The following is a 72,089-nucleotide window of genomic DNA, read 5'->3' on the forward strand; positions in this document are numbered from 1 at the left end:
ATGGGTTGTAGGTTTAGGTGGGAAATAATCAATAGAGCATAGTAGTGAGTCCACAAGTAGAATTAAACTTAACTAGTCAATTGACTTTTTATGAAGCCCTCAAAACAATTCAGTGCAGATGAAAAGCCCTTTTACAAACACTGCTGAATTAGCTGGGTAATAATGGAAAATTTAAACTGAAATTCCACTTTGCCTCACAGCCATGAAGTCGACTGTACACACAAATTTTAGCAGTTTTTATATGTGATTCAGGCTGAAAGGATATGTCTCCCTCTACCTCATGTCTTTTTTTCTCTGTTCATTGCCACCCTCCCTCTTTATCTTCCTTCACTTGCTCTGTTCCTCATTATATCTTGCTCATTCTTCCTTCTTCTCTCCTTCCTTCTTCCTTCTTTCTGCCTTTCTCCCTACATTTTTCTTCCTCTTTCTTATATTCCACATTTTAACCTTTTAACAATTATCATGAATTACTTGATTTCATATAAGTAAAGAACATTGATTTCATATTTTCTGTTTCACATTGGTTAGTCTCCAAAATAATTACAGAATTGAAGCATACAGAAAGGCATGACAGATTTGCTATCAGAACATCCTATATCTTTTTTTTTTCATTAACCAAACTTACTATCTATGCAACATTTAAAGATGGCCAAATTACAGAGCATATGTTCAATTTGACTTTTGTTTCTGCAATTCAAATTGGGATGATTGACAGCTACTGTTTTGCAAAACCAAAAATAAAGAATATTAATATAGCATGCATAATTTTCGGTGATATCAACAATATTTGAAATTCAGAAGCACAATTTAATAATTAAAGTTGTTTTACTGAGAAGGCTTCACAAATGAGTATTTTTGGGCTTTATGTTATTATTATATATAGTTATGTTTGTCATCTAGCTAAATAACCTCATTAGTTAATTGATATAGTTTGCAGAGTTTGTACAAAGATTAAAATGTTGAGTGAAAGATAAAGTATTCAAGACTGAACCAATTCATCTATTTTTGTTTTCTCTTCATGCCTGAATAAATTTTTGCAGTTGGACTCAGATACATCTTAGGTAATTGTCGCACTGTAAATCTCTGCTATGTCACCTCTAGGAGAACATTCTGTGAATTTAAATGTCATTTCAAAAGATTATGAATTTCAAGGTTATTTCCAAGACAAATAAAAAAGGAAGTGACCAAAATAAATAAACCAAAACAATAAAAAAAAAACCATTTTTACTTTCCTCATGCTCTCTTCTTGATAAACATATCTTCATTTTAGAGAATTTCCATATACTTTTTGGCTGGCACAGATAACAATTTACACAATGATTCCCAAATGGGACTGCCATGCTACCTCTCCAAGTATTGCAGGATTTTAAAATCAAACACTTCCTGTACATAACTGCTCATAGTATGTCAGCAGTTGACTTTTAGGGATCAGAATGGGAAAAGGGATTTATTAGCCATTAAAGTAATCCATCTCTGCTGCAAAGGAAAAACAAAATCCCCTTTTTAGCATAAAAAAATTATATTTGTTTTGATAGTTTGTTTTTACATAGTAGAAAGCATAGAGATACATTCTTATCAAGTTTTGTTACAAACTTTGTGCCCTCAGTTCTATTACAATGATTCATAAAAGAAAATCACCATGTTTCAAAAATAGAATCACTATATTTTAGTATTTCATTAAAATAAAATCACCATAAAGTTTGACAGTTTTGGTCAAGTGAAATCTCATACTTCTGCCAACTTGTCTTACACAATCCTTTGTGTTAACATGTATTTTCCCCATAATCAGTCTCTGGGCGTTGAAACTGCTAAGCCCTTAAGGTCGTATCTCAGAAAGAAAAACTCAGCCCTACCCCAAACCATAAGACTTGAACAAATAGGACTCAGGTAAGAGTCCCATATGTCGCAACATTGTCCTTGTATGCCCATAGTCCCCATGGAATTACCAATAACATCTCCTTTGAGTCTTGACTACAACTATTTTAACAGAGAATTAAAACATTTCTTCAACTTGCTATAAATTTGAATTTGACTCTAATTTCTACATCTGAAATTTATGTTTCCCTAGACCTCCAGAATTATCCTGAAACCCTAGTTCACACACTGTGTATTTGTTTATTCTTAGTGCTAGATCTTTTCCTTTATACTGTGCCCAGTGTAGCAGTATCTATAAAATGGAGGCTTTAAAAAAAATTGATTATTCCTTCTTTGCAAATGGGTTCCTGTCCGGAAAGTGCAATCCACTGGTAACATGCTATCATAATCCACACTGTCTTAAGTGTTCTTATATTCTTCCCAGTGAGCCATTTTTGGCCTGTAGATAGATATAACACAGGCCAAACCACTTGAATGCTGATGTTTTCTCAGAACACAGAAGTTATGTTAACTGTTAATTAGAATCTTCATAGAAAATGATAGTATAATCTCTATCTCTCATGCTTGCCTTAATTTATATGTAATCTTTTAAGTCCCTAGTACGTTCGAGTCTCTTTTGTGAGTCAAAATATGGAAAATGGGTGAATTGGAAAAATTTAGCATTGAATAGAGTATTTTTATAAAGAATATAGTTATATATGTTGATTTTGTATTTGAGCTTCCCAAGAGAATCCTGGACTATCTTTTATTTGCTTTGATAATGTTAGTGTTTATTGTTGTTGTTGATATTGTTTCTTTTCTTTTTATCCATAACTTCATGAATAGATATATTATGCTCAGTTATTTTATATAACAAAACTGTACTGCAGAACAGTGAATGTCACCGCCCTTACATGATGAAACCAGGATATGAAAGGCAGTCATCCTCTTCTCTGGGATGTTCCTCCCTCACCATCCTCTAGTAATTACTTCTGACTTCAACTTGAATGATCTCACGTGTCCATCATGTCCCTATCTATCCCTACAGCTCTGTTATCTAATCTGATATTTCAACAGATATTGCCTTGGGTTTGTAATTATTTTATTTGCATATATAATTTGTCCAAAATTTGACTGTAAGCTCTGTGAGGCAAAAATATTATCTTTCATTATCATTCTGCTTTATGTGGCAACTAGTACAAGGCAAATGAAAAAGGTAAAATCCTGCTGAACTGAATTTTTAAAAAATGTGGTGGAGTTCTTTGAGGAAAAGTCTATACAAATGAAAGGACATTTATAAATATTTAGCATCTGTTTTCAAAGTGAATGTCAGGTACTTCTCATACTTCTTGATAATTGCAGCACAAAAACAGACAGTATAACCTTTTTATTCTTTTTCTGACTGTGATTAAACACTAAATTCAATTTATGAAGAATCATCAATTTCATTGCCTTGTATCTAATCCAGACAATCAATATACTTAGGTATAACATAAAGCTACTACTATAATCACAACAGTAAACACATCAATGATAAAATATTGAGTTCTTAACAATTGGTTGTTTCTAAAATCAGAGGAGTGTATCATGCTTTGACTAGAATAGTTTATCCATATATCATAAAATGTATTATTAAGGAAAATTCACAAATGGGAATAACTTTCAAATTATCTGGTATATATTTTTATTGTAATGATTTCACTCTCCAAAACAAATTATTATTTTTTATACTTTTGTGGTGCTATTATTTCTGTGATGATAGATGAAATATATTATGCAAAATTTAAAAATGCTTAATTGGATTTTCAGTATTAAAATTTCATAGACACAACTAATATAGTAGTAACAGTAATAAAAAGAAAGAAAAAAAACAGATACCAAATCATTCACAGAAGATCAAATTTGCTTAGGGGACAAATATTAATTTCTAGAAAATTGGTTAAATATTACTGGACAATGGCTTTTATTTTCTTTTATGTTTGTTTATTTTATTTTTGAAAGAGGGAGAGGCAGAAAAAGGAAGCTAGACAGAGACAGACAGATAGCTCCAATCTGCAGGTTCACCCTCCAAAGCTGTACATTGGTTTCTCATGTGGATGGTAAGATCCCAACCACCTGAACCATCACCTGGTGCCTCCCAGTGTTTGCATTAGCAAAAAGCTGGAATCAGGAACTGAATTTGAACATCAAACCCTGTAATTCAGATATGGGCACCTTAATTGATATTTGTCCCGTTAGGACAGTCAACCCATGACATCTGTATTCTCGTGGCAATGGTATTAATAATCTTTGACAAATGTGCATGGATCAAACTGCCAATCATCTTTTGGAAAATCACAGAATTTGATTCTCTAGCCTCTGTAGCTATCTACACTCTCTTGTTTTTCTGACATATCCAAAATGTTACAGGCATTAACAGAAACTTAACACTGCTTGTAACAGGAACTGTGAATAATGGAAAAGACAAGACAACAAAATGCTTTGTCTAATTTATTAGCTAAATTTAATAAATTGCAAGGCAGTCTTTATTTGCCTAAGGGAAGTACCAGCATTATTTGCTGTCCTTTAGTTTTAACTTTGATTGTAATTAAAATTAAAATATGTCATCTTCAATTTACATCACCAGAGGTAGGTGTTGTTTCAAGATTACCAGGATTTTGCCTCCTCAATCTTTAGTAATTAGGCATCTTTGACTGGTTATTTTTCCCTGTGTTTTTACTTTGAATGCAGTGACAGCTGCTATTCAGAGAATATACTCTTTCTCCTTGGTCTCCAAAATTTGTGAATAAACCTAATTAGGAAGCTTGCTAATGTGTGAAATGCACTTGACAGCTATGATATAGCAACTGTAATACTGTCACTTCCTTCACAGGATCAATATTGTTTTCTGGACATTGTTTTCCAGTGGTGGTGGTAAGGGGATTAAAATAAGGATCATGTTTGATGGAAAGCCCCAGACAGTAAGAGTTCAATGTCCTATTGAGTATGAAAAATTGCGCCCAGAAAGAAAAGGAGCATATTCTCCACATAGTAATCAGATTTTTTCAAAACCTTAATCATATCACATTTACTCTCTTGTTCAAAAATTTCACAAATTCCCATCCTGTATAAAGAATTAAAATGAAATACTCCAATCCTTTATTGGAAAGCCATGTTACAAAATCCTCCATCATATACCTGGCCCTCTTAGGGCTTTGTGTCCTCCACTCTTTACATGTTGCCACCTAAGATTTAGTATCATCGACTTTCTTGATAATGTTTCAATGCAACAAATACTTTCTGGTCTTTGCAGGTTTCCCTTCATCTTCTTGATGTCTTTTATTCTCAGGACTGGCTTCTAAATGTCCTATTCTATGGAAGAAATCACCATCTACAACAATAACATTTTGATAAATATTTCCTCTTAGCAAAGATAGTCTCTAGAAAACTATAAACTTAACTCTAACATTAACTTGAACTATAAGCCTCACCTAGTCCTAATTCAAAACCCGAAATTTTTCTAAACATATCCTTAAACATATAATTTTACACAGTACCATATACACCTAACGGCACAAAACAGTGTTTTACATAGACATAACTAATACAATTGTACATGTAACACGGAAAACATTCTACAAAATACTAAAAAAAATCTACACTCATGTACTACATCTAGTAGCACCAGAACCTAGTACTACTTCACTGTATAACCACCACACTGTTTCCACCTATATATCTAAAAACCATATTGCAGTACCAAACAATTCTAAACAAAATGCTCTATGCAATTATGGATATACACAGTGGCATATAAACTCAGTCCCAACTGTACTATGACCCTAACACTAAACCTTGACCCTAACCACAATATTAAGATGAACTCTAAACCTAAAACCTTTACCCAGTCCTAATTCTAACCATAATTGTGATTCAGAAATAATTTGTAAAACTCTTGCTAAAACTAAACCTAATCCAAACTACAGCAACCATAAATCAATCAACCTATTTTATTATCACAGGGTTTTTGCATATTTATTCTGCTATTAACATTATTTTTTTTTTTTTATTTTTGATAGGCAGAGTGGACAGTGAGAGAGAGAGACAGAGAGAGAAAGGTCTTCCTTTGCCGTTGGTTCACCCTCCAATGGCCGCCGCTGCAGCCGGCGCACCGCGCTGATCCGATGGCAGGAGCCAGGATCCAGGTGCTTTTTCCTGGTCTCCCATGGGGTGCAGGGCCCAAGCACCTGGGCCATCCTCCACTGCACTCCCTGGCCATAGCAGAGAGCTGGCCTGGAAGAGGGGCAACCGGGACAGAATCCGGCGCCCCGACCGGGACTAGAACCCGGTGTGCCGGCGCCGCAAGGTGGAGGATTAGCCTATTGAGCCACGGCGCCGGCTCACTGCTATTAACATTATTTAATACAACAGGCTGCATAAAACACAGTATTTCACTAAAAAATTCACAGAAACAATTACGCAGGTATTCCACAAAATGATTGCATTTTCACATATTATAATTATAGAGGGTAGCAATCACACCTATCACTACTAAATCAATATTCTTTACATATATCACTAAAGGGAGCATCACTCTTAGAAATGACAAACAAAATGTTTCAGACAGAAAAAGCCATATGGGGCTGGTGCTCTGGTACATAGGTTAAGTGGTTGCTCATGACACTGGCATCCCATAGGTGCACTGGCTCAAGCTTGGGCTTTTCACTTTTGATCCAGCTCCCTGTTCATGCACCTGGGAAAGAAGCAGAAGATAGCCCAAGTACTTGAACCCCTGCCATCCATGTGGCTGACCTTCATGGAGTTCCAGGCTCCTGGCTTTGGACTGGCCCAGTCCTGGCCATTGCAGACATTTAGGAGTCAACCAGAGAATGGACGATGTTTTTGTTTCTCCCACTCTCTTTGTAACTCTTTCAAATAAATAAAGGAATATTTAAATATGAAAGAAAACAGTACTTATTCACACTATCATATAATAGCCCCAAGTATAATTTTGTATTACCACACTTACATGTGAAAGATTTAGTCTCTGTATCTTCATCAGAATTTAAGGTTGCCTATTTTATTAGTCATTCTGGTATGTATACACTGATATATAATTTAAATTTTGTGTTTGCATAATGCCTATAAATATTGAAAAACTTGTACTTACTTGCAATTTGTATATTATGGCTGAAATGCCTGTTCAGGTCATTGTTCCTATTTTTCAGTAATTTTTAATTTTTATTATTTTAAATTCGTTTTTGAGGGTATTATTTATTTACAATAAATGTCACCAATTTGAAGTGAACAAATAAATTAATTTCCACAAATATTTGTAGTCATGTTGGCTCTACCAAATTACCACATAAAAATCTATAACTCCAAAAGTGTTCTTTTTTTTTTCATCTTTATCCTTCTAACAAGTCTGGCTTATTGTAACTGCTGACCTATTTTCCATCACAATAATTTTAAGTGTTCTAGAATTTCACTTAAATAGATTGTGACAGTATATAGAATATTTGTGTCTGTATCATTTTGTTTAGTATAATGCTAAACTAAACTAATCTAAAACTAATTTTTGTATGTATTAGTATTTCATTCATTTTTGTTACTGGTGACTATTCCATTGAATGTACATAGCATAATTTGTTTACTTATTTCTGAGTTGATGGTGTCTGGACTGTTTGAAATTTGGTATTATTTTACATAAAGCAACAATGAGAGTTTGACTACAATCAATGTTTTAAATTTTAAGACTTTGTCATATATTCTGGACACAATTCTATCAGATATGTGGTTTGTAAATATTTCTATCCTATTATGTTACCCATCTTTTCATGACTTCACATGGGGTTTATAGACAACAGACCTTATTTTGATGAGATCTACTTTATCAAATTTTCTATTAACATATCACATTTTTGTGTCAAATCTATGAAAATTTTGTCCACTCTAAACATTTAGGGGTTTTTTGCCTACTTTTTTTCTAAAAATTTTACAGGTTTATGTTTTACATGTATGTATATAACCCATTTTGCATAAACTTTTGAAAAAAATAGGAGGGTTAGGTCACGACTTTTACTATTGTTCTGATTTTCTCTTATATGCCTATGCATGTTCTTCACTGATACTAAATTTTCATGATTACTGAAGATACATGTAAACCATAAAATCAGGTGGAATGATTCCACTCATTCTTCTTGTCACAATTGTTTCAGCTATTCATGAGATTCTTGCTTGTGTCTGCAAGATTCTTGTGTCTACAAAAAAAACATTTATGGAAATTGATAGTAATTATTCTGTGTGTAGATCAGTTTGGGTAGAATTAACATCTTTTCTACACTGAATTTTCCTATCCATTAACAGTGTATTTCACCGTTCATTTCAGTCAGTCTTGATTTCATTCATCATGATTTAAAAACTTTAAATATACAAAAGTTATCTGTGTTAAGTAATGAAAAGTATTATAAACTTCATTTTATTTCTGAGCAACTATAAATTCTAATGTCTATTTCTTTTTTATTTTCATGTTCACTGTTGGTGTATGGGAATAACACTGCACATTTGTATCAATATTAGATCTGGCTACCATCCTAGATTTATTGGTTACCTGGATTTTTTCAAAGATATTCTCAGATATTGTATGAAGACAATAATATTATCTGTAATAGGGTAATTTTGTTTTTCACTTTTTTAAAAAAAGAATATTTTTGAGTTCATTTGAAAGAGTGACTGAAAGAGAGGGAGAGACAAAGAATGAGAGATCTTCCATCTGCTGATTCACTCTCCAAACAGCCACAGTGGCTGATGCTGGGCCAGGAAGAAGAAGCCAGGAACCTGGAGTTGCATATGGTTCACCCACATGAGTGAAGAAGAACAGTAGTTGGGTTACTTTACACTGCTTTCCTGGGCGTATTAGCAGGCAGCTGAATAGAAAGTGGAGCAGCCAAGACTGGAACAAGTGCTCATATGTGATGCTGGCATCATATGGTGGTTTCACCTGCTTTGCCACAACATCAGCCCCTATTTTTGACTTATAAATTTGAACATATTTTATTTTTCTTCAGTTATTACAATGGTTAGAATTTCTAATACTATGTTTGAGAAAAATGATGATATCACATCCTTACCTAATCTATAAGAGGAAATATTAAGCTTAAACAAGATGTTAGATGAGCTGCTTAATTTTTTTGTCTTTTTAAAGCTCTTTACAAAATTGTGATAATTAGCATGTATCCTTAACTTTCTGAGTATTTTTAGTGAATGAATATTGGATTTTGTGAAATGATCTCCTCAAATTATATGACCACATAATTTGTCTTTAGTTTGTTGATGTGATGGTTTACAGTACTGATTTTTGAATTTTGAATCAAATTGGCATACTGAAGGTAGCTATGACATGATTTTGTTGTATAATTGTTTTTATGTAATGTTGAATTTTATTTGCAACTGAGAATTCTTTGTGTCTGTCTCCAAAGAATTATATTTCTATGCTGTTTTGTTTTTGCTGTTACATTTTTCCTAGATTTTGTAATAATGACATCATAAAATGAGCTGGTAAATGTTCTTTCCTCTTCTGTTTTCTTGAAGTTATATAAAATTCTTCATAATCTTGGTGGTACAAGTCTCCATTGAAACATTCTAAGCCTGGAGATATATTTTTTTAGAATGTTTTCTAATTATAGGTTTTATTTATTTTGTGGTTATAAGGATGGTCAAATTATGCATAAATATTGGTTGAATTTTGGTCATTTGTTTTTACAAGGAATTTTTCCATTTCCTCTATAATTGGGTATACAGTGGCTTGTTCTGTCTCATTATTGAAATATATTTATAAATTTCTTTTATTTTAATCAATATAATTTTATCAATATATTTTATCAATATAATTAATGTATAACTTTTTAAAAAACAGCTTTTTTATTTTCCTCTAGTGCTTCCTATTTTATTTTCTGCTAATATTTGTTCAATTCTTTATTTTTTTCATTTATTTCACTTGCTTTTGGTTTATTTTTATCTTTTTTCCCCTATTTCTTGAGCTAGGAAACTCAATTACTTGAGACATTTGTGATGTAACTATTTAATACTTAGGATTTCTTTTCAGTATTTTGTTCATTCCATCAAATATTTCATATAGTCCGCTTGCATTTTACCTCAATTCTATGTACATCCAACCCTCCCTACCCATGAATTCCACATCTACGTATTCAAACAACTGTGGATCTATAATATTTTGGGGAAAATTCACTTATACATAACATATACAGACTTTTTTTTTTCCTTGTAGTAGTTCCATAAATGCAATGTGACAACTACTTAGCATTTACACCATATTAGACACGATGATCAGGCTGGATATGCTTTAAAGGATGTGACTGGATGTCCTCAAGTTATATACAACAGGTTTTATGGAAGGGATTGCTTCTATTATTTCCTACATTATTTATAAGTGTGTATTTTAACTGCCTTGTAATTAGAGATTTTTTTTTAAAGCACATCTCCATTAAGGAAGTTAACCTGAAACTTGTTTCCCCATCATTCATATTGCAAGCTTTGTAAAGTTCAGTGCATTTCTGACAAAGCAAGGAAACCTAAGCAAATGATGCCACTTAATTGTAGTATGATTAAAAGTGATGAGTGATGAGGAGGGGGCCTGTGCTGTGGTGTAGTGGGTAATGCCACCGCCTGCAGTTCCGGCATCCCATATGGGCGCCCATTCAAGTCCCAGCCACTCCACCTCCGATCCAGCCCTCTGCCATTTTGTGTCTGGCTTATTTCACTTACCATGATGCAGTTGTCTCTAGTTCCCTTTAGTTTGTTTCAAATATCAGGATTTCATTTTCTATGAATGAGTTACATCCCATTCTATATATACCGTTTTTTAATCAAATCATCAATTTCTAGGTTGATTCTGTAACTTTATTGTGATTTGTTTTTTTTTAACTACTATTAACATATTAACACTTTATTTTTGTTAAAGTTTTTATTTAATGAATGTATTTTTTTCATAGATAAAACTTTAGGAATATAGTGGTTCTTTCCTTCATACCTACCCTCACACTCCAACTCCCATCCCACTTTCCTCTCTCCCTCCCATCTCCTTCTTCATTATGGTTCATTTTTAGTTTGATTTTATATACAGAGGACCAACTCCATGTTAAGCATAGATTTCAACACTTTGCACCCACACATACGCACAACATATAGAGTACAGTTTGAGAACAAGATTTGCAGTTGATTCTCATAGTACAACTCATTAAGGATGGAGGTCCTACATGGAGAGTAAGTGCACAGTGACTTCTGTTGTTCCTTTAACAATTAACGTTCTTATTTATGAAGTCAGTGATCACCCGAGGCTCTTGCCATGGGTTGCCAAGGCTATGGAAGCCTTTCCTAACCATAGACTCTATTGGTATTTGGACAAGGCCATAGACAGAGTGGATGTTCTCTCCTCCCATAAGAAAAGAGTACATCCTTCTGGGGCCGGCGCCATGGCTCACTTGGTTAGTCCTCCGCCTGCAGTGCCAGCATCCCCTATGGGCACCAGGTTCTAGTCCTGGTTTTCTCCTCTTCCAGTCCAGCTCTCTGCTGTGGCCCAGGAAGGCAGTGGAGGATGGCCCTGCCCTGCATGGGAGACCAGGAGGACATACCTGGCTCCTGGCTTCGGATCGGCGCAGCACTGGCCATGGCGGACATTAGGGGGGTGAACCAACGGAAGGAAGACCTTTCTCTCTGTCTCACTGTCTAACTCTATCTGTCAAATAAATTAAAAAAAAAAATAGTACATCCTTCTTTGACAGCCCTTTCTTTCCCCTGAGGTCTCACAGAGATCCTCCGTGTAGGATATTTTTGCCACAGAGCCTTGGCTTTCCATGCCTGAAATGCTCTCACAGGCCTTTCAGCCAGACCAGGAAGCCTTAAGGGTTGATTCTGAGGTCAGAGTGTTATTTACCGCGAATGTCATTCTAGGAGTCTGCGGTGTGGACTGCTTCCCATATTGGACTTTCCCTCCATTTAAATTCTATTATTATTATTACCAGGAACTTGATGTTTTTTATATGATAACTTTTATACTTAAATCTATTTATATGTTTATTTAACATTTAATATGATCATTTTAACAGTTAAGATGGCATTTAAACCACCAATTTTTATGGGTTTGGAGTCCCATGACATGTTTCAGGCTGTGCCTTTAGAAGTGAGTCTGTAGGACTGTATGCAGAACTCTGCTGCTTTAGTTATAGGCTACCTCCTCCCTCTCTTATTTCCCCTCTTATTTTTAACTGGGGTCTTTTATCAATTGACTTAATATACATATGACTAACTCTATGTTACATAAAGAATTCTACATATACTGTGGAGTAGAGAAAAGAGAAAGAAAGAAAACAAAGAAAAAAATGATATACAAAATAAAAAGTAACAGTAATAAACTGTCCCTTGACAATCAGGTCAAGGACTATTCAATTCATTGATTCTAAAATTTCATTTCTATAGCTTTCATTTTAGGAGCACTATTAATTCTCCCAAATCAGGGAGAACAGATAATATTTTTCTCTTTGGCACTGGGTCATTTCACTAAGTATGAAGTTTTCCAGCTTGCTCCATTTTGTTGCAAATGACCAGATTTCATCCTTTTTTACTGCTGTGTAGTACTCCATAGTGTACATATTCCATAATTTCTTTATACAGTCTTCAGTTGATGGGCATTCGAGTTGATTACATGTCTTAGCTATTGTGAATTGAGCTGTGATAAACATGCAGGTGCAGATAGCTCTTTTGTTTACTGATTTCATTTCCCTTGGGTAGGTTCCCAGGAGTGGGATGGCTGGGTCGTATAGTCTATATTCAGATTTGCAGCTATCTCCAAACTGTGACTTTACCAAAATAGTGGCTTTACCAGTTTACATTCCCACCAAAAGCGGGTTAGGGTGCCCTTTTCCCCTCATCCTCTCCAGCATTTGTTGTTTGTTGATTTCTGTATGAGGGCCACTATAACGGGTGAGGTGAAACCTCATTGTGGTTTTGATTTGCATTTCTCTGACAGCTAGAGATCCTGAGCATTTTTCATGTGTTTGTTGGCCATTTGGATTTCCTGTTTTGAAAAATGCCTGTTAAAGTCCTTGGCCCATCTCTTAACTTGGTTGTTTGTTTTGTTGTTGTGGAGTTTCTTGAACTCTTTGTAGCTTCTGGTTATTAATCCTTTATCAGTTGCATAGTTTGCAAATAATTTCTCCCATTCTGCCTGTTGCCTCTTCACTTTTCTGACTTAATAAGCATAAGAGTATGAGTACTCTTGCATTTTTTACTTACTTTCCTTTGGATATATTCCTAAAAGATGAATAGCTGGGTCATACTGTAGATCTCTTTTCACTTTTTTTGTGAAATCTCTGTATTGTTTTCCTTAATGGTTACATTAACTTACATTCTCCCCAGAAGTGTAAATTAGAGTTCACTAGTCTATACAACTTGGCCAACATTTTCTTTTAACTGTAGGATAATAGCCATTCTAACTGGCATGGGATTTTACCTCATTGTGGTTTTTATGCAGATTACATGGATGACTAGTGATTTTGAAACTTTTTTCATGTGTTTGTTGAATATTTGTATTTTGTCTTTTTGAAAAATGTCTATTTGTATCCTGTGCCCATTTCAGAAATGGATTGCTTGTTTTGTTGTTGAACTTGTGGGAATTCAATGAGTCCACAAAGGGCACGGGGTGTAGCTTTGTCTTTGGAACTCTTTGAACTTTTATTTGATGTGGACATTAATCCTTTATCAGATTCAGAGTTTGCAAATATTTTCCCATTCTTTGGACTTTCACTTCATTTTGTTAATTGTTTCATTTCCTGTGCATAAAATTCTTTATTACTTATGCTTTTGTGAGCTTATCAAAACAGACATTGTCTATACTCATGCCCCCTATATTTTTTCCTTGTGGTTTGATAATATCAGGTTTTAGACTTAATTATTTATAATTTTGAGTTGATTTTAGCATAGGGTACAAATATTTATTCCGAATTCTGCTTCCAATTTTCCCAATACCATTTAGCAAGGTAATTCCCCAGGGAATTTTTTTAAGCACATCTGCCAAAAATAACTTGATTGTGGGGACTGTCACTGTGATGCAGTGTGTTAAGCTAATGCCTTCAATGCTGGCATCCCAAATATGAGTTTGGTTTGAGTCCTGGCTGCTGTGCTTCTAAACCAGATCCCTGATAATGCTTCTGGGAAGATAGAGGATGGTAGACCAAGTGTATGGGCCTCTACAATCCTAGCAGGTTACATAGATGGAGTTCCTGGCTTCTGGTTTTGTTCTAATGCAGTCCCAGCTATTGCGGCCATTTTTGGAGTCAACCAGCAAATGGAAGTTTTCCCACCCACTTGACATTTTGCCTTTAAATTAAATATATAAATACATCTTTAAAGAAAAGATAAGTTGTTTGTGAATGTTTTTGGGGGTTTCTATTTTGGGGGTTTCTATTCTATTCCATGTGTCTATGTGTCCACTTTCATGCCAGTACCATGCTATTTAGGTTTTAATAGCCCTGTAGTACAACTTGAAATCTGATATTATGATGCTTCCAGCTTTGTTTTTAATTGTTGAAGATTCTTTTGGACATTCAGGATCTTTTGTGTGATTTTAAAATTTTTAAATGTCTGGGAATAATGCTTTTGGTATTTTTGATAGGTATTATGCTGAATCTATAAATTGCTAGGGAAGCATGGATATTTTTGTGTTAATTCTCCCAATCCATGAACTTAAGAGGTTTCTTTTTTTTTCCTTTTTTATGTTTTCTTCTACTTATTTAATTAGTGCTTTGTAATTTTTACTGTAGAGGTCTTTCACATCCTTAATTAAATTTATCTCAAAGGTTGTTTTTTTGTGTGTGTGTGTGGCTATTGTGAATAGGATTATACAGGAAATGCATCTGCTTACTAGTGGTTGCCAATAAGCTAAAGCAAAGAGGTTGGCTCCCAGCTCTGCCCTCAGTTTGTTATATGTACTTTATAGACAACAGTGGCTGGCAGCCAAGGAGTTACATAGTGAACTGTATGAGTTTCTGGGCCTGCTAACTAGCAGAAAATGTATCAGTATTCCAGGCTTTCTGAGTGCACTGATTAGCAGAAACTTATCAGTTGTCAGTCCTGCTGGATACCATGACAACAAGGAAGTCTGATTAACTCCATTTCCCCAACACTCCATCCCTTCAGGGCTCCTCGCCACATGACTTATGCATATATTATCTTCCAGGAGGGTCCCTGTGTGAGGAGTGTGGAGCAAAGCTGTAACACATCATAAATGAACCTGAAACTCCAAACACAATTACCAGGGCTGTTTGTCATCAATGTGTTAGAGACACCCACCAGTACCTCACAGGATCCCCAGTCAGCATGTATGGGAATAACTTTTTGTCTCTATAGGAAATCAGCCCAAATAGTCATACATAGAATACCACCACTGCGGCTGTGTTTCATCATGCTGTTCCTGGACCCGGATCTTCACACGAGTCCACCTGTTGCCCCACAACCTTATAGAGAACAGCATCTTTCCAACCAGGTCCACTGCAGGGCACTGACTGTGGTTCCCTTCCAAGGTAGTCCAGTGGTGGTGTTGAAATGTAACTTAGTGCATGCCCAAAAAGCCAATCGCCTGCTTAACTTGGCAAAGGTATGTGTCCAGCATTCCAGAGCCTTTAAAATGGGCCCTCTGATTATTCTCAGTAGCTTATAGTCACCAATACATGGTACATAGTCTTTTCAAAGCATTAAGAACTGCCTGTTAGGCCACTAATGGTACAGCAAAAAGCAGTCCTATAGCAGTGTCTACACAATTCACAGCATGCCTGTACCTGTCAGATTGGGGCAAGAAACCAGTGAAGTCCATTGCTGCCTTTCAATGGCCTCTTGTCCCTGTGTTACAGTTCTGGTGGCCTCTGGTCCTCAGCAAGGATATTCCTGCAAGCATACAGTATAGCTTTTGCAAGCATCTAAAACCTCCTGGTATGTTCCAGGCAGCTTCCAGGCTTTTACTGTAGCCCATGTCATCTTTTCTCCTGTACACAACAACCGCTCATACAGCCATTGAGCAACGTAGTCCTCTGGGACCTTTTCCAACCAACATACCTTAGCAAGGATGTCAACCTCATCATACTCTGAATAGGCAAGAGGTGTGTCACAAAGTACATGGTGATTTTTTTCCTGGTGCCCCATCTCTTACAGTTCTTTCCATATGGCTTGGGCCCACAAGGGCTGGTGCAATTATCTGTGCAAACAGCGATAGATGAAGGCTCATGAAATGCAATCAGCCACACAGCGTGTTAACTCAGCCCATTGTCTGCTCTGTGGATTACCTATAGCCAGTTGCTTCGGTGGAAGCCTGAAAGACCATCACACAGAATGTCCTTTGCTGTGCTCATCTATATATCAGGCTTCCACACAGACTGGTGGAACCCCATCCTGGTATGTAATAGGTGCTGGTTCCAGGGCACATGGGACCTTCAGGAGCATATTGTCAGTCACATAGTCACAGGCTCCAGAATCTCTTGCAGCTCACAAAGGGCTTTCACTTAAAATTCCCCATTTTTGGAGGTAGACTCCCCACTTTGCATGGGCATCAGTGCTGTCCCACTAGGTAGTTTCACTACTCAGTCTCATATCCAGCCAAAAATAGGGTAGAAGGTGTGAATAATGATGGGACAGTACCCATTATGGTTTTTTTAAGATTTATTTCTTTATTTAAAAGGCAGATATACATCAAGGAGACAGGGAGAGAGAGAGAATCTTCCAGCTGATGGTTCACTCCCCAAATGGCCACAATAGCTAGGGCTGAGCTAGGAGCCAAGAGCTTCTTCTGGGTCTCCCACATGGGTGCAGGGGCCCAAGTACTTTGGGCCATCTTCTGCTGCTTTCCCAGATGTGTTAACAAGGAGCTGGATTAGAAGTCGAGCAGCTGGGACTCAAAGCAGTGGCCATATTGGATGCTGGCATTGCAGGCGGAGGTTTAACCATCTATGTCACAGCGCTGCCCCCACCATTACGCTTTTTGTGGCCATAAAGGCTGTGTACACTGTAATGAGCTGTTTTTCAATTAATACTGAGTCTGTGCTCCTTTCCACAACTGTGACTAAAACCCAGTAGCTGTCTCAGCCTTTTATGCTGCTGCCAAAGGCCTCATCCAAACTTGTCTGCGGTGACATGTGTTTCAAACTCCCATTGGGGGGTTGGATCAAACACGCTGAAGGTCTGGGCAGCTTGTACATTCTGCTTGGCTGCTGTGCAGACCCTTGCTGTTGCTCAACCCCTTCCTACCTGACACCCTTCTTTACCAAACAGTACAAGGACCTCAGAATTTCTGTCAAATGCAGGATAAACTCTTCAGTATCCTAACAAACTCCTGTAATTGCTTCAGTCATTCGCAAAGGAAAGACCTGGGTGCTACCTATGACTGCCTATGACTTTCTCACCTGACCAGACAACTCCCAACAATCTGACAAAAGCCCTAGTCACTACAGTTGATTCATTGACCAACCAGTCACAGGACCTAAAGGGCTCAGCAAAGGGGTATAGATGCTTTTAAATCTGCAAGAGGGTCACATGTTACAAGAAAGTGATCTTTTACTCTATGACAGTCAGTCTGTAGCCAAGTCTGCCTCAAGGCCGGGCACACAGCCAGAGACATCAGTTGTTTCATTTTTAGCCTAAAGAGCAAAGTCTCATCCACCCTTACGTTCAACTCAGATAGAAGTTCTGCCTGAGTGTAAGGGCACAACTTGCAGTACTTTATCACCCAAAGGAAGGCCTGCAGCTTCCCTTGGGCCTCCTGGAGTACTTGGCAAAAGCTCTCCAAGGGTTCCTGCTCCAGGGTAAGCCACTTTCACTCCTCTTTTTGTTGCTCCTGGCTGCACGGCTCCGTGGCCACCTGTTGCCTCAGCGGTTTCCAGAGCTGTTTTTCCGTGCCCTGCAGCACCACCCCTTGTATCCCTTCCCCAGACGGCATAGGCGTGGGGGCATGGCCAGACTCTTGCTGTTGTTATCTTTTGCCATTTTTTAACGCCTAAGGCATGTTGCAAGGCTGGTTATGGAGTCTCCATCTGTAACTCAGCATTTCCCTGAGCACAATGCAGTGAGAAGGACCCACTCTAGGGCACCAGCCATTGTCTGGGCATCTTTCTGGTCCTCTCCTGCCTCCTCTGTGGCACACCATAGACCTCACTAAAAGGCCTCTGCCAGCAATCTGTCATTGCCTTCTAGCCCACAAAGCAGTTAGAAAAACTCACCTTGAAGCCCGTGCTGCTGTCTGGTTGTCTCCATGCTTGGACATCATTCTGAGCCCATTCTCTAGATACTATACTTCTCTATACTAACAGGCCATCTATTCCAGCCCACTCCCACAGGGGCACCCTAGCCTACAAGGCTGCAGCACAACATATTTGTCCATAGCTGCTCCCTAATTTCACCCTCCAAATGGACAAAGGTTCCGTTTTGGCCTGAGTCTCATCCTGCCGACTATGCCCTACTATTTCACATAAGCTCAGCTTCTGGAAGAACAGGTTCAGATTTGGACAGGTCAAAGAACTCCAGAGCCTTCTGAGGATTCGTATGTCTTTATTCTCATAGTGGCAGGTGAGAGTATACAGGAAACACATCTGCTTGCTTGTGGTGGCTGATAAGCTACAGCAAAGAGGTCCGCATCCAGCTCTGCCCTCAGTTGCATGTGTAAGCTTTACAGACAACAGTGGCAGGCAGCCAAAGAGTTACACAGCAGAACGGCATCAATTTCTGGGTCCACTGACTTGCAGAATGTATCAGACTTCTGGACCCACCGACTAGCAGAAACTATATGAGGATTCTGGGCTTTGTGGACCAGCTGAGTACAAGAAACTTATCAGATTTTGGACCCCTGGAGACTATATGCATATAGTCATAGACAAAGGGAGAGATATGGACGGGGAGGGAGGCCGATCCTGGAACCCAGAAATCCATTCAGATTTCCCACATGGGTAGCAGGGGCCCAAGCCCTTGAGGCAAATTCTGCTTTCCCAGGCGCATGCACCTGGCACTAGATAGGTAATGGAGTAGCCAGGACTCAGATATGTACTCCGTTGTGGGATGCTGCCATTGCAGGCAATGGTCTAACCCATTTAGTTTGGCAAGTCCGGGTAACTTTTGGTAGAGAAAGGATGTGGCAGGTTTTTGTTTCCAATGCCTCCTTGCTTCTGCAGTATCTGTAAGTGGTGAACTTGACCAATGAGATAAAAAGACTTCCTTTGCACCGAGCCACTGTGATGGTTGTAACACTTTGTCCACCGTGTCTTCTCAACCTACTTGCTATGATTGCATCACTTTTGCTGGTTCTGCCTCTCTGGCTTTGTGACTCTGAGTGCAGGATGGGGATCTTAATCCCACAGGCATGCAGAGACTTCCTACACCAGGCCACTTGCTGTGGCTGGTGTTATCAAGCCAGCTCTGCCATCTGCTTCAGATCTCATGATAGAAAAGAACAGTCTCAGGTGCAACAGAAGATGGGAGTGCCTCGTTTTTCTGCTTGCTCACCTGATTTAAGGCTCATCTGATGTTGTCAGAAGTTCACTTATATTCAGGGGAAGACTAAATATGTCTGAGTTACTGCTAGGTTGGAAATCAGGAAAGGAGAAGCCTGAAAAGCATTCTCTATTAGTTGAAAGGGGAGACACCCTATTGCTGCTCTGATCCTGCAGGGTTAGGGTTCTCAAACCAACTCTCCTTATTCACTATCAGAAATGGGCATATAAACCTGTCTAGGTCAGAAGTACCCTGGAGAATTCTTCCTGGAAATAGGTATTTGAAGAATTTTGACACTGAACTGAATTGGGCAAGGCTTGCAATTTTAAATATTTAGGAGCCCTCCAGATTATTATAATCAGAAAATTAAGCTGTGCACATAAACCTTTGATACTTTGAGTTAGGTATCTTGGCATGGTTATTCACCAAAATTAGGTAAACAATCCTTTGCATCTTAACTAATATTTGGTGGACATTCTTACTTTGCAATGTATACCACAGCTTTAAAATCAAGTAAGTATGCCAATTATAATTATGCTCTTCCAAGGAATTTATTAATTCTTTAGACTAGGTGTTTCTAAAAGTATTCCTAAAAGTTTCAGAGCAGTTAAGGATTGGTGATAAGAAATCTCTTTGTGATTACTTTCACTAAAGAATGATTGAAAATAGAGAAAGAACATTGTTTATGTTCAAATCATATCAACAGAACAGACCTGATACTTAACCATGATTTTTGACTATCAATATGTGGACATGTTCTTTTGACTATGTATTATAAATGAACAGAACAATAGTACTAAGGTTGGTAGAGACAACCAGGGACTATGTAATTTTTCACTATAAGAATTTTTTATGATTTATTCTGGTGGGATTTTAGGTGAGTTTAAGATGCTACAACTAACATCAAAGCATGTGCTACACTTTGTCCTTGATTACTAACATTTTTAGGTGTTATGATGCCTCTGCAAGGATTCAGGACTGTACTCATTGTAATTGTGGTTTCATTCTGCACGCCTCGCCTTGTCATTGGGAAGAAAGGGAAAATCAATTCCCTTCTTTTTCTAACAAAAGAACCCTTTGTAGGAAATAGGAATGATTGCCCTCCAAGAAAATGAAAAGGAAAAAAAAGGGGTCTTTAATCCAGAAGAAGAAATAATAACCCACTTGTTAATTTTTATTCTGTTCCTCAGTGTGGTTTTCTTAATTGGAGAGACAGAGAATCGCAGAATATAAATTCAGAGGCCAGCACCCTATTTCTCATCTTCATTGATTTTCTGTTCTTTTCAAAGTGATAACAGCTAGCACATTTACATTAACACAGCCTAATTCTTTTAAAATGGCAGATCTGAATCCCTGCCTGCAAACTTTTATCAGTCAATACAGATTATAGGGCATTTTAAAAGAAAAATAGAAATATTAAATAAGCAAATTTTGACAAGCTGTTTAAGGGTAATTTTTAAAAGGAAAACTAAAGAAAAACAAACAACTTGGTGTTTAAGAAATCACTTAATCTTTTTTTTTTAATTTTTTTATTTGACAGGTAGAACTACAGACAGTGAGAGAGAGCGAGACAGAGAGAAAGGTCTTCCTTCCGTTGGTGAACCCCTCAAATGGTCGCCATGGCCGGTGCTGCGCCAGTCCGAAGCCAGGAGCCAGGTGCTTCCTCCCGGTCTCCCATGCGGGTGCAGGGCCCAAGCACTTGGGCCATCCTCCACTGCCTTCCCGGGCCACAGCAGAGAGCTGGACTGGAAGAGGAGCAACTGGGACTAGAACCGGCGCCCATATGGGATGCCAGCACCACAGGCGGAGGATTAGCCAAGTGAGCCACTGCACCAGTCCCCAGAAATCACTTAATCTTGTAGTTGGAAATAGTAAAAAAAAAAAAAAAATTACATTGAGCTGAGAAAAAGTACTAAAAACAGTTTTCAAATACTGAGCATTGCTTTAGCACTAAAGGAAAAAAAAATCAAGACACTTACCTCACTTAGATAGGATATAAGGCATAAGATTCTCAAATATTAGCATACCTGCATAATATATCCTTGTCAGTCAAGTTCATACACGCCTTACATGAACTGATTCATTGTACAACAATGTTTTATACTATCACATTATCACTAACCTGATTGACAGTTCTTAATCATATTCTTTCAATTTCATTTGAATACTATATACATAAATACTATATTTCTTCAATATGAAGAAGAGCCTTGCCATGACATTCACATAATAAAACAGCTTCTATTCACCTGTACTGAAGGTGATGTGTCTCTATCTTCTTTCAAAATACTAATAATTTTTAGATACCCTAGCTTTTACTTGATTCGGATGATTTTTTTGTTACAATAGTGAAAACCCCATGATATCCCTCAAAATATCCAGAAAAATGGCAGATATATTCTGTTGACATTTCAATTTAACATTATATTGGAGGTTTGACACAGAAAAATTAGACAAAAACTGGAAATAAAAGCCATCTAGATTGGAAAGACAAAACTCTATAGGCATTTACATTTATTGTATATAGAAAATCCAAATACATTCACCTAAAAACCTATTGGTTAATGAGTTTAGCAATCGTGCAGGCTACAAGGTCAATATACAAAAACACTTTTCTACACATTAATAATAAGTAATCTCAAATGAAATTAATAAATATAATTTCCTTAATATATAAAAATAAAACAAATAAGCAAAATAAGTACAAGACTCCAAAAGATTGTTGAAAGAATTAAAGACCTAAATAAACCGGAAGACTACTCATGTTTTTATTATGAGATGTATTATGCTGAAGTAGGCATGTTCCTCAAATTGACCTATTGATTATTCTCCTCTATTATTCTACCTTTTTGTGTGTGTGTGGAAATAGTCAAGAGGATTCTAAAACTCATACAGAGAAGAAGGGGAACTGTAATCTTAAATAAATAGAACAATGTTTGAGTTTTTCACACTTTCTTAATGCCACAATAATCAAGGCTTTTTAGCAAGAACAAAAGAAGAAAGAAAAAGATCAATAGAGGGGCTGATACTGTGGCCTATTGGGTTAAGCCTCGTCCTACAGCGCTGGCATCACATAGGCGTCCCAGTTCTAGTCCCAGCTGCTCTTCTTTCGATCCAGCTCTCTGCTATGGCCTGGGAAACAGTAGAAGATGGCCCAAGTTCTTGGGCCCCTGCACCAGTGTGGGAGACCCAGAAAAAACTCCTAGCTTTGAATAGGCCCAGCTCTGACTGTTGCAGCCATCTGGGGAGTGAACCAGTGGATGGAAGACCTCTCTCTTTATCTTCCTCTACCTCTCTCTATATAACACTACCTCTCAAATAAATAAATGAATATTTTTTTAAAAAAATCAATAGAATGGAATAAAGATTGCAAAAATAAACCATCACATGCACAATCAATTCACTTTGGGCAAGGATTCCATTTAAATTCAAACTTGTGCATTATCTTCAACTATCTGAGAAATATAAAACAAAGCTCCAATGAGATACCTTATCATGATGATGGCAATAAAAAATTCAGAAACCAACAGTGCTGATGAGGATATGCCCATATCTGTCCCCTCATCCTTTGCTAGTGGAGATGTAAAATGGTGTGGCTGCCTTTGAAAACAGTCTGGTAATACTTCAAACTTAAAGATCGTCATACGACCTAGTCATTCAAGTCCCAGATATACTTGTACATCTAAGAACAATTAAAAATATGACAATGATGAAAACAAATGTCCATATAAACACTTGTATAAGAGTGTTTGTAGCAGAATTATTCATTGCATCACAAAGAGGGAACAATCCATATGCCCATCACCTGATAAAGCATTAAGCAAAATGTATCCGCATACAATGGGAAATAATTCTGCCCAAAACTGATTCATTATTAATACATGTTTAAACCTTGAGAACATTTTGTTACTTGAAAGGAGTCAATAAAATAGCACAGATTAAAGGATTCATTTATATGAAGTGTTGAGAATACATAAATCTATAGAGACAACAAACGAATTATAGCTTACCTAGTGTTTGGGTGGTTAGAGAAGGCAACGAAGAGAAAGTAACTGCAAATCATAGGAGGCTTGTTTCAGGGGTGACAGAAGACCTCTAAATAATGTTTGAACAGCCCTGTGAATATTTTAAAATGACTATACATTTCAAATGAATTTTAAGATACATAAAACATATCTTAATAATATTCTTATAAAGAATACAGCAAATAATATAATGATTCAAATCCAGAGGGATTCACTTGGTTACCTAGGAGAATATGTGTTTAATTTTTACAATGGGTCTGAAGCCCAGGTCATTGGAGTTTCCTCCCTCCCAGACTCTGCAGATAATATGATTCTCATTTCCCTGGAGAGACATATTGAAATACTAAAGTATAAAAGCCATTTAATCCTGTCTCCAGGTAGACCTTCTCATAAAGACAGAAATGATCCTCTTTCCTTATAATAGTAATGGAAACCCATATTTCTCTCTCTCTTTTGTTCAGAGTTAGAGCAGTATATATTTTTTCTATCTGCCTTACATAATATCACTCTGGATTGCTGCTGGGCATTGGGGAAACAACACATCAAATGTACCTTGACTACCGATTGCTCTATGAATATAATGAAAAATCTATCTTTGATGTAAAGACCTTGCATGTGTATTTAAGACAAAATTAATCAGGATAAACAGTAGGAACCTAATAAATAGTTGTAGGCTATGGAGAATAACAGGAATCGCAGGAAGTGGAAAAAGAAACTAGGAATAGGAGGCATTGTGTTCAATTAGGCTATTGAGAGCTAAGAAAGCAGCAGTCAATAAAAAGCTATATATGCTACTTTTAAAACGTTAAGACTTTTCACTTTTCTCCTAAAATCATGGGAATAAAAAAAATCTCTTGATGAAAAGATTTTTATAGAGCAAAGACTTAACAAACTACCATCTAAAAACATCTAGTTAAATATCATTTTATTAAAAAACAACCACCCAGGGTGAGGATATAGGAAAATGTAATTTGGAGATATTGTAGTAGTAGATATAAGCAAAAAATAAAGAGAAAATAGAGTTATTAGTATGAATTAAAAATAATTAAGTTACTATTTCCAAAACAATGTGATATATGAATTTTGAAAGTTAAGTACGAATATAACATTGCTACTCAGGAGAACACCTAGTTTCTTGATTACTGCAACTGGATTGAATTGCAGAAGAGAGCTTCAAAAAGTTCATGAAAAATGTGCATTATCCTTTCATTTCCTTTTTCCCATGAACTTAGTGAAGTACCATTGTACCAGTCATTAGTAAGGAATAGTATAAAATACCAACTTTTAAGATCATGCAGAATGTGAAATTTTTTCAGACTATTCTGCAGTTCAGAGGAGAGGGCTGAAATCATGGTTTATGTTTGTGAATTATCATTTATTTTTGTGTGTAAGGTCACTAAGGAGAATTTTACATGAATAGTTGAAGGAACTATCTAAAATGAAATAATCATTGATTAGAAAATCTGAAGGAATTAACGGGCAATTTATTAAAGATGAATTATGCAACATTGCACATGACAAATAAAGTTTCAGACTTCAATGGTATTTATCTAAACCAACAATTGAAAAACAGAAAATTAAATGTGATTCCATTCAGAGTATCAACACCAACAACGAAGTGTATAGTATGTATAGTATCCATACATTAAGTCTTTTTCAGGTGTATATGACAAGAAAGTCCAAGACCAAGCAGCTGGCAGATTCCGTCTGCTGAGAATGAATTTCTGGTTCATTGACACCAGATTTTTGCTCTAAGTGAGAGGGGTATCCCTAAGGATTCTTTTATAAATGCCTAATCATGAGGTATTCATTTGATGCTGCACTGAAGATACTGTTTATAGGGCCAACATTGTGGTGCAGAGTTAAGGCACCACCTGCAAATCCTACATCCCATACAAGTGCTGTTTATAGTGCAGGCTGTTCCCTGCTCGTGCTCCTGGGAAAGGAGAAGATGATGGTCCAAGTGCTTGGGACATTGCCACTCATGTGGGAAACCCTGATATAGTTCCAAGCTACTGGCTTTGGCCTGGCCGAGCCCTAGCCATTGAGGCCATTTGGGGTGTGAACCAGTGCATGGAAGATCTCTCTTTCTCTCTCCCTGTGTGTGTGTGTGTATGTGTGTGTCCCTCTCTCTGTAATTCTGCCTTAAAATGAACCAGTCATTTTTTTTTAAAAGACACTGGTTGGGACAAGGGCATTCTGTAGTAGAGTCTGGGTTCAAGTCCCAGGTTTCCTTCTGATTGCATCTTACTTCTAATGCAGACCTTTAGAGGCAAGAAGTGATGTCTCGGGTAGCTGGACTCCTGCTACCTATGTGGGAGATCCAGATAGTCCTCCCAGCTCCTGGCTTCAATCAGGCCCAGACTTGGCTATTGTGGAAATTTGCAGGAGATGGGGTGGGGGGGGTGAGGTTGGGTGCTGAATCAGCAGATAGGCAAACACTCCCTCCCCCTACCAAAATTAAATGCAATCCTTTTTCAAAGAAAAAGATCTAATTCCATTCATGAGGTCTCTGTCCCAAGTACTGGATCATCCCCAGAGGCCACACCCCTGTTGCCATCACATTGGAGGCTAGGATTTCAGCATACATATTTTCACAATGACTAAATATTGTGAAAATAGCAATTCTGCACAATTTCAATTGGAAAAATGTGTGTGTGTGTGTGTATGTTGATAATGGGTGTGTGTGCCAAATAGTAAGTGGAGTCCTACAATTTCACTTGGCAGGCACAGATTATTTAAGAAATGATGTGAAATATGGTTTACTATGTGGGGTACATAAAGCCTAAAATAAGCTGTAAGAATGGACCTCAACAGACTTAGGATTAGTAAAGCATCCTAGGATTGGGTGAGTGATTCTTAAATAAAATTTGGATGAATCACATGGCAAAATAATTTAAAACTTAAGCTTTATTGAATTAAAAAATAAATACTTCTGAGGCTGGCATGTGGCATAACTGATTTAACCACAACCTGCAATGTCAGGATCCTATATATGCACTGGTCCATGTCCCTTAGCTCCCCTTCCTATCTGGCTCTCTGCTAATGCACCTGGGGAACCAGTGGAAGATGTATTAGTTCCTTGGGCCCATGCCACCCAATTCTAAGACCTTGAAGAAGCTCCTGGCTCCTGGCTCCAGCCTGGCCCAGCCCTGTCCATTGTAGCCATTTGGAGAGTGAATCAGTGGATGGAAGTATCTCGCTCTCTCTCGCTCTCTCTTGCTCTCTCCTCTCTCTCATCTTTCTCTCTATATAAAACTCTTCCTTTCAAATAAATAAAATAAATCCTTAAAAAATTGATTGCTTGTTTTGAACAGTGAAACATTTAACAAAGTTAGCATACAGATGAAAGAATACATGAAATTTTTTGCAAAATCTAAAACTAATATGAAATTAATTTCTAATGAGAAAACACATTCAAAAATGGCTATAATCTGTATGGAAAAAACTATAAACATAACTTTTGAAATGGAGAGAGAACATCAAGATAATAAGAGACCTATATTCTTAAAAGGCTAACTAATATATGGAGATCTTACAATATCCAGAAATAATTGGTTAATAATCATTACTACAATTGTTTAATACAACCTTATAATTACTATATTGGCAAATGGTTGAAAGCTAAGCAGTGATGAATTTGGATTGTAATGTTGTGAAGGATAGTGGATAGAAGTGGAGAATGATAGAATCATGCTGGAGATAGATATGGGACTATTTAGTTCAGTTTAGTTTTAGGATACTCTAAGATCCAACAATTCTCCTAATGTGTATCAAAAATATTGCTCACACAAGGTGTATGGATGGTCTTTTGAGAAGATATTCATCTTGATGCCATTTGTATTTCCCAGGAAGGAGAAGTAATCTGGGATCCTTTACTGATATGGTGAGTACATAAAAGGTGGCATACTGTGAAACTCACAGAATACACTGCATAATTAGAGGATGGAGAACTGAAAATAGGCAGATGGACAAGTTTCAATGTAGTGATTGAATATAGTTATTGAACAAAAGATAAAGCATCTTCAAAAATTAAACAAAATGATGCCTAAAACCCAACATCAGGTGAAATAAAAGGCAATTTGCAACAAAATATACACAAAATTACATGTTAAATGTATTAATGGATGCATATGGGAGAAGGAAGAAGCTGTCATATGAATAAAAATAATGGGAATCAATAAATTGATAAACCTAGAAAAGATATATTTAAACGCCATGGATGATAATGTGCTATGAAAGAAATTGTATGATTTAATCAAACTTTTTCCATGTGGGAAGAAGGAAGTACACGTCTATTCTTAATAAATTTTACATCAAATTTTTATAAGTTTCTCAGCTTATTCCAGTAAGGCTGAAGGGGTCCATGATGCTCTCTTATGACTAATAATATATCATTATAAATGATCACAAATGACTTTAAAATGTACACAAATTTACAGCAAATCTTGTTAAGCATATAATATTTTTCATGTTCTGGCCAGCTGGCAGTTTTGAAAACTTTGAGCTGAGTTTTCTTCCATCGATGAGCAGTGTGACATTCTGAAAGATTGAGTGACTTGTCTGATAAAGTTCCTCATCTAGAAGAGGTAGAGCTGAGAATAAATTTAAGTCTTCTGCCTATACTTTTGAATTATACTTTGGTGAGAATGAGATTTAAGAATTTAGTGTGTGATAGCTACCACTTCACTTTAGGAAAGGATCCTTGGTGCTTAACTGAAAGGAGAGAAAAATTTGGAGAGTAGGAAGGACATCCTGCTAAGGTATTGAAATAAATGTGAAAACTATTTTTTAGCACTGATGTACATGGAACCAGCAAGAATTTTGCATTCTCCAGGTTGTTTTATTCTACCTATTCCTAGGTATTGTCCTGACTGTTGATGTACAATGTAATACTTTATACATTTTAGTATTTTCTCTTTGTTTTGTACTAGTACTATTGGTTGAACTCTGTGATTAACACACAATTATTCTTAGGTGTTTAAATTCTAACTGAAAAGTGATTCCCTGTTAAATATAAGAGTGGGAATAAGAGAGGGAGGAGATGTACAATTTGGGACATGCTCAATCAGACTTGCCCCAAATGGTGGAGTTAGAAATGTGCCAGGGGATTCCAATACAATCCCATCAAGGTGGCATGTACCAATGCCATCTCACTAGTCCAAGTGATCAATTTCAGTTCACAATTGATCACACTGATAGGTCTAAGAGTCAAAGGGATCACACAAACAAGTCTAGTGTCTGCTAATACTAACTGATAGAATCAAAAAGGGAGAGAACGATCCATCATGGGAAGCGGGATACACAGTAGACTCATAGAATGGCAGATGTCCTAAACAGCACTCTGGCCTCAGAATCAGCCCTTAAGGCTTTCGGATCTGGCTGAAGAGCCCATGAGAGTATTTTAGAGATGGAAAGACAAGACACCCTGGGGAAAAAAAAAAAAGAAGACCTAAATGGAAGATCTCCGTGAGTGAGATCCCAGTGGAAAGAACGGGCCATCAAAGAAGGAGGTACCTTTCTCTGAAGGGAGGAGAGAACTTCCACTTTGACTATGACCCTGTCGGAATAAATCGATGTCTGCGAACTCCAAAGGCTTCCATAGCCTTGGCAACTCATGACTAGAGCTTAGGGAGATTTCTGACGCCATAAACAAGAGTGTCAAATTGTTAAGTCAACAACAGGAGTCACTGTGTACTTACTTCTCATGTGGGATCTGCCCTTAGTGTGTTGTCCAATGTGAAGTAATGCTATAACTAGTACTGAAACAGTATTTCACACTTTATGTTCTGTGTGGGTGTAAACTGATGAAATCTTTACTTAATATATATTGAATTGATCTTCTCTATATAAAGATAATTGAAAATGAATCTTGATGTGAATGGAATGGGAGAGGGAGGGGGAGATGGGAGGGATGTGAGTGGGAGAGAAATTATGGGGGGGAAGCCATTGTAATCCATTAACTGTACTTTGAAAATTTATATTTACTAAATAAAAAAGTCACAAACTTTAAGGTATCTGCACACAACTTTGCCTATTTAATCAGCTTTTGTTATTTGTATAAGACAATGAATACACTCCAGTTTAAGGAAGTATGGTGCTATTATCTGGAAATGCATTATTTGCTACAATTTAAATCAAATATTGGCAAGAAAGAAGAGCCATTTGGGAATAACTTCTCTTGTGTTGCACAAACAAAATCACATCCTTGTGTATTTCAGTTTCAATTAGTGTATTTGATGTGGCCTCAAATACAATGTTGACCAAGAGGAGAAGTGAGGCCAGTCCCCATGAAAACATTAAATGCCATGGTCCCACAACACTTGTTTTTTTTTTTATATTCACTTATTCATAAATTTATTCAAAATGTACTATGTAGTAAGTTCCTAATTTTTACTAGTTACTTTACTATTTGCTATCCATATACTGGGGAATAAGACCAACATATTTATTTCCATAATGGAATCTACTGTCTAGCATAAAAAATAAACAACAGCAATAAACTGTGATAAGTTTTTTGATAGAAGTACTAAGTGCTATGTAATATGAGTAGAAGAAATTAAATTGATGGATTGTTAAAATATTTCCACAATTTATTATGTAGAATTTCTACACCCAGATAAAGGAGAAAGAATTCTCATCCAAACCCATAAGTACTTTTCCTCTGCTTTTATTATTTGAAAAAAATTGCATGATAGGAAACAGCATAAAATTTCAAGGGGCCAGTGTTGTAGCATAGCAGGTTAACTGCTGCTTGCAATGCCGACATTCCATAGGGGTGCTGGTTCAAGTCCTGGCTGTTCGACTTCCTATTCTATTCCCTGCTAATGTGCCTGCAGAAGCAGCAGAGGATGCCCCGTGGTTTGGATCCCTGCCAGCCAGGTGGGAGAACTGAAAGAGGCTCCTGGCTTCTGGCTTCAGCCTGGCACACCCCAGACCATTGCAGCCATATGGGGAGTAAACCAGCAGATGGAAGCTCTCTCTTTCTCTTTATCTCTATGTGTCTCTATAACTCTGCCTTTCAAATAAGCAAAATAAATTTTTAAAAAATTTCAAACAGAAACATTTTTGTATGTATTTATATAGTATGCATTAATAAGGTGTTGGAATTTTGAAACAAATTACTATCTAATAAATTTGAAAGGATATGAAAAAGCTGCAACAGTCCAAATTCTTTTGTACAGCTACTGGCGTTAGTCAATGACTAGGCTATATATTTTTGACAATATTTAATATAGACTATAAAAATTTAGTCTATATTTTAATATCTGGAGCTACATTTAAAAACATATTTTATTGGTGACATATTATTTTATTTACGAACTCATTGGTTCAGCCTAATGAATAGGACAAATACAAGAAGGAAATGCTCAATTATATAAACTGTAAACTAATCTCTGGTTGAGGAAACAAATCAGTTGAAAGTAAAAACTGTATGAGTCTATTCAGAGCTCTAGCCAATGGAGGGAATGCAGAGCTATATGTTAATGAGTTCTATTAATTTTCTAGGATTTGACTACCACTAGCCTCTATCATCTTGCATTTTTTTACCTGTTTAAAGTGTAACTGTTAAAAATTGGGTTTTTTAACCTATTAAAGAATAACTTTAAAAATGATAACTTGTACCTAACTTTCATGTGGGACCTGTCCCTTGCTCTTGTCTGCTTGATATGTGCAATGCCGTTGGTGCCAGCCACAGTGGAGAATGCAGTGTTCAGCAACATCAGAAGTACCTTCACCCCATGGATGATTCAGTCTATCAGAGGCAGCTGGAAAGTCACCAAAAGACAGAAACTTCCAAGCAAAACTCTAAATGAAGTCACTTTTTCCCATCTCCCTGAAAAATGCTCCCGTTCTTTATCATCCTACTGCTTGCTAGAGCAGAAAATGTAAAGGGATTGTACACTGTTTATCTGGTAAATGTGTTTTTTATTTGTGTTTGCGCTTACATAACTTTTGGACAAAATGTGTTCCTTGGAACAATTCAGAAGCATCATTATCCTTATATAGCAGATATCATCATGTTTGAAAATCCCCTCTAAATCTATGGACAAAAGTGTTATCTGTATTCTAAATTCAGAACAAGACCCAAAGGCTCTGGCTATTGAAATGGTAGTAGTACCAGCATTGAAGAAAATAACAGTTTATGTAAAACCTCTCTCTTTAGCTTTTTATATGTCAATAATAATTTTATTTATAGCACATTTTATTCTGTCTTTTGTTAATTATGTTATAAACTGTGAGAGAGCATTTTATCCCATAAATATTTGAAAGCATAGCCATATTTTTCTTTTGTTTCCAGAAACATCTATCTAATGATATTGGTAAACAACATTCCATTGTTCCTTTCTTATGTTTTTCACTAATGTTGTCTATTGTAGGCCTATACTAACTGGTCTAACCTTACTATTTATTCTTTTTTTCTGGAACACCCTACCTAAAAGTGTTGTCTCTTTTATCAAATATTTTTTGATTAATTTACCTGGTTAGCTCATACTGGTAGCTTAATTTTCTAGTACTTGAATGTTTATTTCCTTTGATCTTGAGGATCTAACATGTAATTCTCAACTCTTTATAATATTTCATGTCCTCATGATTTACCTTTCTACCTAGACTACAAACTCTGTAAGAATAGGATTCATGGATTAGACATGGATTAGAGTTCTTTCTTTTTTTTTTTTTTCTTCTTTTTCTTTCCTTTTTTTAAGAACTTGTCTTTTATTTATTTGGAGGGCATAGTTATAAAGAGAGAAGGAGAAAGCCAGAGAGGGGGAGAGGCAGAGAGAGAGAGAGAGATCTTCCATCTGCTGGTTCACTCCCCAAATGTCTGCAGTTGGAGAGGTTAGGCCAGGAAGAAGTCAGGAGCCTTGAACTCCATCCAGTTCTCCCAAAAGGGTGGCAGGGTCATCACTGGCTGCTTTCCCAGGCAAATTGCCAGAGAGCTGGATCAGAAGTTGAAGTTGAACAGGCTCTGTGGTGCATCAGGTTAACGCCCTGGCCTGAGGCGCCTGCATCCTATATGGACACCGGTTTGAAACCCGGCTGCTCCACTTCTGATCCAGCACTCTGCTGTGGCCTGGGTGAGCAATGGAGGATGGCCCAGGTCCTTGGGCCCCTGTGCCCACGAGGGAGACATGGAGCAAGCTGCAGCCATTGTGGCCAATTGGTGAGTGCACCATTGGATGGAGGACCTCTCCCTCTCTCTCTCTCTCTCTCTGCCTATCTTCTTTTTGTGTAACTCTGACTTCAAATAAATCTTAAAAAAAAAAAAAAAAAAGTTGAGCAGTGCTCCTATGGGATGCCAGCACTGCAGGCAGTGGAGGCTGAACCCACTGTGTCAAAACACCGCCCTTAGAGTTCTTTCCTGCAGCCTGTTCTGAGTTGGGTACTGAAAATTTTCCATCCCACAACCAGACCAGCTAAATAATCACCACCAGGTGGTTTGTTAGAAATGCAGTATCTCAGATCCCCCCATATTCAGTGCATCAGAACGTCCAGTGCAAGACAACTCTCAGGGGATCCATATGAGCATTTCCAAATAAGGTCACATTCAGAGGGCCCAGGTTGACATGAATTTTGCAGGGATGCTATTCAATTCACCATCACAGTGTGAAACGAGGTGTAAGACATTATTTCTTCCTCATTGCAGATAAAGTGATGGTCACACTTTCATCACAGAACTCAGATATGCAGACAGATCATTGATGGAAGTAACTTAGTTCCCATTGTGGCTACCAATCCCCACTTAAAATCAAAGCCTAGATGATATAGCTAGCTCGCTCTCTCGCTCTCTCTCCCTCTCTCCCTCTCTCCCTCTATCCCTCTCTCCCTCTCTCAACACACACACACACACACACACACACACCCTTCTAATTCTAAACTTTGCTGTTTGGAATCCCCACAAACGTCATGCAGTTTATCTTCCCATTAAGTAACTATGAAATCAATATTCTTTCTTAAATGCATCTACTTATAGCTGCTTTAAGAAAATGTTATGCTGTCTCTTGTACTCTCTGTATCTACTATATTCATTTTTCATGGCTAACATAGAAATAGCTGGGTATCTACATTTTTTTCCATTTTAAAACCCATTTTCTTTATATCATATAGCCAAATGATCAGCTGATGATATTTTCTGTGAACTGTTTGCAGATGTTTCCCTTAATGTTGCTCAATTAACATTTCTCCAGCATTTATATTTCCCTCTCAGAAAGTTATTTGATAGTATATGTTAATCATGGAAGCTTTTAAAGTAACAGGGACATTTGTTAAAAAAAAGTGAAGACTAAACCTGTATAGATATTCCTGCCTCTCTATAAATAATTATCTTGGAATCTCTAAACATTGCTTTTCCTTCTCCCATTAGTTTGAAATGCTACATGTGAGAACAACTGAGAGCCATACTACTGACACTACTAAAAATACATTTTAGACAGGACTATGCAGGTTTGTTGAAAACTATAAGGGATTCATTTAATATCTGAGTCATTCAATATGATGTCAGGTGGACGAAGTAAGTGGCATTTTTGTATTATCAGCAAAACAGAGAAAAATTACTTTTAATCTTATGTCATATATCTTAAAATTCTTTTCGACATGAAAATATCCATTTCAGTGTTGTAAAATAGGTGGAATCTGCCTGCAGGCAATTAGGTCTTTGGTCTCCTTGCTGTTGCAGAGGCTTGATTTTGCTACCCAACATGTAGATGTTTTGTAGACAGTATCATATTGTACCTATGTACATATTGCCTGGCAAAAGGTTGGGAATACTGTGGTCAGTATTCAACATTTGAAGGATTTCTAAATGAAGAGGAACCAAAGAATTGCCAATCATCATCAATAACATTTTATTTAGGGTTCCATGTAAACTACATGCTGAACATTTTGCAATAAGCAATAATTATTATTATGCATATGTTTCATACTATAGTTAATCAAAAATTCAAATATTATATACATACCTTTTTGGTGTGTATTCAATATTCAAATTTAAATGCCTATGTTATATTTTCATTTACTAAGTTCGATTATTCTCACTATAATACATTACTTTAAAAAAGTAAAAAATAATGGAAAAATCCATAATAGAATATTACATAACTGTTTTAAAAAGCCAGAGTAAATCTTACTGACTTATCCTTTTGCCTGAAGCTTTATATTTCTCTGTACATCATAGTAACTGATTCTACCTAGCACTTTAAAATATAACTTACCTGATGACTTAGTAAGGGATGCTTCTTCAATCTTGCCCTCAAAGAAAATGTCTTGATTTTCTTATGAGTCTGAAATGGAGCCTTCTTTGACACTTTACACCTTATACTTTGCACTAAACCACCATCCCTGAACTTAGAGGGGAGTAATGTTATAATAAGTATAGGTTAAGAAAATTTATACTGAAAGGATTCTTAAAGATTAAAGGCAAATTTCTTTTTTTTAACTTTTATTTAATGAATATAAATTTCCAAAGTACAGCTCATGGATCACAATGTCTCCGCCCCCCACCATAACTTCCCTCCCACCCTCCCCTTTCCTGCTCCCTCTCCCCTTCCATTCACATCAAGATTCATTTTCAATTCTCGTTATACACAGATCAGTTTAGCATGTATTAAGTAAAGATTTCAACAGTTTGCACCCACATAGAAACACAAAGTGAAAAATATTGTTTGAGTACTAGTTATAGCATTAAATCACAATGTACAGCACATTAAGGACAGAGATCCTACATGAGGAGTAAGTGCACAGTGACTCCTGTTGTTGACTTAACAAATTGACACTCTTGTTTATGGCATCAGTATAGTTTTAGTGCTTCGTTATTACTTTAAAACTTATTGCATATTGGTGAAATGGTCATCTTTCCATTTGATTATTGGTTATAGCCCTTGCCTATATTCCTACTAAACTAGAAGCCTTTTCACTTTAACTTGTTAAACTTGTTCTTTAGTGAACCAATAACCCCTTGACTGTAATGTCCATTTAAAAATTTTATCTCTTTTAAAGAAGAAAGAAAGAAAGGAATGAAGGAAGGGAGGAAGGGAAGGAGAAGGGGTGGAAAGGAGAGAGGGGATGGATGAAGAAAGGAAGAGAATGTCATTATATTCTTAGAAGTGTATCTATAATCTATATTGAATCTGTAAAAAACTAACTAAAAATTAAAAAAGAAATATAAAATCAAGAATAAAACCAGTTAATAGAAATATGTTTCTCAATGTAAAAAGTTATATCACACAATGTGGTCCAGAAAAATTTATTTGACAAAATAACAATTGAGAAGAAAAAGAAAGTTGAAGGAGGTAACTTAGGATGCGATACCTGTATCTGATTTCAGAGCACATGAGTTAGAGTACCACCTTCACTCCCTGTTCCAGCTTCCTGCCCTTAGAGCAGCACGTGATGGCCCCAGTACTTGGATCCCTGCCACCAATATGGGATACCCAAATTGAGTTCCTGGCTCCTGTCTTTGGCTTGGCCCAGCCTTACTTTTACAGGAGTGTGTGGAGTGAGCCAGCAGATAAAAGACCTCTATCTATATGCCCTTCAAATAATAACAAAAAAGAGCACTGATAGAAGAGGAAAGATAAATCATACATTCTTTAAAAAGGTTGGAGCTGTGGCTATGGAAGTAACAGCATATGTTACTTTAATTTACTAATTATGGTCCATAATTTTGGTATTATATAATTCCCATCTTCATTAATTTATACTGTACTATAATAAGCAGTTAGAAATACTTTTTCATTGTTCTTTATATAAATGTCTGAAGAACCATCAGTGACCAACAACTTGGAAATTGCAAGTACTAAAAAAAAGGTGGTAACTAGCCATATACAGCAATTCAAACTTAAGTTACTAAACTGAACTAAAATAAATTTCGACCTCCAGGGCACTAGACACATGTGGCCTGTGGCTACCATATTGCAAAAAGAGATACAGAATATTTGCACATTGATCATCAAAGACATTTCTAATGGCCAGTTCAACACTTGTGTAGATTTCAAGTAGATAATAATAATAATAATAATAAAATAGTATAACTGCATACATGTTTTCAAAAACAACACACGATTTTGGGGTGAAAAAGTCAATATTTTGTATGTGTCCACACATTCAATAATATTGACCAAAAAAAAGTAGAACTGTAGAAATTGAGATGTTGCATGTTATAAATTATTGGCAGAGGCTGAAGTCAAACATAGGAGATTTCACAGAGAATTCACACAGGTTTTTAGAGAAAACCCAGGAGAAAGTAAGGGGATGAGGGCAATGCTGCAAAGCAGGAGGAAGGGCCTGGGATGGACCTTGCCAAGACTCTCTAAGAAACTGAGAGATCAGAACAAAGGGAGCAATGACACAGAGGATAGTTAGGAGAGAAGGAACTACAGAGAGAGGGATATTGGAGCCAAATAATTTAGGGACATGTAGATCATTGAGAGGTGTTTGCATTTTAAACTAGTGTATGCAAGAAAACTCAACATTTTTAGGCTGCCAGATACCAAAATAAGGAATAGTTCGTATAATAGACACCTAGTTAAAATTGTTTGGAGTGTTCCTATTCAAAAATGTTAACTTAATGGTAAAACATGGGTGTATGGAATCAATGCCTAGCTTTAAGCTACAACTTAAAATCTTTGTTGATAACTTTATATACTTTCTTGGGTATTTCTCAAGTTCAATCTGTTTACTGGAAATGATACATATTGCTTATAAACATATCAGTGAAACCTTACAACAAACATGTGAGGTGGCACTTTGGTTATTCCAATTTACAGAAAGAGGACTGTAAGTTCAGTTACATAGTGATTTACCAGTTCACATCATTAACATTATCAATTTCATATATTATGTATTTTCTTAACAGATCAACTCGTGTAACACACTTACCAAGTATCTGTGATGATGATGATAATGATGATGATGATGATGATTGTTCCATCATAAACTCCTGGGCATCAGGCCCAATGTTGAACTAGACATTAGAATGCACTTACTCTCGGAACAGAATGATTTTCGATGATAGATTGAAATTTATCCTAGGCCGGCGTCGCGGCTCACCAGGCTAATCCTCCGCCTTACGGCACCGACACACCGGATTCTAGTCCTGGTTGGGGCTCCGGATTCTGTCCCGGTTGCCCCTCTTCCAGGCCAGCTCTCTGCTGTGGTCAGGGAGTGCAGTGGAGGATGGCCCATGTGCTTGGCCCCTGCACCCCATGGGAGACCAGGATGAGTACCTGGCTCCTACCTTCGGATCAGCGTGTTGCGCCGGTCGCAGCGCACCAGCCGCGGAGGCCATTAGAGGATGAACCAACGGCAAAGGAAAACCTTTCTCTCTGTCTCTCTCTCTCACTGTCCACTCTGCCTGTCAAAAAAAAAAAAAAAAAAAAAAAAAAAAAAAAAAAAAAAGAAAGAAAGAAAGAAAATAAAAGAAATTTATCCTAGGTAAATTTTTTTCCTAAATGGGCAAAAAAGAGCATTCTCTGAGTAACCATTATACAGGTGAATGTCAAATTCTCATGACTGCCCTTTTTAACGGGAAGCCTTTGTTATTGAGGCCTGCTGTGGTTTGCATGTGCTCCCCAAAGTTCATGGGTTGGTAAAAATTCCCAGTATTAGGAGGTAGGGCCTACTAAGAGTTAATTAGATCATAAAGAATCTGCCTTCATGAGAGGAGGAATGTTGTGGACATATTATGGTGATAGGAGTTTGTTATAGAAGTGAGCTTGGCCCTCTCCAAGTCTTTTCCTCTCACTGTCTCTTGCCCTTTTACCTGTGCCATGAGATTCTGAAGCATGAAGGCTCCCACCAGACGCCAGTGCCATGGTCTTGGACTTCCCAGCCTTCAGAAGCAGATGAATCTCCGATCTCCATCAGTGATTCAGGCTCAGGTGCTCTGTTATAGCATCAGAAAGTGGAATGAGATGTAAATTATCACCGAGAATCCAAGATACTTAGTGAAATGAGGCAGCCCCAAAAAGACAAATGTCGTATGTTCTCCCTGAATGGGGGTAACTAACAGAGTACCTAATAAATAGGAGTGAAACTGACACATTGAGATACAATGGTTTTCAACAATTCTTGTCCCAACTGTTGAGAACAGTTTTTTTTCCCTTCTTACTATTTGTTGAACTTTATACTTAGTGTAGGGTTAATATTACGAGCATAAAGTTAACTGAAAAAAGACCTTTGTGAAAAATAAGAATGGGACTAGGAGAGGGAGGAGGAAGAAGGTGGGAACTTGGCGAGAAGGAGGGTGGGTTGGGAAATATCACTATGTTCCTGAACAAATATATAAGAAATACATGGAATTTGTATACCTTAAATAAAATTTTTAAAAAGATAATATAGAAAGTAAATTACTGAGAAGTGGGGCTGTTGCTATAGCAAATACCTGAAATAATGAAAACAGCTTTGGAACTGGAAATATTAATAAAAGCCATCCTTGTTAATCAGTCGCGTAGAACTTGCTTGAATTGTGCCCCTGTTTTAGAACTTTATGTAAGGCAAAATTAAAGAGCAATAAATTAGGATATATGACAGAAGAAGATTTTAAGCAAAATACTGAAGGCGGTATATAGAGACTTTTAACAGCATATAGTAAGATGAGAAAGGAGAGACATTATTTAAGGGCAGAATCTATATTTAAAAGCAAGCAAAGTAGAATTATTTAGAGAATTCACAGCCTCGCTGGGTAAAAACTGAAAGGAGAGCAAACCAGGGCCATTGCAGAAGGACTGTTTACTAAAGATATTACCTTGGATACAAGGGACCTTGGTGCTGTTCATCGAGGCATTGGCATTACCCTGAAGGAATGTCAGATCCTCAAAGCAAGCTAGGGCCTTGATGGCAAGGTTTTCAGACAGGTACTTCAGGGACCCAAGCATTAAGTGTCCAGAGTGACCCAGGTCTCTGCTTTCTGAATTCTCCTGTAACACTCCTTGGCCCTCTCAGCTGTGGACTCAAGCAGTCCCCATTGTGGCTTAATACTACTACTCCAAAATGTGCAAACCATAAATCTTGATGGTACCCACATGGTTCAGTTCTTCTAATGTGCAGAATGCAAGAACCATAGGGGCATGGCTCCCTGCACCTATTTTTCAAAGATGTTGTAGACAACCTGGGGACTGAGGAAGAGGCTTGTCACAGGAACCACACCTGTGCTGAGAGCTCTCACTAAGCAATTACCAATGAAAGTATGAATGTGGAAACAATGCATAGTAGAGCCATGGGAGAGAAGCCACTACAGAGAGTTCTAATAGAGCAATGCCTAGCAGAACTGCATGGGTGAACCTGCTTTCAAGACCCTAGAACTGTAGAACTATTAGTATGCAACATCAGCATGAGAGAACTACAGGTACAAAACTGCAACCTAAGAGAGCTACTTCCTGTGCTAAGCCAGCAAAGTTGGGGGGATGGGGCCCCTGAGCCATGGAGACCCTATCTCTAACCCCTTGTGGCAAAGATGTGGGGCATGAAGTCAAAGTAGATTCTTCTCATAAGTTAATTAAGATTCAATATTTAATACAATTTTCTGTTTTGGAATCTGGGCCTATACTAGGCCCCTTTCTTCTTGCCTATTTCACCCTTTTTTAAATGGAAATACTCATTCCACAATTGTATTTTTGGAAATGTATAATTTGTTGAATTGTACATGCTCATAGCTAAGGGGAATCTACTTAAGTATGATTCATGACTTGAGTCTCAGCCATACCTGATTTAGATGAGACTCTGGGCTCTGGAGTTATGAGTTAAGACTGGAATAAATTAAGATTTTGGGAGTAATGTAATGTAATGAATGTCTTTTGCATTATGAGAAGGACATGGATTTGGGGGTACAGGCATGAAATTCTGTGGTTTGAATACATCCCCAAATTCATGAGTTACAAACTTAATTCCCAATGCGACAGTGCTGGAAAGTGGTACCTCATGTAAGTAATTATGTCACAAGAACTCTGCCCCTATGCTTGATTTAATCTCACTATCAAAGGAGTGGCTTAGTTCTCACAATGGGTTTATTATAAAAGTGAGTTTGGTCCCAGTCTGCTTGCTCTCTGGCTCTCACACTTTCTGTCTCTTTTGCTTTTTGACATGGATGATACAACACAGGACCCTTGCCAGATGCCAACATCACACTCTTGGGCTTCTTAGCCTCTGTAACTATGAACTAAATAAATTGCTATTCTTTATAAATTAGCCAGTTTCAGATATTCTGCTATAGCAGCAGAAATTGAGCTAAGATAAGACTATAGTATAGTACCAGATGCAGTTTCCATTACTGTAAAATGCATTTTTGGTAGCCCCATATTTAGAACAGGGTGTGAAGTGTAAAACACAACAATAAACTTCATTCACTGAATTTAATTCATTAGCTGCCAGTATTAGATGAAGAAATATAGCATATACTTTAAAGAACACGACCTATTGATGTTTCAAAATAAGATTTGCACCATTCCTTCACACAGTTATTGATGAATCAGTGACAGGGTAAGTGAGTAAAACACACAATAACATAAGGTAACAAATGTCAAATGAAAGCTGAGAGAAACTGATGATAGGTGCTCTAAGACAATGAATCTTACTTCCCATCAGCCCTCACATACTCACCATAGCAACACTTGACCCAACAAACTACAGCAGGTTCAGCAGTACAGCTGTTAAAGCAAGCAAGACTATTTATGCCTCAGTAGATCAATATTTCAAGCATAGGAAGAAGGGTTTACTCTTGTAAACTTCCAAGAGCCATGGGAAGAATAGCAGTAAAAACCGATATCCTGTAGCTATGTGCATACTTCCTTCTTTCTGTATACATAAAGGACTTTTGACTACGATTTGAATCCATCAACTTAGATATGCTTCATTAAATACCATTATTATTAGCTGTTACAACATGCCAATTCTAGTAACTAACATTTAGTCAGGAAGACAGTAACTCGGTAGAGAGCCATTTGGTCCTACAGTAAGTGCCCACAGGAGCGTGCAGGGTCAATGTTGGTTGGTCTCACCAATCTTGGTTGATTTGGCTTCATAGACCCCCATGGGAATTTCTAGAAGACATTTTTATTATATGCTGCCCACCTGCCCCATACTCATCAGTCACTGGATATTTATCAGCTTTGTCTTTCTGTGTATTAGCATACAAAGAGGGACTGCCTAGATTAATTGGCAGGATAATACCTGTGGCTTACGAGCAGGAGACGCAGAGCAGCTGTAGCTAACTGATCCATATGTATATAATGCCTTCATTGTAGATTTCTGGGGACCCTGGGGAAATCGCAAAAATGCTCAAACTGCTATTATTTATAAAGATGATAATAGAAGGTCTAGATAGGCAGGTACAACACACACACACAAGCACAAACACAATTTAAAAGGAATACAGAAAAACTGTATTTGACAAGAAATTGAAGCACCTTTTACCAAACAAATGCTGCTAACAGCCACAGTTTCAGAATATCTCAGTTAATGTCTTGAACAGTGCTTCTAAGCTAGAGAGAAAGCCGAGCACCCAAACAGCAGTGGGAGATCCGTGTAACCAAGCAGCTCATGTCTAGTGACTCAGTTCTGAATGATTACCTTCATTTACTTGCTTTATGATATTACTCATGCCATTTAACCACTCGGGCATGTATTCTCTCATCTACAAAAAGAGGCAAAATTACCTACTACAGCTCTTAATTGAATAGAATAATAATTATAAGGCACTAACCCTGTGTTTCATATATAGTGTTTTAATAAATATGAGATTCTTCAAAATATACATGGTAAAAAAATCAAAAGCAACAATAACAAAAAATTCCTGTGTATATAATTTATATTAAAACAGTGTTTTATCAAACTTTTAAAAATCTTTGTGAAACAAATTGTTAAGAATTATGCACTACCACAGATTTTTGTTTTAACTTTTATTTAGTAAATATAAATTTCCAAAATACAGTTTATGGATTACAATGGCTTCTCCCCCCCATAACTTCCCTCCCACCTGCACCCTTCCCATTTCCTGCTCCCTTTCCCATTCCATTCACATCAAGATTCATTTTCAATTATCTTTATATACAGCAGATCAATTTAGTATACATTAAGTAAAGATTTCATCAGTTTGCACCCACACAGATCATAAAGTATAAAATACTGTTTCAGTACTAGTTATAGCATTACTTCACATTGGACAACACATTAAGGACAGAGATCCCACATGAGGAATAAGTACACAGTGACTCCTGTTATTGACTTAACAATTTGAAACTCTTGTTCATGGCGTCTGTAATCTCCCTAGGCTCTAGTCATGAGTTGCCAAGGCTATGGAAGCCTTTTGAGTTTGCCAACTTCGATCTTATTTAGACAAGGTCATAGTCAAAGTGGAAGTTCTCTACTCCATTCAGAGAAAGGTACCTCCTTCTTTGATGGCCTGTTCTTTCTACTGGGATCTCACTCACAGAGATCTTTCATTTAGGTCCTCTTTTTTTTTTATTTGCCAGAGTGTCTTGTCTTTCCATCTCTAAAATACTCTCATGGGCTCTTCAGCCATATCCGAATGCCTTAGGGCTGATTCTGAGGCCAGAGTGCTATTTAGGACATCTGCCATTCTATGAGTCTGCTGTGTATCTCACTTCCCATGTTGGATCGTTCTCTCCCTTTTTGATTCTATCAGTTAGTATTAGCAGACACTAGTCTTGTTTGTGTGATCCCTTTGACTCTTAGACCTATTAGTGTGATCAATTGTGAACTGAAATTGATCACTTGGACTAGTGAGATGGCATTGGTGGATTGTATTGGAATCCCCTGGCATATTTCTAACTCCACCATTTGGGGCAAGTCCAATTGAGCATGTCCCAAATTGTACATCTCCTCCCTCTCTTATTCCCACTCTTATATTTAACAGGAATCACTTTTAAGTTAAAGTTAAACACCTAAGAATAATTGTGTGTTAATTACAGAGTTCAACCAATAGTATTAAGTAGAACAAACAAAAAATACTAAAATGGATAAAGTATTAAATTGTATATCAACAATCAGACAAGGGCTGATCAAGTCACTGTTTATGCACTACCACAGATTTAATATTCTGTGACTATTTAAAACTTTACTGTATATGAGTAAATTTGAACATCTTTTCATTTGATTATTGTTTATAGGCTTTTCCTACATTCCTCCTGAACTATGGTCCTTTTTTACTTTGTATTTATTGAATTCTCTATTTAGTAGAGCATTAAGCCTTTGACTATAATGTCATTAAAATATCTTATCTCAAAAATAATAAATAAGATAAATAGGTGAACAAAATAAACATATAAGAAGCTACACGTAAAAACACATTTAAAAAATAACTAAAATTGTGATCCAATATGGTAAGCACTAGTAGCATGTGAGTATTGAATACCCAAATTTTAGCTGTTTTGAAATGAACACACATTAATATTTTTTTTGACAGGCAGAGTGGACAGTGAGAGAGAGAGAGAGAAAGGTCTTCCTTTGCCGTTAGTTCACCCTCCAATGGCCGCCACGGCTAGTGCGCTGCGGCCGGCGCACCACGCTGATCCGAAGGCAGGAGCCAGGTACTTATCCTGGTCTCCCGTGGGGTGCAGGGCCCAAGCACTTGGGCCATCCTCCACTGCACTCCCTGGCCACAGCAGGGAGCTGGCCTGGGAGAGGGGCAACCAGGAAAGAATCCAGCGCCCTGACCAGGACTAGAACCCGGTGTGCTGGCACTGCTAAGTGGAGGATTAGCCTATTGAGCCATGGCGCCGGCCCACATTGAATTTTTTAAGGTTTATTTTATTTATTTGAAATATAGAGTTATAGAGAGAGGTAGAGACGAGAGAGGGAGAGAGGTCTTCCATCTACTGGTCCACTCCCCAGATGGCCGCAATGGCTGGAGCTGTGCTGATCCGAAGGCAGGGGCCAGGAGCCTCTTCCGGGTCTCCCACACAGGTAAAAGGGCCCATGCACTTGGCCCATCTTCCACTGCTTTCCGAGGCCATAGCCGAGAGCTAGATCATCAGAGGAGCAGCTGGGACTACACCATATGGGATGCCGGGGCTTCATGCCAGGGCTTTAAACTGCTGCACCACAGCACTGGTCCCACACATTGAATTTTGAAGGCTTGTTATAAAAGAATATAATAAAAGTAATGATATTGATTATACTTTAGGGTACATAATATTAAGTTAAAATGAACCTTATAAAAACAGTGTGCACGGATTTAATTTTGGCACCAAAATAAACAGTTTTGCATTCTATTTTCCATTAACTTTTGAAGTACACTTATATTAACTATTATTATTATAAAAAATAGAAAGTTAAGGGATTGATAATAATTCAATTAGTGCTGCAGAATATCGTTTTATTTATTTGAAAAGCAGAGAGAGAATGAGAGCATTCTCCCATCTGTTGGTTTCTTTCTCAAATGCCTACAATGATCAGGAATGGACTAAGCCAGACCTGGGAGCCAGAAACTCAATCTATATCTCCCATGGTGTGGCAGAAATTCAATTACATGAGCCACCATTGCTGTCTCTCAGGATTTATCTTAGCAGGAAGCTGGTGTCAGGAATCAGAGGCAGGTATTGAACCCAGGCACTCTGTATTAGATGTGTGAGTCTTAACCACCAGGCCAAACAGCCACCCCTGCAGAGGACCATCCTGTGTGGTCATCCATCTTGTCCATCTCAGGGCAGTGCCAGTTCGAGGTAACAGGAAAGGAGGTTTCAGGACTGTACTTTTATCCTGTTACATGCTTTGTGGTAATGCTAGTGAAGTTATTCCAGGGCTTTTTAATGTTTATTTATCTATTTCTATTTATTTGAAAGGCATAGGGACAGAAACAAACAGGGAGACAGGGAGAGAGATGCAGAGACATAGTCCATTCACTAGTTCACTCCCCAGTTCACTGCAAGAACTGAGACCAGGCCAAGCTGAATCCAGGAGCCTGAAACTCACTCCAGATACCCTGTGTGAGAGTCAGGGACTCAAATACTTAGCCCATCATCTGTTGCCTCCCAGGATGTGCATTAGCAGTAAGCTGTATCAGGAGCGCAGCAGCTGGGACTTAAACTAGGCTTAATATGGGATGCAAGTGTCCCCAACCATGGCTTACCCACCATTACAACCAGGCCTGCTCTACTCACTCTGAATTTTGACTGTCAAGCTACTGAAGAATGAAATATTTCCATAATCAGGATAATTATGCAAATGCTATTCTTGTACTTTCTTTTATTTTTTTCACTGCACAGTTAATATATTTTTCTACCGGGAAATTTGTAGGAATTATCAGTAAGAATTTTAGGTACAAGGCATCAGTTCAGTGGCCAACAATAAAGTATATAAATAAAAGATTTATTTAATTTCCCTTGTCCTTGTTTTTTAGGTATATGAGATATTAAACTGAAGAAATCAAAATAAGTGGGAATGGACAATATTTCCGGCTTAGCTTTGGAGGAACTCTGGCTAATTTAGTCTTTTCAAACAATATGTGCTTCTGTAGGACTCTATGACAAAGGAAAGATTTTTTTTTTAACATCAAGAGTATTCAGACTGGCAAAACATTCACTGGTCTGCAGATTGCAGATATGTTAGCAGTTTCTTCTTTCCTTAATTCCCCCTATTATGACAAATATAAAGTGAGCTACAACTCATTCACGGTCAAATCCTTTACCAAATATATATTTCCCTTTATATCCTATAATTGTTGATTATAAGATAAAGCGTTCTTGACATGTGAAACACTAACAGAAATACACAGTATTGTGCTTATTTTGAATAAAATAGCTCTGTCTGTGGCTGGTGCCCTGAACTGTTTTCAATGCTGTCCAGAAAATACTAAACATTGTAAAAAGTGTAAGTGAGGAAGTTAAGGTCCCCAGGTTAATCAGTTCCAACTCTTGGTCCACCTCTGTATAAGATTCTGAAGTTTAAGTGTTTATCATATCCTCTATGTTTACAGCATAGAGTATTTTGTAAATATCTCTAAGAGAAAATTTAATTGTGGTAAATCATATTTTGATACCAATTGCTGAGCAGTCTGGCAAGATTCTTTCTTTCCTTCCTTTCCTGTGTGTTCAAATAATAGATGTCAAAGCTGGGCGAGGCAGACGGGTCAGGACAAGTCACACACTTGTATAGCAAACAAGGGAAGATTTGCCAACCTTGTTTTTTAGTTCGTGCTGATTTGACCGGTCCAGATCCTCGTTACTCTCCAGTCTCATGCACCTCCCTCACGTATCCTGAATGTTAGTTGATAACTCACAGATGCCCTTACTGGAAGGTAGCCATTTTGCTTTGTCATGTGATTTGGAGACTGTCCCTACTACTCCAATGCTCAGACCTTGGCCAGTGGTTGCCTGGTAAGAGAGTACACAGGACAGGGCGTCTCGGCTCAGTACTGACTCCATGGTGTCTCTGTGCTTCACAGTTTGCTCATGGAGCCTATGCTTGCTTACCCATACTCCCCCTGTGCTATCCTGTTTCCTTCATTTCTCCTGAAGATTTAGCCGAGTAAATCACTTGGAAATAATCCCAGTCCTAGACTCTGCATCTTGAAACTTACCTAAACCATGATATCCCTGCTAATTTTGAGAGATTGAATCACTCAGGTAACATTACTGCCTACTTTTGCTAATAGAAATTATTTTCAATACTGTGGAAATACTTGTCTTCATATGTTTGTATGCGTGCATCTTCATGAGGGGACTTCAAAATATTCATGAAATAATAGAAAAAAAGATAAAAATTTTAGCATAGAATTTAGTTTCAATAAAATCTCCATCAATTTCTAGACAGTTTTGTAAGAAATTATCAGCCTTTATTCAACCTGTAAAGAATTGAGCATCCTGGGAATTCAACAATGTCAATCTTTTTATTTAACACTTAACTGAAAAAAAAAATGAGTGCCCTTTGAAGATTTTTTTGAGATGATGAAACAGAAGAAAAGCCAGAAAAAAGGCAAATAAGCAATGCAAGGTTGATGCCTCATGTTTTCCCATCAAACTCTCACTGGATTGCCCTGTTAACATGATCTTTGCTCTTGACTAGTCTGCTTTGCTTTTTTTTAAAAAAAAAAATTTATTTATTTTTTTGACAGGTAGAGTTACAGATAGTGAGAGAGAGAAGCAGAAAGAAAGGTCTTCCTTCCGTTGGTTCACTCCCCAAATGTCCGCCATGGCTGGAGCTATGCCAATCCAAAGCCAAGAGCCAGGAGCTTCTTTCCTGGTCTCCCATGCAGGTGCAGGGGCCCAAGCACCCGGGCCATCCTCCACTGCCTTCCTGGGCCACAGCGGAGAGCTGGACTGGAAGAGGAGCAACCGGGACTAGAACCTGGTGCCCATATGTTATGCCAGCGCCGCAGGCAGAAGATTAACCTAGTGTGCCACCGTGCCGGCCCCTGCTTTGCATTTTTTTTTAAGATTTATTTATTTATTTAAAAATCAGAGCTACACAGAGGAGAGGCAGAGAAAGAGAAAGAAGTCTTCCGTCAGATGGCTCACTCCCCAATTGACCGCAACAGCTGGAGTTCACCTGTTGGAAGCCAAGAGCCAGGAGCTTCTTCTGGGTCTCCCACATGGGTGCAGGGGCCCATGGACCTGGGTCATCTTCTACTGCTTTCCCAAGCCATAACAGAGAGCTGCATCGGAAGTGGAGCAGCCGGGTCTCAACCGGTGCCCATTTGTGATGCCAGTGCTAGAGTGCCAGCCCCATCTGCTTTACTTTGACTGAACAATTTTCATCTCCTGGTAAACCATTGCTTTGAATATGCTTCCTCTTACTGTCATACTGGGAAAGATCTGTTTCATCTCCTCTTACAATTCTTGGGAGATATGTTTTCACTTGTTTTAAATTTCCATTAAAAGTTATGATCTTGTCTGCAGCTTATTTGAAAGCAAAAGTTTTGGAACCCTAGAGCAGAAAGTTAGGTCAACTTTAATTTTTCATTCAGAATTGTATAAACCAACCAATTTAGATGTCTTTGGTGTCACCTTTTGTTTGTGCTGTTAGTCATTGGTAATTTTGTGTTAGGGCACAAATAGAATTATTTATTTGTTTGAAAGGGAGAGAGAGAAAGAGATAGAGAGAGAAAGAGAGAGAGAGATACTTTCATAAGCTGGTTCATTCCTCAAATAGCCACAATGGCCACATATGGGCCAGTCTGAAGTTAGGGGCCAGAAGCTTCATCCACATCTCCTACATGAGTAGAGGGGCCCAAGAATTTGGGACATCCTTTGCTGCTTTCCCAGGTACATTAGCAGGTGCATTAGAAGTGAAACAGGTAGGACATGAACTTTTAGCTGCATGTGCCAGTCCCACTCTTCCAGGCATGTGTGTATACATGCCTGTATGTGAATGTGTATGTGTGTGCATGCATATAAGTACTTGAGCCATCACCTTTAACCTCCCTGGGTGCATATTAGTAGGAAGCTAGAATTGGAAGCAGAGCCAGAACTTGAGTCTAGGCACTCTGAATGGGGTTGCAGTTGTTCCAAATAGTTTCTAAATCACTGCACCAAATGCCCAATTCTGATTTTTGATTGAGAGAAAACTAGCTTTATAGTAATTAAAAATTCCTTTAACTATAGAATTATACTATACCCCTAGTATAAATGTCTTATTATCCAAACTTTATTCTGTTTTCCTGATCGCCACAGCTTCCACTATACAGTTTTTATATGGTATAATTATAAGAATTTCTTTGTTGCTTTTAGCTTCACCATAGTTGCCTTCCTAAACTACTGTCCATTCCAGAGAACAAAGAGCCTAAAACCCCAGATTCATATGAAAATATCTTATTGCTATAAAGTGTTTAAATCTCTTTACCGTAGGAGATTGCTAAGTGGCAATATATTTTGTCAGAATCAAAGGATTTGATGTCAGAATAAATATGATTAGCAATACTGATGCAATGCACGGTGACATGTATTTTTACCATTTTATTTGAGAGCTATAGTGACAGAGAGGGAGAAGGAGGAAGGGAGGATGAAAAATTGGAGACAGTAAGGCAGGTTGATAGAGAGCTCCCAACCTGAAATTCCCTTGCCAAATGCTCACAATGACTCCTAATTAGGGCCAAAGCCAACAGCCAAGAATTAAATCTGGGTTTTTTGTAGGCAGCAGGAATATAATTAGTTGAGCCAACACTACTGCCTCCCAGGGTCTGCAATAGCAGGAAGCTGGAGTTACAAGCCAGAGTCAAGAATTAAACCCAAGATTTCCAGTATGGGCCACAGGCTTCCTAACTAATTTAACTTCTAGGCTGAACACCTGCCCCTAAGACATATGCTAATGCCATTTATGGGCGTTTTGTTTCCTAATAACAAAGTTATGAGTCTTTCAAATTTGCACATGGAGAATATGAAACCATCTATCATGTAGATGGTATCACTGACATAGGACACTGAAATTGCCTCCTCTGATAATATTGAACAGAAATAGTGTGCATTCATTAAAAAATTTTCATTAAAAGTAGTGTATAAGAGGTAAGCTTGTTCATGATTAAAAATGCTACTTTAATTTAACTGAAACAACTTTAAATATTGAGTAAAGTAGAAAGTAAAATCTGTAAGCATTCTATATGAGACTGTTGTAGGAGAGCTAATAGTTCTTTTTTTATAATGATAATTCTAATTGTCATCTACAATGTGATTATCAAATATATAAAATGTGTTTCTACTATACAACATGATTGCTGAAATAGTTCACTCACCTCCCCACACACAATTATGTTTGGTGTCTCTACCAATATGCATCATTTAGGTCTCCATAACAAGCTAGAATGGTGGTCATGTTTTAAAAAGCAGCCCTTTTCTTCCTGTCTAACATAAGCTAATTTTACTGAGTGAGGTCTCAGCATTGACATTAATAATTAAGATAATTTATTTCTTACGGAGTGCCGGATATTTCTGGATTCTGTAAATAACCAAGAACAATGGCCTCTATCCATATAGTACCTATCATATGAGCCCCAAATCTGCTATCATTAAAACTCACTTTAATTTAGTCTCTTCTGTTGTGAATCCCTTTAAATTCTCTTTGAGGAAAGGTGCATTCCCTCTCAAATTGTCTGTAACAGGAATGAGCACCAAAAACAAACTCCATCCACTGAAAGATTTAGAAATAACCAAGAGAAAGAGGGATGGTGTTTTAAATGGTAGTTTGATCTCTGAAAATTTAATCTTAATAAGAAAATAAAGTTAAAGGGTGTGTTGTATTGGGACATACAGTTAAGTCAGCAACTTGATGTTTCCCTGTGAGAAGTCATAGCACTTGTGATCTTTGCTCTTCCATAGGCTCAAGATGACTTAAACTGGCATTCATTCTATGACTGTCTTTCAGTACTGCTGCCAGCAAAATTTGAGAAGTGGTAAAGGTTATCTTTGATGCTCTTATTCAGCCAAATATTTGTCATCTTCCCTTCCTCCTTCCTATATCAGTTTCTGCAGAATCTGACCTCATTTCTTGAGAATACTTTAAATAATTCAAACTACTTAAATAATAAAATGTACTGAAATCATTAAAATATTTTAAAGTTGACTATTACAACCTTGAATTTAGTAGGCCCAGGTATAGGAAAAAAAATAAAATGATTCCATCTCTTTTTCAGGGAGCTTATATTTGACAATAGAAAATAAACTAACAAAATAATTAGAAAACAACATATCTGTTGCTTTGCTCAGTATAATCAAAGGAAGGATATCATGGGTGCAAAACTTAAAAGAATCAATATATGTATTTTCTATCAGCAGGAGGCTGTACAATGGGATTTGAAGGATGAATAGAAGTCTATAATGAAAGAAAGAATGAAATTAATTCTAGCCCCAGGCAATATCATGCTCCAAGACACAGATACATACAACATAACCAAACAGAGAAGTATAGTTGTTCTTATTTTGGAAGTCAACATAAGAAATTGACAAATGAGCAACAGGCAAGATTTTAACAGGAGAAGTAAGTCAAATTTTATATGCTAACCAAGGAGGGTTGATTTTTTTTTCTTGAAAGCTACTGGAAACCATAGGAGACATTAAAGAAAGAGATCAGTTTGATCATATTTATCATGATTATATTTGAAAAAACTAAAAGTGATAGCTGATAAGGTTTAAGATCTTCAGGGCATATATGCATTTAACCAAAGAAAGTCAATATCTTTGATGACATATTAAGAGACATAATTTTGTAGAGTTGATTGTCAATATTAAATCTGCAGGATTAAATTTATTGATCTTTGTGCAATAATGTTTTTAACTAACAAGGGAGAGGATGGATAGTTTTTCCATAAGATTTCAATAAAGCCAGTGAAATCTTCCACTATTTCTTAGTGTTTCTACTCTTGAGATTTATTCCCAGAAGATTAAATTGCCTTTCTGATCCTGAAATAAGGAAGAGATGTGTCAGAGGCCACTCTCCTGGGAGAAGGGTGTTGTCAAGATGCTGCCTAGGTTGATACACTGTAGAGCATGGATGAAGAATAATATTAACACTCCAGAAGAGCACATACTTTACTCTGATCCTCTGGGTAGCCTAGAAAGCTTTGGGTCCAAAATTACATTTGCAAACAAGCTCCATAATTGTTAATAAGTCTAAAGTTCCAGAGTTCCAAGTTTATTTGTAGTAGCACTATCTTCAGGTTTTCTCTGATAACTCTTGAAAACCATACACAACACAGTGAACATACTCTTTTCCAAATCTCTGTGGGTTCTATGTGTGTATGTGTGAGTGTGGGTGTGGGTGTGTGTGAAGTCTTTCAGTGACTTCAGAGTGAAATCTGATCAGAAAATCTGACGTGGGATATGAATTCGTGCACACTCTAACTCTATTGTACATTTGCCACTCCCTGTCCAACTATTACTTTTTTTGCAATAAGTCAGAAGGCAGAAAAAATGCCCATGATAGTAAAAATATAAACGAATAAAAGTAACATTATAGTAAAAAATGTAATTCATGAAATTATCAAATTGATGTTTTTATTAGCCTTTAGCTATTTTCTCACAGTAAGTACCATTGCATTTCTTTAAACAAGCCAGAAAATTGCACTTTGACTTGAGTAGTAGCAAAGTCCACATCATAAATATATATGAGAATACTCTGATATTTTTAAAAATGCTAGTGTCTAAGTTCCATCCCCAGAGTAAGTGAAGACTGGGCATCAGTATTATTTAGCATCTCCTTGGGTGATATTGTTATACAGAGAAAGTTGAAAGCTATTGAATTAGAGCTAAAAAGGATGGGTTTATGAGTAACTGTGAATGTAGCACCTTCTCTCAAAGTTAGTTTTGTTTGGTCTGAATACATGTAACTAATGAGAAAAAACATGAAGCATTAATTACATCAATAGTATACATTTTAATGTAGAAATAATTATAGTTAACAAACAGTACATGCCAGGGACTAAATCTTCACTGTCTCTTAGGTTTGGAATAGCTTAGGATTCTGGTCTTTTATACCCCCAGAAAGGAGAGACGGAAAAAGGAGACAGGGACCGACTTCAATAGAGATAGGTTGCTTAGTTTGGAACAAAAAGGTTGGCAACTGTCTGTATTGCATATTTAGAACTCAGGTTTTTATCCTGTTAAGAAGGGAATTTGCCACTACCTGGGGGCAGGGGGTAGAAAGCAACTGCGGGAAAAGTAGGCAGTAGGCAGCTGTTTGAAGCCTCAGGGAACTTTCCTTATATCTGTTTCATAGCTGCCCTGTGCAGCTTATCTGCCATGCCATTTGCATTGCAAGGAGTTGAGAAGGGTCTGGTTAGGCACCAAGGATCTGGGAAAAAGGGAGGAAATGAGACTTGGGGTGTGGTAGGCGGAAAGGGAGGACTGGAAACGTGCAACATGTCCTTTCCTATCCAGATCCAAATACAGCAAAGCATCTGTTCTGCGGAGCACACAATGAATCCTAAAGTCACCAATGACCTGGTTTTCTTGGGGATAAAGAGTGAGTGCTCTATTCTCCTTTGTATAAAATATTTGTCAATCAAAATATAGTTTCAAAATCATCAAATATCTAAGAATGTATCAAATACTTAGGAAGAAATCTAGGGAAAATTATGAAGGTATTTAAAATTAAATCTATAAAACATTACCAAGTGTGAATTCTGTCTCTGGCATGGAAGATAAAGTTACCATCAGACTGACTCTCTGGCAAATTCAGTATTAAAGCAAAAAAAAAAAAAAAACAAAAAAAAAAAAAAAAAAAAAAAGACTTCTGTATAAAGGAGTTCCAGGATAAAGAATTACAAGCATATCTGGTGAGGGGACTGAATCTTGCTCCTACAGACTCTGTAGAGAGGCTGGAGTTACCTCATAGAAGAATGCTATCTTTCTAGCCTAGGGAAGATAGCTCCCAGGGAGGCCACAACCACTGGACATTGAGGGAAATCCCAGAAATGAGCCTAGCGTCGTCTGTAACCACTGCCTAAATCTCTTGCTGACCTTTGAGCTATGCATTCATGGAATATTTAATATATGCAAACAGCACAAGTGGAGAGCAAAAAGGAACATATCCTGACTTTAAGCTGCCACAGGTAGCTGAAAACACAGGATTAGCATTCAAAAGCTATTTGTGTTCATTGTTGTTGTTAAAAAAAATATGAAGTTCCCCAGAAAATGCACAATAAAACATTCACAGATTCACAAGTTCTAGAATGCAATGCAAATATCTTAACATTAAGAAGTAAGAAAATATTACCTATCCTCACATTGAAAAAGAAGGTCTAGGGCAGGTATGTGACTCAGCGGTTCAGAAATGGTTCAGAGTGTTTGCTTTCTGTATTTGCAGGGTGTCTTAGTTCAAGTTCAAGCTCTGCTCTGTATTCCAGCTTCCTGTTTATGCATACCCTGGGAGGCAGAGGTGACAGATGATAGCTCAGGCTCTTGAGTCTCGGCCATCCCTGTGAGAGGCCTGGGTAGGTTTCCTAGTACTTGGTTTTGGTTCAAAACAGCCCTAGAGAAACAGGCTTTTGGAGATTCATAGAACAAATAGCAGGGTTTTTCTCTCCCCTCCTCTCCATTTCCCCCTCTTCTCCCTTCTCCCCTCTCTTCCTCTCCTCTGCTCTCTTCTCTTTCCTCCTCCTCCTCCTCTTCCTTATTTTCTCTATCTTTCTCTCTGCACTTGAACATATTGAACTAATTGGTGCTTAGAAGGGACTATCCCAGCAGCATTGTGGCATAGCAGGTAAAACCATCACATGCGACTCAAGAATTCCATATGGCTGCCATTCTTTTCCTGGCAGCTCCACTTCCATCTGATACAACTCCCTGCCAATGGCTGGGAAAAGCAGCATAAGAGGCCCAAGCACTTGGCTCCTGCCACCCACTTGGGAGACCCAGATGAAACTCCTGGCTCCTGGCTTCAGTCTGACTCAGCCCTGGCTGATGTGGCCACTTGGGGAGTAAACCAGCAGATAGAAGATCTCTCTCTCTCTCTCTCTCTCTCTCTCTCTGTCTCTTCCTGTTTCTCTGTAACTCTGACTTTAACTAAATAAATAAATCTTGAAAGAAATCAATTAAGCACTATGCCAACAACTGGGTGAAAACCTATATTTCTAATGAGCATTTTCACTAAGAAAATAAATGAATAAATAAATAAATCTCCTTAAACTTCAATAACTAAAATCATAAATGCTATTTCCTTGAGGGCAGGGTTGTGACCCATTGGGTTAAGCCTGTGATGCTGGCATCCTGGCTGCTCCACTTCTGATCAGCTCGCTGTTAAAGCACCTAGGAAAGCGGCAGACAATGGCCCAAGTGCTTGGGCCCCTGCCACCACGACTGAGATCTGGATGGAGTTCCTAGCTCCTGACTTCAACCTGACTCTGCTCTGGCTTATGAAGCCAATTAGGGAGTGAACTGTGTGATGGAAGACCTTTCTCTCTCTCCCCTACCCCTCCAACTCTCTCTCTCTCTCTGTGTCTCTCTTTTTCTCAGCCTGTTCCTTTCTAATTCTGCTGTTCAAATGAATAAATCAAACTTAAAAAAAGACTATGCCCCAAACATAACAGAATTCATTTAAAGATAAATAACAAGAAGCCATTTATGGAAGACACAATATTGGTAATTAACAACTGTCAATAATCAATAGCTCTTAAAATAAATACAAAACGAAAAATATAACATAAAAATTTGTGCACTAAAGTGGTTTTAAAGAAACCTCGAGATTTACTTGTTAGGAAAATAAGCTTAGTTTCAATGAACTGATTTTTGTATCCTGAGAAGTTGAAAAAAAGAGAAGCATGGTTAACCCAATATAAAAACAAGATACTAAATACATGCACACAGACACACACACACCCAATGAAATATATGTGAACAAAATTGACATTGTGATATTTGATTATTGTTTATAACTATTGTCTATATTATTGAAGAACACTGATTTTTCTACTTGCTAATTGTTAAATTCTTTATTTAGTGGAAGGATAAGCACCACCATGTGATTATGAAGAAAATTGAAAGTATCTCACTGTAATCATTGAAAGAAAGATAAGGAAAGAAGGAGGGAGAGTGAGAGTGAGGAAGGAAGGGATAGAGGGAAAGTGGGAAGTTTCATTATACTTTTAAAACTTTAATGCAAAATATATGAAATTTGTTCTCATTATATACATAAAATTTGTGTTTCTATGTGGGTGCAAACTGTTGAAATCTTTACTTAATATATGCTAAACTGATCTTCTGTATATAAAGAGAATTGAAAACGAATCTTGATGTGAATGGAAGGGGGGAGGGAGAGAGAAAGGTGAGGGTTGCGGGTGGGAGGGAAGTTATGGTGGGGGAAGCCATTGTAATCCATAAGCTGTACTTTAGAAATTTATATTCATTAAATAAAAGTTAAAAAAAAAGAATTTCATGGAAAATGTGTGTTATGAAAAAAACCATGCCTGTTTTCAAGTTTTTGCCCCAAGATAAACTTTTCTTTTAATTCCACTTTCCATGAACTTTTTGGAGCAACTTTATGTATGATACCTGTCAATGTGTGTATCATAGCCATGGTTTCTTTTGGTCTTGAGCAATCTGGCAAAATGACATTCATGTCTATCATATATGACTTTAGGGACAAACTGCTAAACATGAGATATATTTTCCTTTGAGGAAGAATGCACAGAATACAGCTTTGGAACAAATAATAAAAATCAGATAAGATTCCAATTATTGGAGGTTCTGTTCTATCTATAGAATGAGTTAAACAGTGTACTTTATTAAACTCGTGGACAGCTTTTATAATTTTGACTCTGTTATGCATAATATGTTAACATTTCTGCAGAATGAGAGTGGCTCTTTTCACATTTTAAGAAATATTCTAAATAATGGAAAGGTTACTTACATTAAAAAAGTACACCCATCCTATAATCCTGGTAAATACTTTGCACACAAAAAATCTACATACTTTTTTATTTTACTACTGAAGATATTATAGTAAACACCCAATGAAACATTTATAATTCTCTTGATTTTCAGGAGAAATGAATGTGGTAACTCAAGGGAGTTTCTGCCATTTGTTGGCAAGAGGATGACAATTAATTCAATGACAAAGCCATGAAATCTGGCAGAAAATTATGCAAATGCAATGCCATTTAATGATAGTTAATTTAAAAAGCAAGTTGTCTTCCAATTTCTGATGAATGTTGGCTACCTTTGACCATTTGTCATCCATTCCCTTTTTATTTTCGTAATAATAATTTGTGTCCCTTTGGGAAATCCATGTCTCTATCCTTAAGACTACATGCCATATATAAACCACCCTATGGGGAGAACGGTGGTTGCTTTCAGAAAACAGCCACTTGTTTGGTTTAGGGTACATGATTTTCTGGTGATGTATTATTAAATGTTTTGTATAGTCTTTTGAAAAGACAAATCCCCTTGTTATTCAGAAACTACTACTGGGAAAGAGAAAATAGCTACATTTATCTCTTAGAAATTGCTGGCATACATCTCTGAACGTGAGCCAGGCTGCAAGATATGGAAAACACCTTGGAAATCAGAAAGGAGTCAGGAAAAGGTGAGGGCAATGTTGGAGGTGGGAGGTGTTAAGAGCTGGGACAAAGGGAGAAGAAGAGGAGAGGAGAGAGAAATCACGATATCATGAGCTCTTTGTCAACTCTGCATCAAGTTTCATTTAAAGTATTTACGACAACTGGACTTTTTAGTTACATTAATCCAACGTTATTGCTTGAGCCAGTTGGAGAAAGTTAGCTACCATTTATAACCAAACAATTTCTCACGTATGTATCATTAAGTCTTCTAACGACATAGTTTCCTTTATCTTTGTTAAATTCAGTTTTGGAGTTGCAAGAAGAGAAATGCTTTTCTAAAGTAGTCCACTTATAATCACTAGTGTACACAGAGTCTGCACCTACCTGAGTCAGTGCCAAGAAAGACTTCAATTCCCCTTTGCCCAGAATTATGGTCTGAGAGCCTGGGCATAAGGTTGGCTCATTAATTTTTATGGGTTTTTCCTTTACCCTAGTCTCACATAACCACTGGCTTAGGTGATTGCTTTTAGGCAGAGAAAACTGATTTGCAGTCCATGATCCCAGCAGGGAAAGAGAAAGCTCAGTGTCTGGTTAGTTAAGTTCTCAGAGGATGGGGCAGGCATTTTTATTAAATCACGAAGAGGCTGAATAGGTATCCTAGCACCCCCTCACTGAAGCTGAGCAAACCGGATAAAGTATGCCTTATTATTTCAGTCAGTGCAATGCTTACACAGTGATCTAATACCCATGCATATTTGCTATAAAGCTTCCTTAGTACCAGAGAGGGATTTTAATCAGACAAACTGTTACCTCTTTCAATGTATTCATTCTTTCCCTTAGGTCTGTGTTACAAAAAAATGTGTGGATAATTAAAACCTGAGGAGAAATAACACTCCTTCCTGAAGTGTTGCTCCAAGAAAAATATTGACTTCTTCCTCCTGCCCGCAAGAAAAAAGAGAAACTATCCATGATTCTGATGGAGACCCACAAATACATTGACTCTTTGGGTCCCAACCTGAGGGTCTGCTATTAGAGATATCAGAGGTTGGTGGAGAAACCATGACTTAGGGAATAATGCAGAAGCTCCATGGTTACTGTTGAGTGATTGCAAAGTAGTCAGATTCATACAGGGGGTAGGAGTCAATGCTTTGGGATTGTGTGTTTTGGAATTTTAAACCTTGATACATTACCTACTAGCTGTGGGGACCAGCTAGGCCTCCACTTTATGATCTGTGAAGGGGAGATGATATAGTCTCTTTTATAGTCTATTTATGATAATCACATGAGATAATGTTGTGATCATGATATTAAGCATGGAGTAAACTATATCAGGGGTGTGGAACTTTTTCTTCCAAGGGTCATTTGGATATTTATAACATCATTCATGAGCCATACAAAATAATCAACTTAAAAATTAGCTTGCCAAAGATTTATTGAATTTCGAGTCCCACCAGTGCTTGTCTAGGCAATGCCAGACCAAATGATTCTGTGGGCCTTATATGGCCCAAGGGCCAGAAATCCCCACCCCCTCGCATTGGTGGCTACTAGTGTTGTTTCTATTATTTAATCTTTTTCCTTATATAAGCCGCTTCTGCCTTTGTAACTTAGATTTCTTTTACTGATGCATATTCAATATTTAAATATATAGATAAAAAGCAAGTTTTTAAGTCCTTGGCTAAATATTGCTTAGATTCTTAGCTCTTTAGGGTAGGAAACTGGAAAAGAATTTGAGGATCTGATGTGAAATGAGAATATAGATCAAAAAGAGAAGACTTATTATACTCAGGATCATCTTCTTTGGTACCCTTAATTTGTTCTTTGACTTCGCTAGTATGAACATGAACAGAATCACTCACAGACTGCTCCACATCAATAGTATTTTTAATCTGAGATAACATACTTTCAATTTACAATATAGTCAAGGGCTTAATGTTCCACTAACTAAAGAGTTCAACACCAACAACAAAAAAAGGCAAAAAGTTCAGCATTTCAGCAGGAACAGAGACAGGGGCCATAAACAACAGTGAAATGAAAGGATGTCAACTTCAGAATAGTCACAGATCATCTAAGCTACAGTAGTATATACTAGTATTTTTTTAAAAAATACTAATTAATTATTTAAATCTACTTCAGAGGAAAGGATGGAGGAAAGAAGGAAGGAAGGAAAGGAGAGGGGGAGAGAGAGAGAGAGTCTTGAGAATCTTCCATCTGCTGGTTCACTCCTCAAATGTTCTCAAGGGCCAAGGCTGGGCCAATCCAAGGCCAGGAGCCTGGAACTCCCTCCAGGTCTCCCTCTGAGTGACAGGTGACCAAGCATCTGAACCTCATTTGCTACCTTACAGGTTGTATTAGTAGGAAGCTGGATAGGAAGCACAGTAGCTGGGACTTTATCCAGCCTAGATACTTGTTATGGCAGTCCCAAACAACGACTTAACTCAGTGCCATGAGGTCCATCCTGTGTTAATAGTCTTGATGGAAGGAAAAGAGAACTGGACTGGAAATTGGACAATTTAACAAAAAGTCACATACATAGTCACATACACAAACACACAAATGCACACACATGCAGTTAAACACTACTAATCTTTAATAATTTTTCATATATAAAATAAATACCTTGTGGTATTGTTGATGTAAATAAAATAAAATAAAGATTCGAGAGGATTTAGAGACAAGCCTTATCTAAACATTACAAAGAATAGTATGGCCTAATACGTTGTATCTCATCTGATTGATAATACAACAAATAAAAGTAAAATAATAATAAATTAAAAACTAGGTAATTTTTGAGAGATTATAATGATTTTTGTCGCTCCCCGTCTTCGTGGAGGAACGACACAAGACCCTGCGCTGTTCTTTCGTCTGCTCGGCCCTCCCCGGGTTTGCTGCTGGTTCTTCCCGGGTTGGCTACTGTCCCTTCCACCTCCGTGGAAGGGCAGTTCCCCCTGGCCGCATTCCCCACTTCCGCAGGGGAGCGGCACACCGCCGGCCGGCTTTCTCGGGGGCTGCACGGGTTCCCTTAGATGTTCCCCATAGATGTTCCTGGTGCATGCCGTCTCTCTCCTCCTTTATAGTCCTCCTCCGCCAATCCTAACTCGGCTGCCCACACGCCGAGTACGCTGCTCTCCTCCAATCAGGAGCAAGTCCTACAGTTTATTAGTTGAACTGGAGGCAGCTGTGCGGAAGCTGTTTACTTCTCTCCCAGCGCCATATTGTGGGAGAGCAGATGCATAGAATAAGTCTTAATTCCAGTAACTCAGTCTAGTCCGGATTGCTCCCCACAATTTTTACAAGTGTGTGACTTTTTTTAGGTTAAGATCAAAATAATGAATGGGTCAGGTATCCTGCAGTTGGTTAGGCTGCCACTTTTGACACCTACATCCCATATGAAGACTGGTTAGAGTCCTGGCTGTTTGATTTATGACCCAACTCCCTCATGTGCCTCAGAAAACAGCAGTGCTTGGGCCCCTTCCACCCACGTGGGAGACCCTGGTGGAATTCCAGGCTCCAGGCTTCAGTTTGGTTTATCCCTGGCTGTTGTGGAAATTAAGAGAGTGATCCAGCAGATGGGAGATCTCTCTTTCCCTTCAACACTCTCTCCCCACTGTTGCTCTGCCTTTGAAATAAATAAATATTTAATAAAAAAGAATCAAAAAATAATAATTGTGTTTTGGCTGAATTTTTAATTCAACTAAATTTTTATTTGAATTTTATGCCTTAATTTTTGAATTTATAAACTGATGTTATTTTTAGTACTTCTAAAAAGTAATGATATATTTTTAATTTTGTCCTTCAATGTTTTATAAAATGTATTAGCTCAACAGGTTAAAATAATTCCTGGAGATGCATTGGTGATAGAAAAAAAATCCATAAAATCTGAAATGTAGATAACACAGGAAATAATCCAATAAAATGTAGATAACACAGGAAATAATCCAAAGCACAGATACTGCAAAAATTATCTACTATTTCATAGTTAAATAGAGATAGACATAATATATATTGATGGGGACTTCAGGGTCCCCTGGAGAAGAAAGAAAAAACATGGGAAAGAAAAATAAACACATGATGGAACTCTCTTGAAGGGCAGGCAGGAGACTGAGGAATCATATAATATATTCAGATATTGTTGAGTCTACAAAACAGTCCTGATTGAGCACTCTGCTCATTTCTGTGCAAAGCAAGCCACTCCAATGTCAGTTCCCTGATTGGTTCATGTAGCATGCCTCATTTGCATACACGTTCAGTGCCCTGCTTCATTGGTATGCACATCGAACCACCACTGAGAACTTCCTGCTTTAGAAATGTATAAAAGTCCATTCCAGGCAGTCCTGAGAAGCAGCTGGGGCAGGCACCCTATGGGGAAGGCCCTTCCCACTTCTGGAGAGCCTTCCTCATTCCTCCCTTGTCCTTGTGCTTCATTTTAGCAGTCAGAGGACAAAGAAACCTGCACAGGATAAGCAGCAACCCTGAAGGCAGTAGCGGCCCATAAAACTGCCAGAGAGAAGCTGTGACCCCACGCAGGAGAGAGCTGTGATACCAGGAGATGTAACACGAAATGCTGCTCTGAAGAATGCTGCAGGAAGAATCAGCCACATCTCTCCAAGCCAAGACACAGAGCTTGGCTGCTAGAGCCACATACCTGTAACAGACTCTGGCACCCCGAAAGCATACCTGAGGGCTTGTTTGGGATTACAAGCTAAGACTAAGCCCTACCCATTCATTGGTTGTTATCTCTGCCTTCTGATTGGTTGTTATTCTGCCCCCTCCCTTCCAAGAAGGGGGACAGTCAGAGACAGCAGCTCTGTGTGTTAAAGACCTAGCACTTGCTCAACATCACTAGCCATCAGAAAAATGCAAATCAAAACAACAATGAAATATCAGAATGGCTAAAATCCAAAACGCAGAGTGGCAAATGTTGGTGAGGATGTGGAGAAAGGGGAACACTTATGGGAGTGTAAATTAGTGCAGCCACTGTGGAAAACAGTGTGGAGATTTCTTTAAAAAATTAAAAAAAAAAAAAAAAAACACTAGAAATAGACTTGCCATACGATCCAACAATCCCATTACTGGGTATATACCGAAAAGACTTGAGCATAATCTATCAGATACCTGCACCACCATGTACATAGCAGCACTATTCACAATAGCCAAAATTTGCCTTCATCCATCAAAGATGAAGGGATAAAGAAAATGTAATATATATACACAATGGAATATTATTCAACAATAATAAAGAATGACATTTTACCATTTGTAGTGTGGGAGCAACTGAGACTAGACTAAGTTACTGGAATTAAGACTTATTCTATACATCTGCTCTCCCACAATATGGCGCTGGGGAGGAGTAAACTTCTACGCAGCTGCCTCTCACCAATTTGACTGATAAGCTGCAGGAGCTGATCCTGCTCTTGATTGGAGGAGAGCAGTGTGCTTGGCGTGTGGGCAGCAGAGTTGGGATTGGTGGAAGAGGACTGTAAAGGAGGAGAGAGACAACATGCACCAGGAACACCTGAAGGAACACCTGAAGGAACACCTGAGCAACCCCCGAGAGAGCCGGCCGGCAGTGTGCTGCTCCTCTGTGGAAGCGGGGAAAGTGGCAGGGGGTACCGCCCCTCCACGGAGGTGGAGGGGTCGGCAGCCAACCCGGGAAGGACCAGCAGCAAACCCGGGAAGGGCCGAGCAGACAAAAGAACAGCGCAGGGTCCTGTGTCGTTCCTCCGTGAAGAGGGGGAGCGACATGTAGCAAAATGGAAACAACTGGAGGACATGCTGTTGAATGAAATAAGCCAGACTCAGAAAGACAAACATCACACGTTCTCCCTTTTATGTGGGAGCTAAAATTAAAAAAAAAAAGAAAAGAAAAAGAAATATTTGTATGTATTAGTATTGCTACAAATGTATTTTTATAAATACTAAAGTAATTACAAATCCTTAAAACTGTAGTAGTACAACATAGCGCCCACATTGGAGACCCAAAAGAAACTCCTGGTTCTGGGCTTTCAATGGGTCCAGACCCGGACATTGTGGCCATCTGGGGAATGAACCAGTGGATGGAAGACCTCTCTCTCTATCTACCTCTTTCTGTAACTCTGTCATTCCAATAAATAAAATAAATGTGTTTTTGAAAAATCAAGTAGTTTTTTGTATTCTTCTGCATGATGGTCATTGAGTCCACTGAGAAGACATGTGCAAGGCCCAGAAAGGGAGGTTGATAATGCTCACAAGTTCTAGAGGTAGAAGAAACAGCATATGGTACTGACTTGTGAAGGTAGCAGTGGTGGTGGCTAGGGGTGAATATAAGCCTTGACCTTATTTTAAACATAAAAAGTTATTAAAATAAAATCACAAGACATTATATTAAGAAATCACAGTAAAATAAAAATGCTTTCTGTAGATAGGGAATTTTCTATATAAAATTGTTATATGCATTATGAGCTACTATTTAAAAAAGTTTGAAATGTCTAATGAGACAAATATCATACTCAGGTGAGCTATTCTCACTTTTGATAAGAAAAAATTGAAGGTATTCCTTCTTCTGGAGGCAAAATCCAACATAGTTAACATAAATTCTAATAACAATATAATTTTAAAAAACTTGTCACTTTTATTTTTGAGCTTGAAAGAGCCAAGTACTGGCGACGTTTCCAAAGGAAGACCTGCAGGTGAAAAACTTAGACAGGCTGTAAGCATAGATGAAAAGCTGAACATACTGACGTCTTCAGAAACCGATTTTATTGAAGGATTTCTGATTTAATTACTTTCATGGATTAATGACATTACTTATAGGTGGAAAGAATTATTTAAAGATGCCTTTTAGGAGTTCCAACTATAATGAAGATATATTCCTTTTTTTGGAAGACAAAAAAGGAATATTATATAATATATAGTATTGTATTTTTATTTTGACATTGTTAAAAAGAGTAGGTATTAGAATTGAGATGTTACTTTTTAAAATGTGTTCATGAACTGACAAAGAGATTGGTTAAATGTGAAATCTCTTCTTAATCCCAGATATTCTGAATGGGTTACTCATTGTAATTTAATCCCCAAGTGATTTGCATTTGATCTGTGAAATTCTGAATTAAGTTAAAAGCCCTTAGTTGCAATCCAACATATTCATACACCATCATGTAATCTGAGCCTTATTTACTTGATCTGCTAAATGGGAATAGTGTTGTCAAACTTGCCCGCTTTGTAGGAGTTGTTTTAGGAATAACAATAGATAATTCAAGTGCCCACTTATAAAGCATGATATGATATTATTACCATCAGCCCCATTTGGTGAAGGGAAATGTCACAGTTGTGAATATTTCTAAGGCTTGGAGACCAATAACAGAGAGACTATGTCCATTTATTGCTATGTTAATGTTTATCAGATAGAAGAATTTGGAGAGGATTTAGATCATCTGTTTTCTTCTTACCTGGGATAGTTTTCTTTTTATAATGCATATCTCATAATGGAAGTCTATGTGCATTAATGGTTTTAATGATTAATATGTCAAAATTTATTATGAAAATGTTACTAAAAGATTATTGGATCGCCAGTTAAATAGCCCTATACTAATTTTTTGTGAACATCAGCATAATAAATTTTATTTTTAAAAATATTTATATATTTGCTTGAAAGGCATACTTATAGAGAGATAGAAATGGAGAGAGAGAGAGACAGTGAGAGAGAGAGAGTGATGGAGAGAGAGAGAGAGAGCTCTTCCATCTGCTGTTTCATTCCCCAGGTGGCTGAAAGGCCAGGGCTGGGTCAGGCCAAAGCCAGGAGCCAGGAATTTCATCTGGGTCCCCTACATGGGTGTAGGGGCCCAGGCACTTAGTCCATCCTCTGCTGCTTTTCCAGGCACATTATCAGGGAGCTGGATCGTAAGTAGAGTGACCTGCCTGGACTTGAACAGGAACCCATATGGAATTCTGGCATCACCGGCAGAGACTTAAACCACTATGTCACAATGCCATCTGCAACAGAGTAAATTTTTATTGTTAATTTATGGATAATATGTAGCACATCAATCCATACCATACTTCATTGCTAGTTCTCTATATATGTGCAAAATGTTTTCCTACTCTCAATATCTTAGTGAAGGCAAGTTAATTTTTCTGTGACATAGTCTTAAATGTAAATCTGATAGCCTTTCACACAGTCTTCTCCATCAACATCATTACTCTATTCTTGTGTAGGTATGCATATATATATATATATATAATGTTTTTATGTATCCTCAACCTATGTGTGTATATATCAATAGCTATGAAAATCTTTATGTTAAATATTTAGGTAGTTTGCCATTTTTTAAATGATGGAACTAAGACTTGAATAAATATTCACATATTTTTAAACTCTTTGATTAAAATTTTTAAGGCAGAATCACTGGGTTAAAGTTATCCCTCTTATAAATGTGTTTGCATATATTCCATATCGCGTCTTTCCCTAAAAGCTTGTACCAATGTAGTCTTCCAAACAGAAGCTATTACCCATTACTCTCTCCAATTGCAGCATAGATAATTCTCTTAAAATTGGCTAAATTTGAGATAGGCTTTGATCTAGTGATTATACTGGGAGGTGAGACACTGAATTGGGATGCCTGCATTCCATACCTGACTCTGGATCCTGACAAGAGTTCCTGCTAATGCAGACCCTGGAAGGGTACCCCCAATTACCCTTGTAATTGAATCCTGCATACCAGGACTGAGTTCTGAGCTTCCAGCTTTAGCCCCTGCCCAGCCCCAGCTCATGTTAATATTTGGGGAGTGATCCAGCAGATGGGATCTCTCTCTTCCTTGCAAATAAATATCTTTTAAAAATAGGCTAAATAGCCGGTGCTGCAGCTCAATAGGCTAATCCTCCACCTAGCGGCGCCGGCACACCGGGTTCTAGTCCCGGTCGGGGTGCCGGATTCTGTCCCGGTTGCCCCCCTTCCAGGCCAGCTCTCTGCTGTGGCCAGGGAGTGCAGTGGAGGATGGCCCAAGTGCTTGTGCCCTGCACCCCATTGGAGACCAGGATAAGTACCTGGCTCCCTGCTTTGGATCAGCACGGTGGACCGGCTGCAGTGCACTGGCCGCGGTGGCCATTGAAGGGTGAACCAACGGCAAAAGGAAGACCTTTCTTTCTGTCTCTCTCACTGTCCACTCTGCCTGTCAAAAAAAAAAAAAAAAAAGCTACATAAACAAGCAAAGTAGAATGTCATATTTAAAAATTAATATTCATTAATCCATTAGGGATGGTAATTTTTGATGTTTATTAGACCTTTCTGGTGATTTATAATTTTCCTGTTATTCTCTTTTCTTTCATCTTCCATTACAAAAGTAAATTTTCCATTGTTTCTTCTTTACTGTGTCTTTCTGTTGAAGAAGTGAACCATATATTTTATAGAAGACGAATACACAAAGAATTCCAATAACACAATATAAATTTAAAGGAAAAATGACAGTAAGTTATCTGAAAATAGGCAAAGGAGTTAAGTATACATTTCTGCAAAGAAGATTTTAAAAATGGCCAACTGGTATGTGAAGAGATGCCCAGCATCACAAATCATTTGAAAAATCTATTCCTTCTCCAATGTGTTTCAGGGCACCTTTGTCAAAAATCAATAGGTTGTATGTACATGGATGAATTTTGGGACTCCCTATCTGTCTCATTTATGTGTCAGTTTTTATGTCAGTGCCACACTATTTTAATATCATAGCTTTGTAATATGCTTTGAAAGCAGATGTCATGATGCCTCCAATTTGATGTTTTGTTCCCTTTAAAATCATTGTGGTTATTTTATTATTTTTCTTTCTAATCCTGTAGAGAATGAAGTTTTGATACAGATTACAATGTATCTGTATCTCGCTTTAGGTAGTAAGTATATTTTAATGGTATTAATTATTAGATCCATGAACAAGGAATATTTCCTCATGTTTTTGTTTCTTCTTGATGATTTCTTTCATCATTGTTTTATAATTTATATTGTATAATCTTTCACTTCTATGGTTAAACTTATTCATAAATAACTGATTTTATTTGTAGATATTGTGAGTAGGATTTCTTTCCTATTAAAAAATTATTCTTTATTTTTTGAAAGATTGACAGAGGGAGGTAGAGGCACAGAAAGATTTTCCATCCATTGGTTCACTTTCCAAATGGCCAAATGTAGTCAAGAAAGTGCTACAGAGTTAGATAGTGGTGGGGCTAATGTTTGAAAATGAATGGGTTTGAACTAGAGCCTGTAATTCTCAGCCATGCCCCTCCCTGTACACTAAAGTATGAAAAGCAGTCAGAAATAAGTGCAAATTAGACTACATCAAAAATAATTGCACATAAAATAACAGAAACACCAGACCAGTTTTGCTCAATGTATTGTTGAAGGTTTTATAAAAACAATGCAAATTAATTATAGAGCTGCAACCTTCCTGAAATCTTTAATTCAATCTTTCTGCTCTTTGAACACGTTATACTTTGAGTTTTCTTACTTGATTGCTGCTGCTGATACTGTACTCTGACCACATAGTGTTTCTTGTATTTCATACTGGATTTCTCTTGTTTTCCCCTTATAACGTGCAATGGAAGTGCTTACTTGGAGAAGCACCACGATTCTGTGAATGTTGGGCAGCAAGTGTAGAAACTGATTAAAAACTCTCTTTGTTAATAAGTTATGAAAATGATCAGTTTTATTTTATCAAAATAAATGTTTTCTTGGGTATTCACTCATTCATTGTCTTAATTTTCATTTTACTTGAAAGTCAGAGAGACAGAGAGAGAAATAAATATGGATCTTCCATCCACTCCTCAAATGCTTGTAACAGGCAGTATTGGGCCAGGATACAACCAGGATTCTGGAGCTCAATCCAGGTTTCTTAAATCAGTGGCAGGGGTCCAAGTACTTGAGCCATCAGATGTTGCCTATCAGAGTGCATAATAACAAGAAGCTAGATCAGAAATGAGAAGCTGATACACAAACCAGGTGCTTGACATCCCAAGAGGCAGCTTGATGTCTGTGCTAAATGCCTGCCTCTGAAAATTTAGTAACTTCTTATCCACCATGTTAGGAAACTGGCGCAGTTGTAGCCAGGTGGCCTCATGGCCCAGCTACATGAGCCAGGCTCCACCCCCATCCTAATGGGATTGGCTGCTCCTGCTTCCCTGCCCGCCCTCAGGAGAAGTTTTAAAAGGGCCTGTTCCTGCACACAAGCTCTCTTGCCCCTTCTCTCCTGCTCTCTCTCGGTTCCTCTCTCTAGCCTCCGCCTCTGGGCTCTTGGCTCTGCTCTCATCTCTCCTCTTCTCTGCTCTCTCTTCTCTCCTTGCTAGCTCCTCTCCTCTCTGTTTCTCTCATATTCTCTTTCTCTCTTTTTTCCTTCACCGCCCCTTCACTCCGGTCTGTAGGGTGTTCCCCAATAAATCCTTTCCCTTACCCTGGTGGTGTCCGGTGTGCTTTGCGACGGCTAACATTAAGATATAACACACCATTTTTTGTTAATAAAGATTTATTTATTTTATTTGAAAGAGTTACAGAGAGAGAGGAAGAAAGAGAGAGAAAGTACGTGTGTGTTTTATCCACTGGTTCACTCTCCAGACAACTGCAACAGTCAGAACTGGGCCAGGCCAAAGCCTGGACAGAGGAGCTTCATCTAAGTATCCCACATGCATGGTAGGAGCTCAAACACTTGGACCAACCTACTACTTTTCCCAGCCCATTAACAGGGAGTTGGATTGGAATTGGAGCAGCCATGACATGAACCAGTGCCCGTAAGGGATATTGGCATTATAGGCAGCAACTTTAGCCATTATGCCACAACACTGGCCCCTTCCACCTTTCATTTTGCTGTAGAACTATATACATAATATGAGTAATTTTAATAACTATTTTGTTACAGTGTGGTTTCTATTTGTTTATCTGACTTGTAATACTCTTTTTTTAACTGTCATTTGTATCAAATTACAAATGACATATGTATCAGTGTAAAATATACAAATATATTCATTTTGGAACTGAAATTTATCAGGTCTTTGGCTATGTTATCAACTCATATGCATAGCTTTTCTGTTCCTATGAACATTTTCATTTAACATATTTTAGTTTTATGTATGCTAAAGCCTTTTTAGTTTCTTATCTTTAAATAAGAAATAATCTCCATAATGAAGTTTCACTCCACTCCAGTTAGAATGGCTATCAACCAAAAATCAAAAAGTAGCAAAAGCTGGGGAGGATGTGGAGAAAAAGTACAATAAAACCCTGTTTTGGGGAATGTAAACTGTTACAACCATTATGGAAGACAATGTGACATTTCCTTAGAAATCTGCAAATATATCTATTATATGACCCAACCTTTTCACTCCTGGGAATTTACTGAAAGGTCATGAAATTAGCATATTAAAGAACCCCACTCCAGGGCCAACCCTGTGGCTCAGTAGGTTAATCCTCCAATAGCACCCCCAATGGTCACTGCTTCTAGTCGCAGTTGTTCTTCCCATCTAGCTCTCTGCCATGACCTCGGAAGGCAGTCAAAGACTGCCCAAGCACTTGGGCCCCTGCGTCTTCCCAGGAGACCCAAAAGAAGCTCTTGGCTCCTGGCTTCAGATCAAACCAGCTCCAGCCGTTGTGGCTGTTTGGGGAGTGAATCAGAGGATGGAAGACCTTTCTCTCTGTCTCTCTCACTGTAACTCTACTTCTCAAATAAATAAATTAAATCAATGGTACTAGAACTAGTATTTTTTTCATTCTAGTACCATTGGTTGAACTCTGTAATTAACACACAATTATTCTTAGGTGTTTATATTTTAACTGAAAAGTGATCCCTGTTAGGAATTTGGAAAACATTATGATGAGTGAAATAAGCCAATCCCAAAGGGACAAATACCACTTGTTCTCCTTGATAGGTGACAACTAACTGAGCGCCAAAAAGGAAACCTGTTAAAGTGAAATGAACACTATGAGAAACGGTGACTTGATCAGCCCTCACCCTGACTGTTGATGAGCAACTTAATATGTTATCCCTCTTAGTATTTTTTTTGTTTGTTCTACTTAATACTTTTGGTTGAATACTGTAATCAATACACAATTCTTCTTAAGTGCTGAAACTTAACTGAAAAGTGATCGCTGTTAAATATAAGAGTGGGAATAAGAGAGGGAAGAGATGTGCAATTCGGGACATGCTGAAGCTGACTTACCTCAAACGGTAGAGTTAGAAACATACCAGGGGATTCCAATTCAATCCCATCAAGGGGGCATGTACCAATGCCATCTCACTAGTCCCAGTGATCAATTTCTGTTCACAATTGATCATAATGATAGGACTAAGAACCAAAGGGATTACATAAACAAGACTAGTGTCTGCAAATACTAGCTGATAGAATAAAAAAGGGAGAGAATGATCCAACATGGGAAGTGAGATACACAGCAGACCCATAGAATGGCAAATGTCCTAACAGCACTCTGGCCTCAGAATCAGCCCTTAAGGCATGCGGATCCGGCTGAAATGCCCATGAGAGTATTTCAGGCATGGAAAACCAAGACACTCTGAAAAAAAAAAAAAAAAAAAAAAAAACCTAAATGAAAGATCTCCACGAGTGAGATCCCAGTGGAAAGAACGGGTCATCAAAGAAGGAGGTACCTTTCTCTGAAGGGAGGAGAGAACTTCCACTTTGCCCATGGCCTTGTCTAAATATGATCAGAGTCAGTGAACTCAGGGGGCTTCCATAGCCTTGGCAGCTCATGACAGGAGCCTAGGGTGATCACTGAGGCCATAAACAAGAGTGTCAATTTGTTAAGTCAACAACAGGAGTCACTGTGCACTTACTCCTCATGTAGGATCTTTGTCCTTAGTGTGCTGTACATTGAGATTTAATGCTATAACTAGTACTCAAACAGTATTTTTCACTTTATGTTTCTGTGTGGGAGCAAACTGTTGAAATCTTTACTTAATGTATGCTAAACTGATCTTCTGTATATAAAGAGAATTGAAAATGAATCATGATGTGAATGGAAGGGGAGAGGAAGCGGGAAAGGGGAGGGTTGTGGGTGGGAGGGAAGTTGTGTGGGGGCGAAGTCATTGTAATCCATAAGCTGTATTTTGGAAATTTATATTCATTAAATAAAAGTTAAAAAAAAGATTAGATTATTATTTAAATATAATATTAAATAAAGTGGAAACAGCACCTACCATCACAAAACTGATGATATTTGAAAAAATAAATAAATAAATTAAATCTTAAAAAAGAAAAAAAAAAAGAAACGCCCATGTTTACAGCAGCTCAATTGACAATAGCTAAGACGTGGAATCAACCCAGATGTTCATCAACTGATTACTGGATAAATGAAATGTGGTATATCTACATGAGGGAATACAACTCAGGCAAAAAAAGAATGAAATCCTATTTCTTGCAGCAAAATGAACTCAAATGGAAAATACTATGCATAGTTAAGTAATCCAGGCCAAAAAAGAGAAATATCATGTTTTCTCTTATTTGTGGTAGTAAATACATACAGTGCAATAAAGATTTTTTTAAAAAGTGTATTTATTTATTTATTGACAGAGTTAGACAGTGAGAGCGAGAGAGAGACAGAAAGGTCTTCGTTTTTCCGTTGGTTCACCCCCCAAATGGCCACTATGGCCAGCGCTTTGCGGCCAGCGCGCTGCGCCGATCCAAAGCCAGGATCCAGGTGCTTCCTCCTGGTCTCCCATGTGGGTGCAGGGCCCAAGGACCTTGGCCATCCTCCACTGCACTCCCGGGCCACAGCAGAGAGCTGGACTGGAAGAGGGGC

Source organism: Oryctolagus cuniculus, chromosome 2 (genome assembly GCF_964237555.1).
Source record: "Oryctolagus cuniculus chromosome 2, mOryCun1.1, whole genome shotgun sequence".
Lineage (NCBI taxonomy): Eukaryota > Metazoa > Chordata > Mammalia > Lagomorpha > Leporidae > Oryctolagus > Oryctolagus cuniculus.